Source organism: Hylobates moloch, unplaced genomic scaffold (assembly GCF_009828535.3).
Source record: "Hylobates moloch isolate HMO894 unplaced genomic scaffold, HMol_V3 SCAFFOLD_15, whole genome shotgun sequence".
NCBI lineage: Eukaryota > Metazoa > Chordata > Mammalia > Primates > Hylobatidae > Hylobates > Hylobates moloch.
The window spans coordinates 64,149,433-64,214,608 of record NW_026652290.1 but is presented as its reverse complement, the minus strand read 5'-3'; the positions used below and the strand labels follow the sequence as shown (position 1 = coordinate 64,214,608).

Genomic DNA, 65,176 nt, shown 5'->3' with positions numbered 1-65,176 from the left:
TGTAACTCCAGCACTTTGGGAGGCCAAAGTGGGTGGATCACTTGAGGTCAGGAGTTTGAGACCAGCCTGGTCAACATGGTGAAACCCTGTCTCTACTAAAAATACAAAAATTAGCTGGGTGTGGTGGTGCACACCTGTAATCCCAGCTACTCAGGAGGCTGAGGCAGGAGAATCGCTTGAACCTGGGAGGTGGAGGTTGCAGTGAGTGTCGATCACACCACTGCACTCCAGCCTGGGCAACAGAGCGAGACTTTGTCTCAAAAGAAAAAAGAAAAGTCCTACAACAGTGCTTAAGTATTTTCACAATAGGCCTTCCTGGAATCCAGAGCAACAGCAGTAATTCCTGGTAGGACTGCCTTTTCCTGCACCATAACCTACATTGGACATAGAAACTGTACACCTGATTGATTCAGGAAATCAAAGTAATAGAACTGCCAGTGACAATGCAGCCAAGTGATTAGAAGAAAGCTGGTTGAAAATTTAAACACCCTTTTTACTCATTAATCTCCAACCGCTGAAGACAAACAAAAAGCAAAATTAACATGATTGTAAACTAAGCACTTGTGTCCCGTGGCTAGTGTTTTGGCCTGCTGAGAGAGAATGAGTTGATCAAAGCAAGTGAGTCCGCTAAGAACTGTGGGACCAGTGCTGCTTCGGGGAGTGCACAGCTAGGAACCATTAACCGGCATGTTTCAGGAACAGGTGAATACTATAATTAATCTTGGCTTCAATTTGGAGTGAAGCAGAAAACCTACCTCCCTGTCCACTGAGTTTATACATTAATCCCCTGAGTTCTGGGGGAAAGTTTTAACATTGGAATAAAGACTTTTTCTGCCCTTCCTAATGTGTGGAGAACAAACGTTTGGGAAGGATGGCTGAGTTCCTTAACTTCAGCAGTTAAGATGCCTCCTAGGAAAGCTGTGGATCGCTACCTTGTTTGGTTTGACGCATCTAAGCTCACAGAGCAAAGGCTCTTCCAGTGAAGTTAGTGGGTTTTTTAATGCAAGAAGACAGGGAGCCTCACCTTACAAACATAAATCATGAAAATCCAGAGACTTGGAAGTTTTTCTGAGGGCAAACTCATCTAATCCATGGGCTCTTAAATTGCTTAAAGCATGTCCAGGACTTTACTGTTCCAGGTACAGGAAAATGAATAGATACCTGACTTTGGGCCAAACTTTAAGAAAAAAAAAAAGCTACAAGTTGTACAAATATCTGCACCAGCCACGGAAATTTCATATTAGAAACATAGGAAGCTGGGCGCGGTGGGTCACACGCCTGTAATCCCAGCACTCTGGGAGACCAAGGCAGGCGGATCACGAGGTCAGGAGATCGAGACCAACCAGGCCAACATAGTGAAACCCTGTCTCTACTAAAAATACAAAAATTAGCTGGGCATGGTGATGCACGCCTGTAGTCCCAGCTACTCAGGAGGCTGAGGTAGGAGAATTGCTTGAACCTAGGAGGAAGAGGTTGCAGTGAGCCGAGGTTGCGCCACTGCACTCCAGCCTGGGGACAGAGTGAGACTCCGACTCAAAAAAAAAAAAAAAAAAAAAAACCCACAAAAAAACCCCAGGAATTTATGCTAAATTAAATGCTGAATGAACTGGGTAGCAAAATAAAAACCAAACCATGCAAGGGAATCTTTCCTCGGAGACAACAAATTGTGAATGTAAACGAGAGATGCTACAAGGTGCCCTCTGACACCATAACATGGAGTGGTAGAGGCCTGTCAGATCCCAGGTTCTGGGTTCAGCCTATGCTGAAGTCCAAGGGGAGTGGGTGGATGAGCAGAAAGAATACTCAGGGGGCCATAGGCAGGTGAGAGATGATTTTATTCAGCGGCAGCTCTCATCAGCAGCTTTCTCACACTGTCTCTCTCACACTGTCCACCCTGTCTCAGCTGCTTGAGCTGGCAGCTCCCACACACAGGTGTGGCCAGCTCTCCTTTGCCTTCAGGGTCAGCAGCTTAACTTGTTCTTTTCCTGGGCATGAGCAAGCTGAGCTGTGTCCTGGATCCCTCCTGTCTACAAGACAGACAGCTTTGGCTCTTTCTCTCTCTCTCTTTCTCGGCCACGTCAAGCCATGTTGAGTCAAACCAGGCCCCAAAGCCCCTGTACAGCATAAGCAGGGCAATTACACCTTTTACAGACAATAGTAGCTCAGAGCCAAGTAGGAACTTACACAAAGGTCATATAACAAGTGGAGGGCGCGCCAAACACACTGGGTCATCCAAGGCCTATCCTTGACCAAAGCACATCCATATACCTTACACTCCACCCCCTAGGCCGAGAGAGACCTAGGGTTTGGGCACACAGGCCCGGTACACAGGCTTGACACACATAAGCTCTGGGCACATAGGCCCAATATACATACACAGGCTTGATACATAAGACTGTCACACAGGCCTTAGACAGAGGCTCTGGTCACACAAGCCTGTTACATACATAAGCTTCGATAAACTGCCTAGCTATCATCACAGATTACCATAGCTGTCACCCTCTTGGAGATTATTCACACTGCCCTGAGTTTAGCTCAGGCTACTGAGCTCATTAGCTACTCTGTCTACACCTGGTTTCAAACAACATTACTTGCCTAACTCCCACAACTCAGCAGGGGCACAGACACCTAGTACTAACACCATGGTGTTAGTACTGGACTGCGCCAGGAGTCTAGGCAGCAATAGCACCCCAGCTAGACCTAGCTGTGTACCATGCCTATTAGGAATGAGAGGATGCCCTTCCTAACGGTGAAGGCTCAGGATCTAGGAGTGCCTCAGGCCCCATGACCTTATCTTGCACTGGGACTACAGGTCCTAAGGCTTCTTGTAACTCTGCTGCTAAGGGACTTGTACTCAGCATATTCTGCTGTTCTAAGTAGGCATCCCACTTCATTAAAGTAGACGTCTGTGTTGTCCCAGTCCAGGGGATCATTACCTATGAACTCACCCATCCTGCCACCAGGTAAGTTGTCTGCACGACGACTGTAACCCATCCTGCCATGTTCTTATGAGCCTGAAGGGCAGCGTATGCAATCACTAACTGCTTCTTTATTAATGAACACCGGAGCTCAGCTAACAGCTAACAGCTCACTGGCACTTCCAAGTGCTTCATGCATTGCTATAGACCCCATCCAAAACTATCTGTGGTTACATGTACATCTACATGAATGTGGTTACATGAATGGGCACCCTTGGTTTACTACCCAGAAAAGCTGTATCAGCCTCATTATCCCATTCTCAGGCAAGAAGGGTGCTGCTGCTTCTAAACCAGCAAGAAAATCAGAGGTTGGCATAACATTATTGATAAAATCATGACACATGGTGGGGCTATACATATAGCCCTGTGGCAACACTGTAAAAGTCCATTGTTGCCCTCCCATGAAGGCAAACTGTTCCTGGCTCTCGGTGGACTGTCCCAGTTCCATTGTCATATAGTCCATCAAGTCCATGACAGACAGCACAGCTACTAACCTGTGCAAAACATCCACCCCAGAATGTCTTCAGGTATGGAACAGACATACACAGTGCATAAGCAGAGAGCCAAGCGGCCGATGCCAAGATGTAGAGATACAGGTTTCACTTTCACTGACCAGTCTTCATAGCCATCAATAAATGTGGCTCTGCCCAGAAACTTACCCAGGTTCAGGGACCAGTGGATTGCCAAGTCCACAAGTGGCTCCAGTTGTCCAGTAACCCCTCAGCCACTCATCTTGGCCAGTCTCTTACCAAACAGAAAAGGCTTTACACTTCTGCCTGACTGCAGCAGGTACTCTCTAAACTGGAACGCTCAGGCAGGACCGGGTTGCACATTGGGGAGAAGGAATGTCCTTCTCCTGAATGATTTGCACTAAATCTGTACATGACTGCTGACATTACTTGCCTAACTCCCACAACTCAGCAGGGGCACAGACACCATAGGAAATGTGCTTCACCACTGTAGTGGGGTGTGTCTCTCGGCCCACTCTTGGGGCCTAACAGCTGCTCATGCCATATTTCCTGGCAGACCACTGGGCTAGCCTGCCACGGAGGTTCTTCCTCCTTCCTGTGCTGCATCCCACAGGGACTGGGCATGTACTTCCTGTAGCACAGTCACAAATGCCCTTCTGACTCTGCCGGTAAAGGCATGCTTCTTCTCAGTGCTGTGTAATTCCAGGTGCTTCAGTGCCTTCTCCACACTTGCAGGGGACCCATCCATTGCCTCCCATGTTTCCACTGGGGCTCGTCCAAGCAGCACTGCTGCCACCGGGTTCCACAGCCCATGCCATGGCCACATAGCCAACTCAGGAGCCCTCAGGGGCTGAAGACCCACTCATCTCATCCCATACTTGTCAATTTTCAGATCCTGGGGTTCGGGTCCAGCCCATGCTGAAATCCGAGGGGAGTAGACGGATGAGCAGAAATACTCAGGGGGCCGAAGGCAGGTGAGAGATTATTTTATTCAGCAGTAGCTCTCATCGACAGCTTTCTCACACTGTCTCTCTCACACTGTCCACCCTGTCTCAGCTGCTTGAGTTGGCAGCTTCCACACACAGCTGTGTGGCCGGCTCTCCTTTGCCTTCAGGGCAAAGCTTGTTCTCTCTCTGGGCACAAGCAAGCAGAGCTGTGTCCTGGCTCCCTCCTGTCTGTCTGCAAGACAGACACCTTTGGCTGTCTCTCTCTTTCTCTGGGCCCCAGAGCACCTGCCATGTCAAGCCATGTTGAGCCAAGCCGAGCCCTAAGAGCTCCTGTACAGCATTAGCAGGGCAATTATATCTTTTACAGACAACAGTGGCTCAGAGCTAAGTATGAATTTACACAAACAGTTTATACAATAAGTGGAAGTGTGTGCCTGCACACCAAACTCAACTGAGTCAAGTGGGCTGGACATCTGCCTCAGCCTATCCTTGACCAAAGAACATTTGTATACCTTACACTCTACCCCCCTGTCACAGGGGGCTAAAAGAAAAGTTTGTTGACAGTCCTTTTAGGAATTGCAACACTTGGATGTCCTTTTCTCTTCTGACACCCTTAATGGTGGTTCTGAGGTCTCAACAAGGCACAAATTAGCCATCTAAGTATAAAAACTTAAAGGAGAGAGTCTCTTTCCTAGCAATCCTACTCACATTAGAAATATGGCTTCAGCTATCACTCTACCTTCCCCATTCTACTCTGTTCCTCCCTCACAATTTTATAAGAAATCTACTACATTTCTGAGATTTCACTACTGCCAGCTTTATTCTTTTTTATTTTATCTGGATCTGATGTCCTACCACTAAAATTTTGATTGGGAGGCCAGGTGCAGTGGCTCATGGCTGTAATCCCAGCACTTTGGAAGGCTGAGGTGGGTGGATCACTTGAGCCCAAGAGTTAGAGACCAGCATGGGCAACATAGGGAGACCTCATCTCTACAAAAACTAAAAAAAAAAAAAAAAATTAGCCTGGCATGGTTACACGTGTGTGGTCCCAGCTACCCTTGGAGGCTGAGGTGGGAGGATTACTTGAGCCATGGAGGCAGAGGTTGCAGTAAGCCATAATCACACCACTGCACTCCAGGAAGACCTTGTCTCAAAAAGAAAAATTGGTTGGGGATCCACATCAATTTCTGACAACATCCAACTCAGCTTCTATTTGTTCAAAATCAACCAAGTAAGACCAGACATGAATCCTCTTGGAGCCCATTCAACAATATATATTTTTCATTTTATTTGGGTTGTTCAAAGTGAGTAGGGATTCCCTTCATGGTTGCCACCCATTGTGCAACAGGGCTTGGGATGAATTTCACATGGTCGTTCAGCTTGGGCTAAGGAACAGGCTTTAATGGAGAAACATACAAGCCAAGGGTCACCAAGAGAGGACATAGTCGCAGACTCTCCCATCATCCCAGAGGGATGCTAAGGCTATGTGCTCTATGTGTTCCAATGGAAGGACGTGTGCCCCCTGAGATGACACCCCCTTAAAATGTGTCAGAATGTGGACACAGAGACTATTTAGAGCCAGGGTGGCTGAGTTTAGGTGCCAGCTGTTAAGTTGTCCGGGAAAGCCAGCGACCCAGCAGAAAGCCATCCTCGGAGAAGCTAAGTGCAGGCTCCCTCCTGTTGATAGAAGGGGAGACCTTAGCCCTACCTGGCACAACATGCAGGCAACCCTAGCACTAGCTCCCAAGATTGTTTTTGGAGGATCCTACTGACAAGTAGGATCACCACGCTTTTCTATTCATTCTTTAAAAAGTGCTCACAGCCCACCATATTGACCTGCTAATGACCAGTGCAAGCAAGCAATACCATGCTACAATAATCTGCCGAAAAAAAGAAATTCTCCATGTCAATGAAAGAGTCCAGAGATGAAAAAGTTTCAATGGAGTAATTGTATAACATTCAGACACATCAGAATATTTATTAAGTTAGTGAGGGAGAAGGCAAGGTAGACATAGTCTATCAGTTGGGGCAAAAGATGGAGAAATGATGAGATAAAGGCAGATAGAAGAGAGAAAATAATAGTTGAAATGAATTCATTCAACGAATATTTATTGAGTGAGCACCTGTGCTAAGTTCTAAGGATGACCCAGTGTACAAGACTGAGATGGTCCCTGTCCTACAGACAAGTAAACAACCCAGTAGATAGTTACAAAAGTTAAGATAATATATATATACATATATATATATTTTTTTATATTTTTTTTTTTTTTTTGAGATGCAGTTTCGCTCTTGTTGTCCAAGCTGGAGTACAATGGCGTGATCTCGGTTCACTGCAACCTCTGCGTCCCGGGTTCAAGCAATTCTTCTGCTTCAGCCTCCCAAGTAGCTGGGATTACAGGCATGTGCCACTATGGCTGGCTAATTTTGTATTTTTAGTAGAGATAAGGTTTTACCATGTTGATCAGGCTGGTCTCGAGCTCCTGTCCTCAGGTGATCCCCCTACCTCGGCCTCCCAAAGTGCTGGGATTACAGCTGTGAGCCACCACGCCCGGCCAAGATAATAATTTTTAAAGATTTTTCCCCATGAGTTACTTGTACTAACATTGTAACATTCTTCCAAGTTGCAATTCTGTTTACCTGAATGAACTTTTAAAAAATAAAAGAGCCAATGAATGGAATAGAAGCAATAATACTTTTTATACCAGAACAAAAAAAAAGAATGTATCTAATCTTTAAAAAAATACTCAGAAAAAAAGAATGTTTGGCTTGTTCTGCATACATTTTTAGGAAAAAGGCCTAATTTGGAGGAATTTTTAAACTTCAAAAATAAGAATTTCACTGGGCACACTGGCTGATGCCTGTAACCCCAGCATTTTAGGAGGCTGAGGTGGGAGAATCACTTGAGGCCAGGAATTCAAAACCAGCCTGGGCAACATGGCAAGACCGGTCCCTACTAAAAATGAAAAAAAAATTAACCAGGCATGGTGGTGTGCACCTATAGTCTTAAGCTACTCTGGAGGCTGAGTCAGGAGAATCTGAGGCAAGAAGATCACTTGAGTCCCAGTGGTTAAGTCTGCAGTGAGCCATGATCATGCCACTGCACTCCAGCCTGGCCAGCAAAGCAAGACCCTGTCTAAAAAAAAGAAGAATCTTTACAATGTCTAAGATACAACAGCTAATAATAAAACATCTATCAAGCTCTGAAGAAAATGTTATCATGTAGTAGAAGGGCATTTTCAAATAAGCCAGAAGAAAATGTATCCCTTTTCTGAATAAGCTGACATTCTAGAGCAAGAAATGATCCAAAGAAAAAATTCAAGAATAGGGAAGTTGTAGCTGGAAGAGACTGGCAGTGAGCACTGAAAACAGTTCACCTGTAGAGATGAGTGTTGATAGTTATACCAATAGGAAAATGGACAAAAGATATGAATAGGCAATCCACAGAGTAAGAAATATAAATGGCTGGTAAAATATGAAAGATATTCACCACTGGCAAAATATGAAAGATGCTCACTTTTCACCACTGATGAGGGATCTGCAAGTTAAAATCACAAAGAAATAGCACTTTCCAACCTGTCAGATTGATTTTTTAAATTTTTAAAAACTACTGGCTGGGCTCCATGGCTCATGTCTATAATCCCAACACTTTGGGAGGCTGAGGCAAGCGGATCACCTGAGGTCAGGAGCTCAAGGCCAGCCTGGCCAACATAGAGAAACCCCATTTCTACTAAAAATACACAAATTAGCTGGGCATGGTGGCGGGCGCCTGTAATCCCAGCTACTTGGGAGGCTGAGGTGGAAGAATCGCTTGAACCTGGAAGGTGGAGGTTGCAGTGAGCCAAGATCATGCCACTACACTCCAGCCTGGGTGACAGAGTGAGACTCTACTTCAAAGAAAAAAAAAATCAATAGAACAAGTCGCTTGACAGAGGCATTTATTGGCCAAAGTTGGGACAATTTTAGCATCAAAAGAACAATGCCTGTAACAAATTGAAACACACTGGCTATATAAAAATCCATGAGTCAGGCCAGGCACAATGACTCACACCTGTAATCCCCCAGCACTTTGGGAGGCGGAAGTGGGCAGATCACTTGAGGTCAGGAGTTTGAGACCAGCGTGGCCAACATGGCAAAAACCTATCTCTACTAAAAATACAAACTTAGCCGGCGTGTTGACACATGCTTGTACTCCCAGCTACTCAGGAGACTGAGGAGGGAGAATCACTTGAACCTGGGAGGCGGAGGTTGCAGTGAGCCGAGATTGCGCCATTGCACTCCAGCCTGGGCAACAGAGCTAGACTCCGTCTCAAATAAATAAATAAATAAATAAATAAATAAATAAATAAATAAATATCCCTGTGTCCATAGAATACTTAAAAATTAAAAAAAAGAGGAAGAGGAATAAAACAAGCAAGCAAATAAACAAAAACTTTTCTAAATGTGGCCATTCCACCAAGTTCTTATCTGAAAGGGGAAAGAATTAGGTTATTTGCAGTAACCTATTGCAGAGTAGCCTAATAGTCACAGTTGATGAGCAAGAGCCCTTCTTTCCTGAAAAAGTCTAGCTAACAATGTAGACAGAATTGAAAAAAAAACACAATTTGCAATCCCTAGGGAAATAATTAATTAATCCATGAATTATCAATGGATGCTGAAACAATTAGGTGAAAGGTTGGGGAGCTGTATGTTCATCTGGTGCTAAAGTTATCACCCTGCAGTTTACTAAGGAGTTCTAAGATGATTGTCACCACGCAGACCCAGTGATCAATCTTAATATCATTAATAATGGGATAAACAAAACTTCACTATATGCCTTCCGGTATGATGCAGTATTTAGCCTGAATCTAATCAAGCCTTTAGATCCAACTTCCATTAATAGAAAATACTGAGGTTATTGTTAAATGACACCACAAGGAAACAACCAGAAACATCTAGAAGTTGGAACATTCTAAGGTAATACTAGTCTACTCTCTACAAATCAATGTCACAGGAAAAATAAAAAGCTACAGAGAAAGTCTGTTCTAGATTGAAATATATTTCAGGATTTGATAATGGAGGAGGCTATGCATGTCTTGGGGGAGGCAGCACATGGGAAATATTTGTATTTTTTTTCTCAATTTTGCTATGAACCTAAAACTGCTCTTAAAAAATAAAGCCCCTCTCCATTTTTTTTTTTTTTTTTGAGACAGAGTCTCGCTCTGTCACCCAGGCTGGAGTGCAGTGGTATAGTGGTGCAATCTTAGCTCACTGCAACCTCCACCTCTCGAGTTCAAGCAATTCTCCTGCCTCAGCCTCCCAAGTAGCTGGGATTACAGGCACCCGCCACCACACCCAGCTAATTAAAAAATAAAGACTTTTAAGGAAAAAAAAAGCCATTTCAGAGACCCAACAACCAAATGCCATGATACTTCTTGATTGGATCACACTATAAACAAACTTGGTGCAAAAGATATTTGGGCAACAAGTGGAAATACTTGAGTGTGTTAATATTATTATGGTTGTACAGGAAAGTGTTCTCATTAGATACGCATATCAAAATATTTAGGAGTAAAATTTTATGTGTTTACTTAAAAAGATTTCACCGAAAAATGTGTGCAACATGACAAAATGCTAAAAAAATTCTACATGATGGGTATATGGTGTCAATTATATTATTCTCTCTACTTTTTCTGTACATTTATAGTTTTTTTTATAAGCATAAAAACTTTTTTTTTAAATTGAGTTGGGGTTTTGCTGTTGCCCAGGCTGGTCTCAACTCCTGAGCTTAAGGGATCCTCCTGCCTTAGTCTCCTAAAGTACTAGGATTGCAACCATAAGCCACCACACCCAGCCAAATTAAAAAGTTGTTTTTTGGGTTTGTTTGTTTGTTTGTTTTTGAGATGGAGTTTCACTCTTATTGCCCAGGCTGGAATGCAACGGTGAGATCTCGGCTCACCACAACCTCCACCTCCTGGGTTCAAGCCATTCTCCAGCCTCGGCCTCCAGAGTAGCCGAGATTACAGGCACCCGCCACCACACCCAGATAATTTTTTTTGTATTTTTAGTAGAGACGGGGTTTCGCCATGTTGGCCAGGCTGGTCTCGAACTCCTGACCTCAAGTGATCAACCCACCTCAGCCTCCCAAAATGCTGGGATTGCAGGTGTGAGCCACTGTACCTGGCCAAAAGTTACTTTTCTGGTTGGTGTTTTTTTTTTGTTTTTGAGACAGTCTCCCTCTGTTACCCAGGCTGGAGTGCACTGGCTCACTGCAACCTCCACTTCCGAGTTCACTCAATTCTTGTGCCTCAGCCTCCCAAGTGGCTGGGATTACAGACGTGCACCACCACGACCAGCTAATTTTTGTATTTTTAGTAGAGATGAGGTTTCACCCTGTTGGCCAGGATGGTCTGGAACTCCTGGCCTCAAGTGGTTCATGAGCCTCAGCCTCTCAAAATGCTGGGATTACAGGCTGGAGCCACCACGTCCAGCCATAAAAAAACAAAACAACAACAACAAAAAACAGATATTTGCCTGGGTGCAGTGGCTCATGCTTGTAATCCTAGCACTTTGGGAGGCCAAGGAGGGTGGATCACATGAGGTCAGGAGTTTGAGACCAGCCTGGTCAACATGGCAAAACCCCGTCTCTACTAAAAATACAAAAACTTAGCCTGGAGTGGCAGTGGGCACCTGTAATCCCAGCTAGTCAGGAGGCTAAGGCAGGAGAATGGCTTGAACCCAGGGGACGGAGGTTGCACTGAGCCAAGATCGCGCCATTGCACTCCAGCCTGGGCAACAAGAACAAAACTCTGTCTCAAAATAATAATAATAATATCCAGTATTTGTGAGTGTTTGAGAAAACAGACCATCACATACATGTTGGAGTATATACTGGTATAAACTTCTAAGAGGACAATTTCAAGTATATAAATTTTATTTTACAATATACATATCAGCGGGGCGAGGTAGCTCGCGCCTGTAATCCCAGCACTTTAGGAGGCCTAGGCGGACACATCACTTGAGGTCAGCAGTTTGAGACCAACCTGGCTAACATGGTGAAACTCCGTCTCTACTGAAAATACAAAAATTAGCCAGGCATGGTAGTGCGCGCCTGTAGTCCCAGCCACTGGGGAGGCTGAGGCAGGACAATGGCTTCAACCCGGGAGGTGGAAGTTGCAGTGAGCCAAGATCACACCACTGCACTCCAGCTTGGGCAACAGAGGGAGAGCCTGTCTCAAAAATAAAATACAGGCCGGGCACAGTGGCTCACGCCTGTAATCTCAGCACTTTGGGAGGCCAAGGCAGGTGGATCACCTGAGATCAGGAGTTCAAGACCAACCTGGCCAACATGGCAAAATGCTGTCTCTACTAAAAATACAAAAATTAGCTGGGCGTAGTGGCAGGCACCTGTAATCCCAGCTACTCGGGAGGCTGAGGCAGGGGAATCACTCGAAACCGGAAGGCGGAGGTTGCAGTGAGCTGAGATCGCACCAGTGCACTCCAGCCTGGGCAAGAGATGGAAAGGAGGGACAGACGTCCACTCTTTTTTTATGAGCATGGGTTCGTTTTATAATTTGAAAATTTTTAACTTAACAAATACAGTTACAATGTACATTGCAAATAAGAAAAATGTCCTTATTGAAATTGGGGTTGGGAAAAATACCGTATCCTTATTGAGATGAGGGTTGGCGACTGTCATTAAATCCCAGGTAGATTAACAAAGACAGGAAAATGGGAAGAAAAGCAATTGATTAAAACACTGCGGCCAGGCGTGGAGGCTCACACCTGTAATCCCAGCTCTTTGGGAGGCTGAGGCTGGCGGATCACGAGGTCAGGAGTTCAAGACTAGCCTGACCAATTTGGTGAAACCCCGTCTCTACTAAAAATACAAAAATTAGGCCGGAAGTGGTGGCTCATGCCTGTAATCCCAGCACTTTGGGAGACTGAGGTGGGCGGCCAACATGGTGAAAGTCCGTCTCTAAAATACAAAAAATTAGCCAGGCATGATGGCGCACGCCTGTAGTCCCAGCTACTGGGGAGGCTGAGACAGGAGAATCATTTGAACCCAGGAAGCAGAGGATGCAGTGAGCCAAGATCATGCCACTGTGCTCCAGCCTAGGCGACAGAGCGAGACTCCATCTCAGAAATAAATAAATACATACATACATACATACATACATACATACATACATACATACATAATAAAACACTGCTTGGCTGGGTGTGGTTGCTCACATCTGTAATCCTAGCACTTTGGGAAGCCGAGGTGGGCGGATTACCTGATGTCAGGAGTTCGAGACCAGCCTGGCCCACAATGGTGAAACCCCGTCTGTACTAAAAATACAAAAATATAGCTGGACCTGGTGGTGCATGCCTGTAATCCCACCTACTTGGGAGGCTGAGCAGAGATCACGCCACTGCACCCCAGCCTGGGCAACAGAGCGAGACTCCATCTCAAAAACCTCTGCCTCTCGGGTTCACGCAATTCTCCTGCCTCAGCCTCCTGAGTAGCTGGGATCACAGGCACACCATGCACCCAGCTAATTTTTCTATTTTTAGTAGAGATGGGGTTTCACCATGTTGGCCAGGCTGGTCTCGAACTCCTGACCTCAAGTGATCCACCCGCCTCAGCCTCCCAAAGTGTTAGGATTACAGGTGTGAGCCACTACACCAAGCCACATCAGGTTTTTGTTGTTGCTTTTTAAGTAGAGATGGGTTTTTGCCATGTTGGCCAGGCTGGTCTTGATAGAACTCATAGCCTCAAGTGATCCACCAGCCTCGGCGTCACAAAGTGCTGGGATTGCAGGCAAGAGCCACTGCGCCTTGCTCAGGTTTTCAAAAATATTTTTTGTAGTTTTTTTTTTTTTTTTTGAGACAGGGTCTCCTTCTATCACTCTGGTTGGAACGCAGTGGTGCCATCCTGGTTCCCTGCAGCCTCTACGTCCCGGACTCAAGAGATCCTCCCACCCCAGCCTCCTGAGTAGCTGGGACTACAGGCACGGGCCACCACGCCCAGCTAATTTTTTTTTTAACTTTTTGTAGAGACAGGATCTCACTATGTTGCCCAGGCTGTTCTCAAACTCCTGGCCTCAAGCAATTCTCCCACCTTGGCCTCCCAAAGTGCTGGGATTACAGGTGTGAGCCACTGTGTCCTGCCTCAATAAATATTTTTGAATGAATTAATCAGCAAGTAATCGCCTCTATTTACTGTGACTCCGAATTATGTTCAAGAGCAAGCAGTTCTTGACTTCCTTTTCTTTGTAATGATTTAGTGCTTCAAATTACTTCTACCTTTCAGCATTTTAAAATTGGTCATTATTTTCCCATTTTCATCCCCACACTCACATCGAACATGATCTCCACTATTTAAAAGTGTAAGATTTTTGTTTCAGCCTGGGATTTATCCTATTGCAAACTGCTAGCTATTATTTTTAACCTCTGTCAGCTAAATGCCAGAATGTCACTAATCAAAGGTGGTACTTAGGGGTGAAGTGAACAGTTAAGCCTCCAATTTACAAGCTTGTTTTTCCCTGGGATACTTGTGTTAAAGTCGCACGTTCCTGGGTGTGACCCTTTCGAGACAAAATCTCAACTGGTGAGTTAATTACGTATAACTATAATTAAATCAAAGATGTGGGATAATGCAGGCGTTGAAATAGTTTTTGCTAGGCAAGGGTGTGACCTTTTTAAAAAATGTATGATATATGCTGCTATTCGAGAGGCAAGGAAAACATATCTCCAAATTTCCTTCCAAGCGGTCTACTGGGATTGACAGTACCGCGGACAAAGGAGGGCACCAAATGCTCCTTCGAACCAACGGTATACTGAGAGCCCTGAGCCTGTGGGCGGGGCCCCGGAGCCTCCCGGGACCCAAAGGCAGAGGGGGCGTGGCTGAGGGTGGTCCAGACCTCCAGGGGCGGGGCTGCGGCCGGCGAGAGGCAGGCTGGGAAGCGGCGCCATATTGGCGTCGGCCGCGCTGTATTGTCATAAATAGAGCCGGTTTTGTGGTGTTTTCACTACTCGGTTGGATGCCTCAGCCATAGTAAGTGGGAAAGTGAGCGAGCAAGCGAGCTACTAGCGACCGGAGGAAAGTGAACAGGGGGAGAAGGGAACAGCAAGAACAGGACTCCAGAGCGATAAACACTCGCTGGAGAGGGAGACGCAGGAAGCGATGAAAGAGATGTCTGCGTAAGTGGTGGGGGGCGGCGGTTGGGGTGAGGCGGGTAGGGGTGAGCTGGGGTGGTCCGTCTGTGTCCTTGTTTCCGTTCCCTGTCCCTTGCGCCCTGCACGCAGCTCGCCGGGATGGTCTCCTTCCCGGCTCCCGGCTGGTCCGCAAGGGCACCTCCCCTAAACCCGGCGGCTCACCTGGCCACCCCTGCACGGACTCGGGGACTCCGGGAGTCCCCAGCTGTCCCGCCTCCGAGGACGCCCTCAGAAAAGGTTGAGGAGGGAAAGAGGTGCCTGTGTCCGTGGGGAGAAATTGTCGGTCACTCGCCTGCCCCCAGCACTGTCTGAGCCCGTCTACTCCTGTCTGCATTGGCGCAAATACCATCCCCCTGCCTCCCCCTCCTCCCTTGCCGACCGGCTGTCTCCAGGTCTTCAGGAGTGAAAGACCTATCGCAGCCCATGCGTTTCTCTTTCATGTGAGGCCAAAGTCTTTTCACCGCCGTCCCCACCCTCTCCCTCACCCCCTGCCTCCCCACCTACCCACAACATCTACCGGTCTGTACCTCTTGTTCACACTTTGATAAGTCAGAAACAGTTCCCATACTTGGCTAGATTTTGTTGTAGCTTCTTCCATTTTGGTCTATTAGGAAATAATTTAAACATGCAGAAAAATGTAGAGAATAACATAAGCATCATTTGTGGAGCCACCACCCATTTCTCCCAAAACGTAACTGTACACACACACACGTACATACACACACACACACACACACACACGGTGTGTATGTACATATCTATTTATTTTAAAAAGAAATCAAGCATTCCAGATACATCTGAAGGACTCTCCTACCTCCTTCTCTGGTCCCAATCATCTCTTGCTCCAGATGCCTCCACAGTCTTGAATTTGATGTTTATTGTTGCTGCGTGTTTTTTATTTTACTTCTTTTTTTTTTTCGCCCTCGAATCATGGGAGCTGCATGTTTTTTAATGCTATTACTACATACACATTTGTTCATAATAACTGGCATAGTTCTAGTTGTTTTTAAACTTTATATAACTCGTATCACACTTGGAATTCTGTAACTTCTTCAGCACAACATAGTATCTCTGAGCTTTGTTCATGTTAGTATTTTAGTCGTAATTAATTAATATTAATTAATGTATTGTATTCTATTGTAGGAATACACCCTAATTTAATTCTTTTCCTGTTAGTGACTATTTTAAGTTATTTCTAAGTTTTTAATGTTACAGTGTGACAGTCAACATTCTTTTACGTGTCTCTGTACGCTTGTAACTAGAATTTCTCTAGGTTGTTTGCCTGTAAGTGAAATTGATGGTTTGAAGGGAATGTGGGATTCTGTTGTTTACTTTCGTCTCCCCTCTAGATGGAGGAAGTTCAGAACCTAGATTTGGAATTTTAGGGCCAGTAGGCTAGTTGGCTAACTTTGTCAGCATGCAGGTAAGAAAATGAGGCCCGTCATCATGGTGTCAGAGCTGAAGTAGTTAGGAAGGAGAGAATGGAGTAGTGGAAAGAGGTTTTGGAGTTCAGATTCTGGCCTGTCCTCTCTCTTTGACTTTCAGATACTTATCTGTAAAATGGCACTTATTCAGTACCTCTTAGGATTATTGCGATTGAGTGATACTATATAGATATGTAGATAATTACTCTGTCCTATTCACTTACCATATGTATTTACCTATATATTACACAAACAATACCAAAACACTGCTCTAGCTTTCTCAGAGGTAAAAAGCCAAATCTTTAAAAAGAAATTACAACTTGAAATAACTAATTGAAGTTTTGTTTGTTCTACAACAAAATAAATACAGAAGATAAATTAACCTGTATTTTGTTTTTTGGGTTTTTTTTTTTTTTTGAGTCATTTTGGAAGGTATACAGGCTATTTTATCTTCCATTTGATTATTTCTCCCTCTCTACCTAATGAGATTTTTTTTTGTTTGTTTTGAGACGGAGTTTCGCTCTTGTTGCCCAGGCTGGAGTGTGGTGGCGCGATCTTGGTTCACTGCAACCTCTGTCTCCTGAGTTCAAGTGAATCTCCTGCCTCAGCCTCCCGAGTAGCCGGGATTACAGATGTCCGCCACCATGCCCAGCTAATTTTTTGTATTTTCAGTAGAGACAGGGTTTCACCACGTTGGCCAGGCTGATCTTGAACTTCTGACCTCAAGTAATCCACCCACCTCGGCCTCCCAGAGTATTGGGATTACAGGCCTGAGCCACCACGCCCGGCCTCTAATGAGATCTTTAGCTATTACAGCCTCTCTTACTCTGTGCTCTTAGTAGTGGTAAGACAGTGTTTTGATCAGTTAAAATCCAAAAACAATTAAACGATCTCTATTGTATGTTGCTTTTTTACAGGGCTAATTTATTCAACTTGAAAGATTGTTTCTAATTTTGAGATTACATTCTTACTCTTGGTGTTAATGGCCCTTCATGGAAGCATGGTGAAGATAAATGGTAGTGTTGGTCGTTCAGTGTGTATGTTTTTACTTTCATAGCAAAATTAGAAGTTTTGCCAACCCCTCTTGGTCCCAGTATTTATTTTGAAGTTGATTAGTTTGTGTAAACTCAACATCTCAGAACTTCAATTGCCTGAGCGCGGTGGCTCACGCCTGTGATCCCAGCAACGTGGGAGGTCGAGACTGTTGGATCACCTGAGGTCAGGAGTTCGAGACCAGCCTGGCAACATGGCGAAACTCCGTCTCTACTAAAAATACAAAAATTAGCTGGGTGTGGTGGCACACGCCTGTGATCCCAGCTACTTGGGAGGCTGAGGCAGGAGAATTGCTTGAACCCGGGAGGCGGAGGTTGCAGTGAGCTGAGATCTCCCTAGTGCACTGCAGCCTGGGAGACAGAGAGAGACTCCATCTCGAAAAAAAAAAAAAAAAAAAAAATCTCAGAACTTGTGTTGTACTTTATTAAAGACCATAGTTTCCTGATGGCTAAGAGGTTTGGAGGGTGGCTCATGTATCTTCCAAAAGATTGCCAGTAGTATAAAGAATTTTATTTCAATGTGAAGATGGGATGGGTACCAGTCTAAAATGAAGAAAATAATTAACTAGAATCACAAAATACTAGGACTGTAAACTCTGATTCAAGCAGAGGATGTTAACCTCGGTTTCCCAAGGACAAATCTAATTGTGATTTGTTTTTAAAAGCCAGATTATTTCACAAGGACCTTCTAATGGGATGTTTTCATTTCTTTCCTAGGGAAAAAAACCCATTGTTTTTACTAAAAGCTTTCTTTCAAGTGGTTGACTGCTTTTCAAAGATTCCAGAATCTGGATGGCACTTGACTTAAGTCTGCAGGGTAGTGGAGGTGGCCCTGGCACAGATCCCAATCAAACTCTGGGTTTGAGCTGAGTGGTGTTGGTACAATTGTCTTGATGCCAACACATGCTGCGCTTGGCTGGAAAAAACATGCTAACCATGAAAGCTGTAGGCAGTATGAATAGCGCCTTCATAAACATAAACATAAAATACCCATTTTTCCTTTAAAAGAAAGTGTCTGCCACTACTGTTAGTACTAAGTAAACTTTTAAGGTAGCTAAATTAACATGAGTAGATTGAGAGATTCAGTGTATCAGTATGGTATATACTTTAAATTTTTTCTGTTTCATTTTTATTACTTTCTTGAACAGAAACACCGTGCTGGACAGCCAGCGTCAACAAAAGCATTATGGAATTACCTCTCCAATTAGTTTGGCATCTCCTAAAGAAATTGATCATATTTACACACAGAAATTAATTGACGCCATGAAACCATTTGGAGTGTTTGAAGATGAGGAAGAATTGAACCACAGGTATGTCATTGAAAACCATAAAATATTTGACTGCATTATTTAATCATGAATTCTACGAACATATTGAATACCTACTGTGTCTCTACATACAGGTGCAGAAATGACAAAAAGAAAAATCTTGGCCCTCTTGGAGCTTACCTTTTAGGTAGGGGTTAGAGGAGGAGATTTGTCATCAATAATATCAGTATTACACTCGTGAGTAATATTACATATGATAAGTGCTACTGAGAAAAAGCTGAGGGGGTAGAGGTTTCAGGGAAAGCCTCATTTAGAAAGTTACATTTAAGGGAAAATTTAAAGATGAAGGAGGGAGCCATGTGTCTATCTGAGGGAAAAGTGTTCTAGGCAGAACTCTTGAAGTGGTGTATTTGAAGAGTACATAGCCAAGATACCCTGGGTGTCTGAGCAGTGAGGAAGCAGGAAAATACAGGCTTAATGAAAGCAAGGTGGGAAGGAGCTTGGAGGGCAAGAGCTCTTAGGACCTTGTAAGGTGTTGTCAAGGTTTGGTTTATTCTGAGTGAAATGAGAAGCTATTAGGGTTTTGAAAAGAAGATTGACATGACAACTTAAAAAAGTTTTAACGGTCACTCTGGCTGCTGTATTGAGAGTAATCTTAAGAGAAGTGCAAGGGCAGAGCAGAGAAACCAGTTAGCAAGCCATTATAATAGCCCTAGGAGGAAATGATGGTGGCTAGAACCTGGAGGATGGTCGTAGAGGTAATAAAAAGTAGAAATCTGGATATATTTTAAAGGTAGAGTTCTTAGGGTTTAATGACTGGAATGTGTGTGTGAGGGGTCAAGGATGATGGCCAAGATTTTTGGTCTTAGCACCTTGAAGGATGGAGTTTCATTATTTGTGGAAGACTGAGGAAGAAGTAAGTTTGGACAGAAGTTCAGTTTTGCATGTTATCTTTGGGATGTCTAAACCCTACTTTTCTCTTCTAAATGTGGATTCATTTACACCATTGGTTATAAGTTTGTTTTAATAATACCAAACTGCTTCAATACTATTAGACAGAAATTAGCCAGTAGTTAGTTCCCCCATTTTAATTAGTCAAAGACCTATTACTAGCAATGAGAGAATTCTAGCTTCTATTACCACATTGAATTGAATTAATTCCATAGTAAAGCCAAGAAAGTTGACAATTCACTAAGCCTTTACAGCCTCATTGAAGGCAATTTTATGATTTTTATTAGGGTTTTTGAATTTTGAAAATAGCCCAAAAACTAAAATACTGTAATCAGATTTATCACCTCTTTGGCACTATTAAGGATCTAAGAATGCCAAAGAGATGGCCCTGTGTCAATAGATGTGATAGCATTATCACATGTGTGTTATGGTTTTACCCTAGCATCAACACAAAGGGTACTGCCTATATGGGTTTTTAAAACTACTGTTTGTTCATTTGTTTGTTTGTTTTAATCTGAAGCATTTTTTTTTTATAGGCTGGTGGTTCTTGGTAAATTGAACAATTTAGTAAAAGAATGGATTTCTGATGTCAGTGAGAGTAAGGTAAGACTCTAAACTATGTGGAATTCTTGTTTTTATTATATCTGGTCATTCATCCTGGCAATAAGATGCTGGTGTTGAGAAGTATCTGAAATATATCAAAGCTTGGCTGTCTGGTATATGTAGGAGTGAACTGGTCTAGACGGTTGAATTTCTAAGTAGATGGGGATTTACCCAGAAGTAGCCAATATATAGCTGTGAGTCCACATAATTGTCTTATTTGACTCATATGTAGTAGGCCAAAATTTAAATATCAGATTTTACTTAAAAATCACATTTCAGCTGTTTAATAAGATCTGGCAATGCTGGGCCTGCCTTTGTGCACGGCAGGAAGAGGCTTGAAGGGGATTGGGCTCCTGTCTTCCATTGCCTCATGGCCCCCACCACTCCCTGTTTTCTTTGCAAGGTGATTAATTGAGCAGTTACTATGTTTCTCATGTGGTATACCCTTATTTGCCTACCTGCTTGGTTCCTAAGACATAGGAATTTGCAAACTAATTTATAACTACACAACCTTTTTCCCCTCCTGTAGCTTAACTATTTTTTTCCTGAAATTGATTACATTTTCCTGCTTTGTGTAGTGCAGTCCTCCCTTGGTATCCTCCGGGGGATTGGTTCTGGGACCTCCAAAGATACTAAAATCTGTAGATGCTCAGGTTCCTTATATAAAATAATACAGTACATATATGCATGTTACCTTTTCATATCCTTTTGCATACTTTCAGTCATTTCTAGATTACTTAAAATATCTAATACAATGTTAATGCTGTGTAAATAGTTGTCACTGTAATTTTTTTTTTATTAGCATGTTTAAATTTTTTTTTCTTCTTTTGAGATGGAATCTCCCTCTTTGGCCAAGGCTGGAGTGCAGTGGCGCAATCTTGGCTCAGTGCAACCTCCTCCTCCCAGGTTCAAGTGATTCTCTTGCCTCAGCCTCCCGAGTAGCTGGGACCACAGGCGTGTACCACCACGCTGGGCTAATTTTTGTAATTTTAGTAGAGACATGGTTTCATCATGTTGACCAGGCTGGTCTCAAACTCCTGATCTCAGGTGATCCGCCTGCCTCAGCCTCCCACAGTGCTGGGATTACAGGCTCGAGCCACCATGCCCAGCCTAAATTTTATTTATTATTATTATTTTTTTTGGAGACAGAGTCTTGCTCTGTCACCCAGGCTGTAGTGCAGTGGCATGATCTCACCTCAGCCTCCCCAAGTGCTGGGATTACAGGCTTCAGCCACCACGCCTGGTCATAAGTTTTTTTTTTATTTTTATAGACAGGATCTCCCTCTGTCACCCAGGCTGCAGTACAGTGGCACAGTTATATAGCTCACTGCAGTCTCAAACTCCTGGGCTCAAGTGATCCTCCCACCTCAGCCTCCTGAATAGCTGGAACTGTAGGAATGCACAATTGTACTTGGCTTATTTTATTTATTATTTTTTGTAGAGACAAGAGTCTCACTGTATTATCCAGGCTGGTCTCAAACTCCTGGTCTCCAGCAGTCTTCTGACCTCAGCCTCCCAAAGTGCTGGGATTACAGGCATGAGCCACTGCGCCTTGCCTAAAATTTGCTTTATTTTTTATGGCTTTTTCCCCCCAATATATTTTTTTTTTGAGTCCTTTTTTCATTTTTTTTATTTTTTAATCATTTTTTTATTATTAATTTTTTTTTGCACACAAAACAATAAACATTTGCTAAAAATACATACAAACAAAAAGATGCATATCAAACATATTAGGAAGGTTGCACCTTCCCACTCTGCCTCCCAGAGTGGGAAGACGGGGAATAGAAATGGGGAGTGGGAATTAAAGAAAATAAATGAGAGAGGAACTTTGTATGTATCAACTCAATCCTCTATTTGACAAAGAAGAAGGAAGAGGAAGAAAAAGAAAGTGGGATAAAGGATCAGAAAGGGAGGAAAATAGAAAAAATTAGAGTATGACTCCAGGGTAGACCTGTTTTGTTGTCGCTGGGTTGGTTGGTTGGTTTGTCTGTTGTATTCTTCATATGTTTCGCCATGTTGGCCAGGCTGGTCTCGAACTCCTAGCCTCAAGTGATCAACCCGCCTCGGCCTCCCAGAGTGCTGGGACTACAGGCGTGAGCCACCACGTCCAGCCCCCACATTGCTTCTGGCCTCCGTGGTAGACCTTCCAGACGGAGCGGCTGGGCAGAGGCGCTCCCCACATCCCAGACGGGGCGGCCGGGCAGAGGCGCTCCTCACTTCCCAGATGGGGCGGCCAGGCAGAGGCGCTCCTCACTTCCCAGACGGGGCGGCCGGGCAGAGACGCTCCTCACTTCCTAGACGGGGTGGCGGCTGGGCAGAGGGGCTCCTCACATCCCAGACAGTGGGCGGCTGGGCAGAGGCGCTCCTCACTTCCCAGACGGGGCAGCCGGGCAGAGGGGCTCCTCACTTCCCGGACGGGGCGGCCGGGCGGAGGCGCTCCTCACTTCCCAGACGGGGCGTCCGGGCAGAGGCGCTCCTCACTTCTTCCCAGATGGGGCGGCCGGGCAGAGGCGCTCCTCACTTCTTCCCAGATGGGGCGCCCGGGCAGAGGCGCTCCTCACTTCCCAGACGGGCAGCCGGGCAGAGGCGCTCCTCACTTCCCAGACGGGGCGGCCGGGCAGAGGCGCTCCTCATTTCCCATATGGGGCGGCCAGGCAGAGGCGCTCCTCACTTCTTCCCAGACGGGGTGGCCGGGCAGAGGAGCTCCTCACTTCTTCCCAGACGGGGTGGCCGGGTAGAGGCGTCCCCCCAATATTTTTTATCCATGCATGATTGGTTGAATCTGCAGATGTGGAACCTGCAGGTACGGAAGGCTAACTATCTTTTGAATATAATTGTTTTTGTTTTTGTTTTTGTTTTTGAGATAGAATCTTGGTCTGTCGCCCAGGCTGGAGTGCAGGGGTGAGAGCTCAGCTCACAGCAGCCTCTACCTCCCAGGTTCAAGCGATTCTCCTGTCTTAGCCTCCCAAGTAGCTGGGGTTACAGGCGCACACCACCATGCCCAGTAAAAATTATATTTTTAGTAGAGATGGGGTTTCACCATAGTGGTCAGGCTGGTCTCAAACTCCTGACCTCAGGTGATCTACCCGCCTCAGCCTCCCAAAGTTCTGGGATTACAGGTGTGAGCTACCACACCTGGCCTTGGTTTTGTTTTTGTTTGAGACATGGTCCCTCTCTCGCCCAGGCTGCAGTGCAGTGGCATAATCTTGACTCACTGCAACCTCCACCCCTGAGTTCAAGCAGTTCTCTTGCCTCAGCTTCCAGAGTAGCTGGGATTACAGGTGCACGCCACCATGCCCAGCTAATTTTTGTATTTTTGGTAGAGATGGGGTTTCACCATGTTGGTCAGGCTGGTCTCGAACTCCTGACCTCAAGTAATCCATTCTCTTCGGCCTCCCAGAGTGCTGGGATTACAGGCATGAGCCACCGTGCCCAGCCTCACAATTGAATTTTTATTATTGTCTGAGAATCACCACTGCGAAGATTATTTTACTGGCTGTACCAGAATGAGGGAGAGAATGTTAACTGGGTGATACCATTTGCCTCATCACTAGGTAGCCCATACTGTTATATTTTAAGGTTTTTGTTTTTCATAGTTTTCCCATCTTTGCCTTAACAGCAGTCAGTTGAAAGGTAACGTCTCACAGTTGTCAGTGTGTCTAGCTGTAAAGTCCCTTTCTGCCCCTTTATCTGCATGGATTTAGAAATTAGGTAAACAACTGAATTTTTTTTTTTTTTTTTTTGGAGATGGGGTCTTACTCCATCACCCAGGCTGGAATGCAGAGTGGCACGATCTCAGCTCACTGCAACCTCCGCCTCCCAGGCTCCAGCAGTTCTCCCACCTCAGCCTCCCTAGTAGCTGGGACCACAGGCATGTGCCACCACGCCTGTCTAATTTTTGTATTTTTGATAGAGACGGGTTTTTGCCATGTTGGCCAGGCTGGTGTCGAACTCCTGAGTTCAAGCAATCCACCTGCCTTGGCCTCTCAAAGTGCTAGGATTATAGGCATGAGCCACCACACCCAGTCTAGAATTCTTTCTTTTAAGAGCTTTTATTATTTTTTTCTGTAGCTATGATAAATATGTAGAATTGGTTCTTTTAAACAGTAGGCTCAGAATAAAGTTGAGTCTCCTAAAGACTATAGTCATTGAGTTTAACATGGTCTTTATGCTATTTACTTTTGTTGCCAAAAGGCTGTCTGCCTCATTTCTGAACTCAGCAGGGTTATCAATAGTTGAAGTTATTGGATGAGTCAAATTCTGAGCAGATGGAAATGCTAGTCACAGGTAATCAAAAAAAATAAGTTAGTTAACATCTTCCATTGAGCAGATGAGGTCATTTTTCTATGTGAATTGTAATTGTCTCTTTCGTGTGAGGGAATGGGGGAAGGATCTCTCACTGTTTGCCAAGCTGGAGTGCAGTGGCATGCATAATCATGGCTCACTACAGCCTCAAACTCCTAGGCTCAAGCAATCCTCTCACCCCAGCCCCCCAAGTAGCAGAGACTACGGGTACACATCCTGATGCCTAGCTACCTTTTTTTTTTTTTTTTTTGTAGAGATAGGGTCTTGCCATGTTGCCCAGGCTGGCCTCAAACTCTTGTACTCAAGCGATCCTCCTGCCTTGGCTTCCCAAAGTGTTGAGATTACAGGCATGAGTCACAACCACGCCCAGCCTATAATTCTCTTTTTTCTTTATTGTTTTTTTAAATTAAAAAAAAAAAAGTGACAAGGTCTCACTGTGTTGCCAGGCTGATCTTGAACTCTTGAGCTCAAGTGAACCTCCCACCTCAGCCTCCCGAAGTGTTAGGATTATAGGCATGAGCCACCACTCACAGCCTATAATTCTCTTTATGTATATTTTACTTTGGAAAGTAACTGAAGGATTTGGGTTTAATCAAAGATGATTTGAATCAGTACACAATTGGGATATTTAAATAGTGTAGAATCCCAGATCAAATCATTTTCGTTAGATACTTTGGGTGTGGCAAACTGATTTAGTAGATCACTTTCTCATAAATCATGCAAGAATCAGACTTCTCAAAGTAGAAATGTGAACTAAAAGATTTTTTTAAGGTCCTGTCTTCTCTGTCCATTTCATTCATGTTAATCATCAATAAATTTACGGATTCCTGGGCATGGTGGTGCATGCCTGTAGTCCCAGCTACTCAGGAGGCTGAAGCAGGAAGATCTTGAGCCTAAGAGTTCAAGGCCAGCCTGGGCAACATAATGAAACTCTGTCTCTTTAAAAAATCTGATTAATTTACTGGCTTCTTTCTAGCTGTAAAATTATTTGTGATACTCTTAACATTAATATTCATTACACAGAGGCATTAACAAGCATAATATCCTGTTCTATAGATACATATATTCAAGTTGAAGTTAATCAGCAGATTATTCTTTAGAACTTGTACTGGGCATTGTGAGAAAATACAGAGAAGTAGTAGACACAGTTCTTAACTCTGAGAAATTTAAATATGATTGAAGATTAAATATGAAATATGATTTTACATACCAAAGAAGTCAGTAAATATAGCAAAAAAGAATTTAAGAATTGTAATGGCAGAGAGCACAGAGGGAAAAAAAGCTTGTTAGGGAGTAGGGATAAGCAGGGAAGGCTTCATGGAAGAGGTGGAACTTGAAGTGAACTTTTTAAAGTGAATGATACTGATACCCAGAAGCTGGACATGGTGGCTCATGCCTGTGATCCCAGCACTTTGGGAGGCTGAGACAGGAGGATCGCTTAAAAACAGGAACTTGAGACCAGCCTGGGCAACAAAGAACCCATCTTTGCAAAAATTATTTAAAAATTACCCAGACACAATCCTAGATAATAGATCGGGACGTTAATAAAAATTACCCAGACACAGTGGTACCTGCCTGTAGTCTCAGATACTCTGCAAGCCAAGACCGGAGGAATATTTTGTGCTCAGTAGTTTGAGGCTGTGGTGAGCTAAGATCACACTGCTGTGCTCACTTCAGCCTGGGCAACACAGTGAGACCCTGTCTCCATCTGTTAAAAAAAAAACAAAAAACCCAAAAAAACAAAAGATGCCCGGAGAGGATGGGCAAGCACTTGAGGCAGGAACAATGGCAAATGCAGTGAAAAGGAGGTTGGATTCTGTAACCATGTTGGTTGGTTGGTAGTTGGAGCTTCAGAAAGGAAGATAAGAAGACAAGGCAAGAAAGATCCCTAGGAACATGTCGTGGAGATTTTCAACAACAGGCCCAAGGATCCTTACCTCAGTAGTTAGGGAAGAAGACATTGGCAACTTTTGCGTAGAACAACTATGTTTAATAGAGTAATTTAACAACATCAGCCAGTGAATTTTATACAAGATAGTGAAAGAGAAAAGGAAGATTAATTAGGGGTAGTTTAGGATGCCATTAAATAGCCTAGAATTAGGGGAGTGGTCGTTGAATAGAAAGGAGGCCACAAATGTGAGGGATATAAGCTAAGAATTGGTAAGCCAAGAAGAAGGAAAAAGTTTGGGCAGTAAGGATAATGAGGAACAAAAATAGAGAACTCAGAAGCAATATCTGACTGTTAATATTGGAAGAATTTTTTTGCTTGCTTGAGGCTGGATATTGAAGTGGATCAGGATACTTGAGTGAATATCTGATGGGCTTTTGGAACTGTCTCTGAAGAGGTGAAAATTAGCTTTTTTTCTTTTTCTTTTTTTTTTTTTTGAGGCAGGGTCTCACTGTTGCTGAGGCCAAACCTCCTGGGCTCAAGCAGTCCTACCATCGCAGCCTCCTGAGTAGCTGAGACTGGAGGCACACGCCACCACGCCTAGCTAATTTTTTATTTTTTGTAGAGATGGTGTCTCATTGTGTTGCCCAGGCTGGTCTTGAACTGGACACAAGTGGACCTCTTGCCTCAGTCTCCCAAAGTGCTGGGATTACAGGCATGACCACGCCCAGCCAAAAAGTAGCATTTTAATTACGTTATAATCTAAGAAATGTTAATTAAGCTTGTTAGAATAGCTCTCATAAGGAGATCATGTCAGGAATGACTCCGTTCTTACAGAAAGGTTGTAGAGCTAGAATCAAGAAATTAAACATACCTGTCACAAAAACTAAAGGGGATATGGGATTGGCCAAGAGTGTTTTAGAGAGCTGAAAGCACATTAGTTTGGTAACTGAGAGTTCCTTGGTGACTACCAAAAGAGTGATGAAGCAAAGGACAGGCAATTGGAGGGGACAAGTATGGTCAAGTGATTAAAAAGAAAAGCTTTTCTTCAGATAGAGATGTATGCATGTGTAGTGGGGGTGAATTTGTTTTGTCTTTCCTCTGGGAATACCCTTATTCAGATCACAGCCAGAGGATCCGTGAAGTACTTTCACTAATCTAATCTTGACAAGGTTGACAAATCTAATCATGCATCATTTGCTCAATAAAGGCCAGTAGACATTATAGTGATTTTTTTGTTTGTTTTTTTTTGAGATGGAGTTTCGCTCTTATTCCCCAGGCTGGAATGCAATGGCACAATCTTGGCTCACTGCAACCTCCACCTCCCAGGTTCAAGTGATTCTCCTGCCTCAGCCTACCAAGTAGCTGGGATTACAGGCACCCACCACCACGCCCAGCTAACTTTTGTATTCCTAGTAGAGAAGGAGTTTTGCCATGTTGGCCAGGCTGGTCTCGAACTCCTGACATCAGGTGATCCACCGGCCTCGGCCTCCCAAAGTGCTGGGATTACAAGTGTGAGCCACCATGCCCAGCCAACATTGAGGTAACTTTTATGCTAAATAATTTGAATAATTGAATGTCTTCTGCTTAATTTTATTTTAGAACCTCCCACCTTCTGTTGTGGCTACTGTTGGTGGTAAAATTTTCACGTTTGGATCCTATAGGCTTGGAGTACACACCAAAGGTAACTGCTTTTCTGTGTTCTAGTGCTAAGAACATTCAATAACAAACTCTTGTTCATAATTAGAAAATATAGGAGAACAAAGTTCCCATTATTTCACTACTTAGAGCTAATCATTGTTAACATTTTCTTGTACTCAGCTTCCATACTTTCTTCTGTACATGTTTGTGTGTACTTAACAAAGAATATAACACATAATATATTCTTAATTAAAAATTACTTTAATTTACAGGAGCTGACATTGATGCACTTTGTGTAGCTCCAAGACACGTGGAAAGATCTGATTTTTTTCAGTCTTTTTTTGAAAAATTGAAACATCAAGATGGCATTAGAAACTTAAGAGTAAGTATCCTCTGGCATTTAATATTTTGAATTTAGATTAGTAACAAATATCTATAAAAGCTAGGGCTTAAGACTACTGAAATACCTTCTAAGTTACTATTAGGAGGTATTTAATAAGAGTAACTTTAATAAGTGATGATTAAATGATGATTAAGAACATGGGCCTTAGAGTTATACAGACTTGGGTTGGCATCTAGAATCTATTGCATAATAGCTCCTAGATCTTGGTCAAGTAACCTAATCCTCTGAGCCTGTTTCCTGATCTGTAAAACGGAGATGTGGTAATAACTTTTTTATGAGGTTTTTGTGTATTGATGAGATATTTACGTAAACCATTTACTATAATAGCCAATAATGATTGATATATATCAAATGATGAGTGCTATTATGTGTAAGGTTCAGTTAGTAACTCTTTATATGTGTATATCTAGCCATTCATTCAGCAAATAAAATTTCAGCACCAGTAATTTGTTAGATGCTGGCATTAGTCTTACAGATACAATAGTAAACAAGACATTGTTTATTGAGGAGGGGGTTATGTGAACTAAATAAACAAAACAGTGTTAATGCATTCTGAAGTGCTAGAATAAGGTGAAGGTCAAAGAATCTGTGATATTTGGGGAATCTGGGAATGTTTTTAGACAAGGAAGTTAAGAATTTGTTAGGTTGGGGAGTTAAGAAAGACTCAGAAAACCATTATTTCTACTAATCTCAACTGTATTAATTAAATTTTTGATAGATTAATCATGAGCTTTCATTATTTTAAAATTTCTAACTCTAGTAGCTTTTCTAAATAATCAGTTTTCAGTTTAGACTCGAAATTATAAGTACCCGGAAGATAGCAGGTTTTTGTTTTTTTGCTTGTTTTTTTTTGAGACGGAGTCTCGCTCTGTCACCCAGGCTGGAGTGCAGTGACGCAATCTCGGATCACTGCAAGCTCCGCCTCCTGGGTTCACGCCATTCTCCTGCCTCAGCCTCTCCGAGTAGCTGGGACTACAGGCGCCCGCCACCACGCCCGGCTAATTTTTTTTGTATTTTTAGTAGAGACGGGGTTTCACCGTGGTCTCGATCTCCTGACCTCGTGATCCACCCGCCTCGGCCTCCCAAAGTGCTGGGATTACAAGCGTGAGCCACCGCGCCCGGCGCTTTTTGTTTTTTATTTTACTTTAAGTTCTGGAATACCATGTGCAGAATGTGCGGGTTTGTTACGTGGGTATACATGTGCCATGGTGGTTTGCTGCACCTATCAACCCGTCATCTAGGTTTTAAGCCCGGCATGCATTAGGTATTTGTCGTAATGTTCTGCCTCCCTTGTCTGCCACCCCCCGACAGGCCCCATTGTGTGATGTTCCTCTCCCTGTGTCCATGTGTTCTCATTGTTCAACTCTCACTTATGAGTGAGAACATGTGGTGTTTGGTTTTCTGTTCCTATGTTTGCTGAGAATGATGGCTTCCAGTTTCATCCATGTCCCTGCAAAGGACATGAAGTCACTCTTTTTTATGTCTGCAGACGATAGCAGTTTTGCTTTCCAGTTCTGAGGAATATTTTTAGAGGGATAATAAATTAGATACTGCTACAGGCATTTTGTGTATCTTACATAATACAGGTCACAAAGTAGAAATACTTACCTGGAATGTAAGACCAAAAACATTTTCACTTTGTCTATTGTGTTAAAATACAAATCGGGAGTAAAGATATTCACATTATTGGTAGTTAGGAAGGATAAAGAAGGGATTACACGTATGTGGTTAAAATACAAATTGGGAGTAAAGATATTCACATTATTGGTAGTTAGGAAGGATAAAGAAGGGATTACACCTGTGTGTTAATAATTGTTTTCATTTTTTGTAGGCTGTAGAAGATGCCTTTGTACCTGTTATAAAATTTGAATTTGATGGTATTGAAGTAAGTGTTTAATATTTTTCTGACTTTACAATTGAACTGTTTAACTTGTAAGTTTGTTTTCTGAAATCAGGCTTAACATAAGTGCATATTTTAAAAAATCAAATAATCTCTTTTTTTTTTTTTTTTTTTTTTTTTAAATAGATGGGGTCTAACTCTATGGCCAAGGTCTAACTCTATGACACAATCATAGCCCACTGCACCTTTGAGCACCTGGATTCAAGTGATCCTTCCACCTGAGCCTCCTGAGTGGCTAGGATTCCAGGCACATACCACTACACCTGGCTAATTTTTTGTATTTTTAGTAGAGACGGGGTTTCACCGTGTTAGCCAGGATGGTCTCAATCTCCTGATCCATCCACCTTGGCCTCCCAAAGTGCTGGGATTACAGGCGTGAGCCACCGCGCCTGGCCCATATTTTTAATTTCTAAGAATACTACTCTATTCTTTAAATGTTCCTTTTTATTTATGTCTGCATTTATTTACAGCCTCCTGACCATATTTCCTAGATAGAACATTTTTATCTGCTTTCTTAGGTCTACTGGGTCTGTTACCACTTATCCATCTGCTTTCCGGCTTTCATAGCTTTTGCTGTTGTCATTTTCTGTTCTTTGTCCTAGTGAATTTTGCCTTTAACATCAAAATAATACTAAACACAAAAATAAAATTAAATTTTCCTGGTATTTTAGTGAGGTTTCAAGAGGGAGTGAATGTAAATGTGTGTTGGATCTTCTATCTTTATCTAGAAATTTGCTCATAAGCCTTTGATTTTTTTTTCTGCTTGGCATATATGTTAACATGTAAATGCTTTCATTAATTTGAAAGTTTAATTACCTTAATACAACTTTATAGTGATTTTCCCATGTGAGACTGCCTACATAGGCCTATTGAAGCTTTGGTAGAACTTCCCAAACTAGTAATCAGAGCTTTTCACATTTTTATGGTGGGATGGGAGAGGATGGATTAAAAGGAGAAAATGTAATTTTTTTCTCTTTTTTCACATCTTTCCAAAGATTGATCTAGTCTTTGCAAGACTGGCAATACAAACCATATCAGATAATTTAGATCTAAGAGACGACTCTCGCCTGAGAAGCCTTGATATAAGGTGTATTCGCAGCTTAAATGGTAAGCTTCTAAAAAGAAATCTCAGATACCTGCTTCAAAACAATTAGAGAAATATAGATATTTTTGCTGAATTGACTATTAATTCAATTTTGGAGATTGGACTCAGTTTAAAATGTAATTTTCTTTATACAGATAATGTGACCACATTTAAGAATCCTAAAAGCCACAAATTTATTTGAAAGGCTGTGTATATTTATAGTAGTGGTTCTCAAACTTACTAATCTCAAGACTTCTTTACACTCTTAAGATTTATGGAGGACCCCAAAAAGCTTTTGTTTATGTGGGTTATATCTGTCAGTATTTACCATGTTAGAAATAAAAACTGAGAAATTTTAAAAATACTTATTCATTTATAAATAACCCATTTTAAATTAATATAAACTTTTGTGTGTGAAGAATGGCTTCTTTTTTCTTTAACATTTTGCAAGTCTCTTTATTATTAGGCCTGATAGAAGACAGCTAGATTCTCATTTATGTCTACAATTGATTGTAATATTTTGTTTTGGTTAACATATAAGAATAAAATCTGGCTGGGCGTGGTGGCTCACGCCTATAATCCCAGCACTTTGGGAGGCCAAGGTGAATGGATTACTTGAGCCCAGGAGCTCCAGACCAGCTAGGATAACATGGTGAAACCCCATCTCTACCAAAAATAAATATTTAGTTGGATGTAGTGGCACTCGCCTGTAGTTCCAGCTACTCAGGAGGCTGAGGTGAGAGGATCACCTGAGCCCAGGAGGTGGAGGCTGCAGTGAGCCATGATTACGCCACTGCACTCTAGCCTAGGTGACAGAGTGAGACCCTGTCTCAAAAAAAAAAAAAAAAAAAAAGAGGCCGGGTACAGTGGCTTATGCCTCTAATCCCAGCACTTTGGCAGGCCGAGGCAGGCAGATCACCTGAGGTCAGGAGTTTGAGCCCAGCATGGACAACGTGGTAAAACCCCATCTCTATTAAAAATAAAAAACTAGCCAAGTGTGGTGGTGCTTGCCTGTAATCCCAGCTACTCGGGAGGCTGAGGCAGGAAAATCGTTTGAACCCAGAAGGCGGAGGTTGTGGTGAGCTGAGATCATGCCACCGCAATCCAGCCAGGGTGACAGAGTGAGTCTGCTTCTCAAAAAAGAAAGAAAAAATCTCTCCTTTTAGTTGGAAAAGGGAGGAGTGTTTTAATAGCCGTTTCAGATAATTATGGATATTCTTCTTAAACTTGGCCTGTAACATTTCTTTTCTTTTTAACAGTTTTATTGAGATATAATTACATACCATTATACACCTCACGGGTCTTTTTCTTTTCTTTTCTTTTCTTTGAGACGGAGTCTCACACTGTTACCCAGGCTGGAGTGCGATGGCGCGATCTCAGCTCACTGCAACCTCCGCCTCCTGGGTTCAAGTGATTCTCCTGCCTCAGCTTCCTGAGTAGCTGAAATTACAGGCATGTGCCACCACGCCTGGCTGATTTTTTTGTATTTTTAGTAGAGACAGGATTTCTCCATGTTGGTCAGGCTGGCCTCAAACTTGATATCAGGTAATGCCAACCTCAGCCTCCCAAAGTGCTGGGATTACAGGCGTGAGCCACCATGCCCGGACTTCACTGGTCTTTAGTACACTACAATCCAATGTTAGGATATTTTATCACCCTCAAAAGATCCTTTATACCCATTCGCAGTCATTTCCCTTCCAATCCCTAGTCCCAGGCAACCACTAATCTGCTTTATTTCTTTGTAGATTTGCCTCTTAAAGACGTTTCATATAAAAAGTATCCTATGTGGTCTTTTGCGTAAGGGTTCTTTCATTTGGCATGTTTGTGAGGTTCATCTGTATTTGTTCTGTTTTGTTGCTGAATAAAAATGATAGTTTCTTAGAGTATGGAATCTAAAACCATATCAGACTTTTTGTATTCTGTTACATGACAGTCCACTGATCTATCTTGTTCTTTGAGTGGTCCCTTTATTCATGCATGATTTTGTACTATCATGCCTTGGTCATTTGGAAAATATTGGTTCACAAAGTTATTTGGATCTTCCAAATGTTAATACACATTTCACTATAAAATGTGAAAAAAAAAAAAACAGCATTCATTAGTGACCAGTCTCAACAAAGTATGGAAAGGTGTCAAGCTCATAGTAACAGATAAAAGTTGTCTAAAATTCAGATTTAACTTGAAAGGTTAAATTTTATTATTGGCAACAAATTTTGTCATTTGTTTTACTTGAACTGAGGGGTTCCTTTTGTCCATTTTTAAGGAAATACCTAACTGAATAACTATAGTTTATCTGCCAGTTATTTTTTCAGGTAAAACTGGTGTTCCTTGAAAAAAGCAGGTAGTTCAGCTTACAACTCACACAGTCTCACATGTCCTTTCCCCACCTTTATTTTTAACTGCAAGTGTGTGGTGGTGAAGATATTTTCTTCTGCTAGTATAGTTTGTTGCCCCATCTGTTTTTTTTTGTTTGTTTGTTTGTTTTTTGAGACAGGAGTCTCGCTCTGTCGCCCAGGCTGGAGTGCAGTGGCGCGATCTTGGCTCACTGCAGACTCCGCATCCCGGGTTCACGCTGTTGCCCCATCTTGATTGACTGCCAAGGTACCTGCAGTTTTATCCACCGTTTCTTTTGCACCATCGGTGCAAATGTTAACACAGTGAAAAAAGCAAAGAAAGCCTTAGTATTATTATAAAAAAGTTTGACCTCACAGATTCCCAGGGGTACCCAGACCATACTTTGAGAACTAATGTCTTTTTTTTTTTTTTGAGACAGAGTCTCACTCTGTTGCCCAGGCTGGAGTGCAGTGGCGTGATCTCAGCTCACTACAACCTCTGCCTCCCGGGTTCAAGCGATTCTCTTGCCTCAGCCCCTTGAGTAGCTGGGATTATAGATGCCCACCACCACACCTGGCTAATTTTTGTATGTTTAGTAGAGACAGGGTTTCACCATTTTGGCCAGACTGGTCTCAAGATCCTGACCTCAGGTGATCCACCCACCTCAGCCTCCCAAAGGGCTGGGATTGAGAACCAATGTTTTATAGTGTCTTTTGTTTGACCGAATCACTATTGTACTTTGGTGTATTTCCAGATTGTAACAGTAAATTACAGTATTTGTGGAAAAGGTTTACATTGAAATAATTACAGTGTTGCAATTGGGAGGTATTTGATTAATAGTCAAATAAGGAAGAAAACTAAAAAATACTCAGACACATCTCATTTTGGATTGCATTACCCATGTCTTTTTTAATTATCCTAAAGCAAACTGATTTCTCATAAGTGGTAAATTTCATATACATAAAATAAACCCCAGTGTTTTATTATCTTTCATATTTTTAGCATTCGAGAGTCTGGAAGTTAGGAGGGCATTTGAATTAACTGAGAATTTGCTGCATAGTGAAAAATGAATACTTTGTCTTTTTCAGGTTGTAGAGTTACTGATGAAATTTTGCATTTAGTGCCAAATAAAGAAACTTTTAGACTCACCCTAAGAGCTGTCAAATTATGGGCAAAACGTAAGTATCCCTAGTCTTTTATGTTTGCATTATAAAATTCTAATTTTCTCTTGCCAGTGAAAGAAGCATATATAGAAACTCTGAACCTAATGATATTGTTGGAGGTTAAGGGCCAATAAACTCTGGAATAGCTATTTGCTTTTCAGGTACAGTGGTTATGGTGTTTTGATAAGTAGTATACCTCTTCCTCCCTTGGGTAAAAACTTAAAAGCCCCTGACTTTTCATCTTAGGTTCAGTCAGGCGGTCAGAATAATTCAGAACTTGAAGACTGATACCCTCCCTGTGGGTAACACCATCTTATGTATCTTTGTATTCCCACCAGCAAAGAGTCTGGTTTACACTGTAGTAGGTGTTCATTAAATGAAGAACCTACAGTGATGACTTTCACTTGTTTTTACCTTATAACACTTTTCTAATAAAGCCTGGAACTGTTACTAGTTTATATATATAGTTTATATATTTAGGTTCATAAAAATCCCTTTGCTTACCACTGACCTGGCACAGCACATTCTGTATTATTATTTAAGCACACCTCTGAGATATTGCAGGTTTGGTTCCAGACAACTGCAGTAAAGCAAATTAGTTTTTTTTTTGTTTCCCAGTGCATATAAAAGTTACATTTACTGTATACTGTAGTCTTTTTTTTTTTTGAGACGGAGTCTTGCTCTGTCGCCCAGGTTGGAGTGCAGTGGTGCGATCTCGTCTCACAGCAACCTCTGCCTCCTGGGTTCAAGTGATTCTCCTGCCTCAGCCTACCAAGTAGCTGGGATTACAGGCACGCACCACCATGCCCAGGTAATTTTTTGTATTTTTAGTAGAGACGGGCTTTCACCATGTTTGTCAGGCTGGTCTCCAACTCCTGACCTTGTGATCCGCTCGCCTCGGCCTCCCAAAGTGCTGGGATTACAGGTGTGAGCCATCAAGCCTGGCTCCAAAATGTGTTTCTTAAATGGTAAAACAAGAAGATAACTCCTTGATCCATGGGCTACAGAATAGATGCTGTATTAGCAGACATGAAAATAACTTTAATCTCCAAGTATATGTCCACTGGAGCTCGTGGGTGACTAGGTGCATTGTCAAAGAGCAGTCCTACTTAGAAAGGAATCTTTTTTTTTTTTCTGAGCAGTAGATCTCACCATGGGCTTTAAAATACTCAGTAAACCATGCTGTAAACAGCTGTGCTGTCATCTAGGCTTTGTTATTCTGTTTGTACAGCACGGATTGTAGAGTGAGCATCATTCTTAAGTGCCCTGGGATTTTGGGAATGTTAAATGAGCATTGGCTTCATTTTTTTTTTTTTTTTTTTGAGATGGAGTCTCACTCTCTCACCCAGGCTGGAGTGCAATGGCATGATCTCAGCTCACGGCAACCACCACCTCCTGGGTTCAAGTGATTCCTGCCTCAGCCTCCCAAGTAGCTGGAATTACAGGCATGTGCCACCACACCTGGCTAATTTTTGTATTTTTAGTAGAGATAGGGTTTTACCATGTTGGCCAGGCTGATCTTGAAGTCCTGACCTCAGGTGATCTGCCCGCCTTGGCCTCCCAAAGTGCTGGGATTACAAGCATGAGCCACCATGCCCGGCCAGCTTCAGTTTAAAGTTACCAGCTGCATTAGCCTGTAACAAGAGAATCACCTACCCTTTGAAGCTTTGAAACCAAGCTTCTCCTCTCTAGCTGTGAAAGTCCTAGATGGCGTCTTCTTCCAGTATAAGGCTGTTTCATCTACATTGATAATTTGTTGTTTAGTGTAGCCACCTTCATCAATGATTTTAGCTAGATCTTCTGGATAACTTCCTGCAACTTCTGCATCAGCACTTATTGCTAAATAAGTCAGGACTTATTTAGTTGTGGAGATGGCTTCTTAACTTAAACCTTATGAAGCAATCTTTACTAGCTTCAGACTTTTCTTCTGCACCTTCCTCACTTCTCTCAACCTTCATACGATTGAAGAGAAGTTAGGGCTTTGCTCTGGATTAGACTTTGGCCTAAGGAAACATTGTGTCTTGTTTGATCTTCCATCCAGACCATTAAAATTTTCTATCAGCAGCCAGGCGCGATGGCTCACACCTGTAATCCCAGTACTTTGGGAGGCCAAGGCGAGCGGATCATGAGGTCAGGAGTTCGAGATCAGCCTGACCAACATAGTGAAACCCCATCTCTACTAAAAATACAAAAATTAGCTGAGTGTGGTGGCACGTGCCTGTAATCCCAGCTACTTGGGAAGCTGAGGCAGGAGAATCACTTGAACCCGGGAGGCAGAGGTTGTGGTGAGCTGAGATCGCACCACTGCACTCCAGCCTGGGCGACAGAGTGAGACTCCGTCTCAAAAAACAATTTTTTTTTCTATCAGCAATAAGGCAGTTTTACTTTTTTTGTCATTCCTGTATTCACTGGAGAGTAGCACTTGTAATTTCTGTCAATAACTTTTCCTTGGCACTCACAACTTGGTTAACTGATTGGCACAAGGGGCATAGCTTTCGGCCTATCATAGCTTTCAACATGCCTTTTTCACTGAACTTAATCTTTTCTAGCTTTTGATTTAAAGTGAGAGACATGTGACTCTTACTTGAACACTTAGAGGCCATTAAGGGTTCTTAAATGGCCTAATTTAAGTATTGTTGTGTCTCAAGGTATAGGGAGACCTGAGGAGAGGGAGAGAGATGGGTAATGACCAGTTGATGGAGCATTCAGAACATACACATTTACCAAGTTCACCGTCTTATATGGGCTCAGTTTGTGGTGCCCCAAAACAATTACAATGGTAACATCAAAGATCACTAATCACAAATCCCATAACAGATATAATAATAATCAAAAAGTTTGAAATATTGTGAGAATTACTAAAATGTGACACAGACATGAAGTGAGAGCTTATGCTGTTGGAAAAATGGTGCTGATAGATTTTCTCAACTCAGGGTTGCCGCAAACCTTCAATTTGTAAAAAACTCAGTATCTGTGAAGTGTAATAAAGCAAAACAATAAAACGAGGTATGCCTTTATATTTATTTTATTTCGTTTTATTTTTTTAGATGGGCTTGCTCTGTCTCCCAGACCGGAATGCAGTGGCGCAGTTATAGCTCACTGCAGCCTCAACCTTCTGGGCCCAAGCGATCCTTCCACTGTAGCCTGCCAAGTAGCTAGAACTACAGGCATATGCCACTATGCCCGGCTAATTTTTTTTTTTTTTTTTTTTTAGCAGAGACAAGGTGTTGCTATGTTACCTAGGCTGGTCTCAAACTCCTGAGCTCAACCAATCCTCCTGCCTTGGCCTCCAAAAGTGGTAGGATTACAGGTGTGAGCCACAGTGCCTGGCTGAGTGTGACAGTTAAAGGTTTCTTTTTGGGGTGCTGAAAACATTCTAGAATTGATCATGTTGATGATTGCACAACTCTCGGTATACTAAAAAACCATTGAATTGTGTACTTTAAATGGACGAATCTTATGGTATGTGAATTACATCTCAGTAAAGCTGTTCCAAGTTAAAAAATAGCAACACATGGCTTGTGGCAACCATATTGGACAGTGCAGGTCTAAAAAGATACTAAGGAAGTAGAATTTGTCCTTGGGCTCAAGTGTCTTGTATACTTAAGATAAAGTAAAATTTGCACTGAAGGGATGACATGAACAATGTGCCCTTCCTTAAAGATGAATGCCATGTTTTGTCAGATGCATATTTTTCATATTTACCATGTCTGAAATTGGTATTTTGTAGGTTTTTTCTTTTGCTCTCTTGGCGGCACATAATATAGATAGCTATGTAAGAAATGGTCATGACAACCATGGTGGTGCAACCCTGTAATCATAGCTACGCAAGAGGCTGAGGTGGAGGATCAGTTGAGCCCAGGAGTTTGAGGCTACAGTGAATTATGATTGTGCCAGTTCACTCCAGTCTGGGTGACAGAGTGAGAACCCATCTCTTAAAAAAAGAAAAAAAAATAGAAATGAGTGATATCAGTGGTGTATTCTACTTTATGGAGAGGTATCCAAATTCTGTGAAATACTGAAGTAAGTCTCCAGCTTTATACTTGATTTAAAAATACCCATGAATATGATTATTAAGTATTCATTCTTCCCCATTGTCTCTCCAACTGTCTCCTTCCTTTCATTTTTCTCTCAATCCTAAATACTGAAAAATGGGGAATTTCCATGTAGTATCAGTGGAGCCCAGTTGAGCAGTTGGACTGAGGCAAAGAACTGAGGTGTCTCTATTAGAAGGGAAAGTAAGAAGGATAAGATTAGCAATTTATGGTTAACTAATTAGACTGTAGGCCTAATGTGGAGGTCTGCTTATCAGTTTGAATGTTTTGTTTATAGGGGAAAATTTCCAACCAACCATCTTATGAATAAAGTTACCTTGTTGAATGTCACGGATATTCATTCACCTTGTAAAGAGCAGAAAAAAAAAGAATGTCACAGATAGTAGGTCCTAATAATAATTAACAAATATATTGATTTTCTAGGACGTGGTATTTATTCCAACATGCTAGGATTCCTTGGTGGTGTCTCCTGGGCAATGCTAGTTGCAAGAACTTGCCAGTTGTATCCAAATGCAGCAGCATCTACTTTAGTTCATAAGTTCTTTTTAGTTTTTTCCAAGTGGTAAGTATTTATATGTGTACTTTGACTGTTTACTAACCTCTACCTATGCGTAAGTTTGTTTGGAAATTTAAGAGCTATACATAGACTTTTTCTGTTGTTTTACATTCCTTTGTAAAGTTAAAAGTATAAAACATCAACTTTGAGGCAATGGTGGGACATCTAATTGGCACCTTCTTCCAGGGATTTGTAAATGTGGGCCTTTAGCTTGGGAGAGCAGTTAAAATAAGTGTGGCTTTGCAAATTACTAGTTATATAGAGGTCGTTTAAGCTTTCCTCATTTGTAAAATGGAGATGATAATCACGTTGATGTATTAGTATTTTCAGTAAATGTTGGCTGTTGGTGTTACTAAATTATCAGAATTAAATCCATGAAAGCAAATGAGAAGGAAGTGAAAGATTCAGGTGTAAATTAGTTACAGTTAATGAAAAGTAATATTTGCCCTTTCAGAGAACACTGCATTAAAATGAGCAGCCTTTCCTTTGTGTACTTTCTTACCTAGCCCCCCCCATGTTTATAGTCCCAGTTTTTTTTTTTACTTGAGACAGGGTCTCACTCTGTTGCCCAGGCTAGAGTGCATGCATCTCAGCTCACTGCAGCCTCCACCTCCTGGGCTCAAGTGATCCTCTCACCTCAGCCTCCTGAGTACCTGGGACTATAAGCATGCGCCACTAGGCATGGCTAATTTTTGTGTTTTTAGTAGAGAACAGGGTTTCTCCATGTTGCCCAGGATGGTCTCGAACTCCTGAGCTCAGGTGATCTGCCTGCCTCAGCTTCCCAGAGTGCTGGGATTACAGGCATGAGCCACCATGCTCGGCCTTTTTTTCCTTTAATACCAAATACCCAGAACATTCACTCTGTAGAAGGTTAGAACAATCTAATAAGGTTTCATGTAGTACCTGAAGTGAGATCATGTGTAAGTTAATTTGCCTTATTCATGTCAGGGAATGGCCAAATCCTGTGCTGCTGAAGCAACCAGAAGAAAGCAATTTGAATTTGCCTGTCTGGGATCCTCGGGTATGTGATTTATTATGGAGTTTCTTTAAACCTTTTAAGGAAAAGGACATTTCACTAAATTACAGTCTAGTTAAAGATAGTTCCTCTTGTCTTTGTTCCTCCTTCTGTATAACTATAGTCCTCTTCCTCCTCCTGCTGCGGTTTTTGTTTTGTTTTGTGTTTTGTTTTTTGTTTTTTGTGCAGATGATTAGGATCACTAATGCTGATCCAAATGTTGTCATTAAAAATCGCCCATGTAAGATGAGTGGGTGTCTCAAGGACAGTGTCATAATCCATTGTGGAAAAACTGTCTCAAAAGTAATTGGGTACTTGGCTGGGCATGATGGTTCACGCCTGTAATCCCAGCACTTTGGGAGGCCGAGGCGGGTGGATCAACTGAGGTCAGGAGTTCGAGACCAGCCTGGCCAACGTAGTAAAACCCCCTCTCTACTGAAAATATAAAAAATTAGCCGGGCATGGTGGTGCACACCTGTAGTTCCAGCACTCTGGAGGCTGAGGCACGAGAATCGCCTGAACCCCAGAGGCACAGGTTGCAGTGAGCCGAGATTGTGCCACTGCACTCCAGCCTGGGTGACGAGTTGAGACTTCGTCTCAAAAAAAAAAGTAATTGGTTACTAATAATAAAGTACTAAAGTATAATAAAAAATTTACTTTGCAATACAATTTAAAGCAGATTCATTGTTCCAGGATAGCATAATTCTCCCATATCTTGCATTTTAATTTGCTTTTAGAGTGAGTGCTCATTCCTCTAGGTAACCAAGGGGAAGTCATCCATTGAGTGGGTGGTGAAAAAGGATTGAGAACCATTAAACCAGATAATGCTTTTTGTAGTTATAATACTGTATTTCCTTGATTATAAGAGATCATTGTTTATAAGATTCACATCAATTTAACAGCTTTTCTGAGGAAAAATATACTTCTGCAGTATTTCCTTTGACTTTGACTATCAGACATATCCAACATCAGAAATAAATGTAGTTGGGGAGGGAAAATGTACTTCTTAAACTTGAGGAAATGTAGTATTAAATTTATATTTCATATTCTTCAGACTTTTGGGGAAATGAAGTGAGGACAACTGAAATAGGAGAATAGATCAGTTATTCTGCTTCTAATTTCACAGGTAAATCCATCAGATAGGTATCATCTCATGCCCATAATCACCCCTGCCTACCCACAACAGAATTCTACGTATAATGTGTCCACATCAACTCGAACAGTAATGGTAGAAGAATTTAAACAAGGTAAACATGTGGCCCCGTTGCCCTTTACATATTCCCACAAGTTTTTGGTTGACAGTTTTATTCTCTGTTGCAGCTATGGATTGGTAGTTAGAGTTATACCTAATTCTTTCTAAAAATTCTTTCAAGTATGGTTATTTTGTTTTTTAGTAATGCGTTTTCAAAAGTATATGATAATATTAAGGCCAAAAATGGAGTCAGCCCAGTCTGGTTGAAACTAATTTTTTGTGTTCTAAGAAACAACATAATATATATTTATATTTTGTTACTCAGAGTTTGGTGGGCCGGGCGCAGTGGCCCACGCCTATAATCCTAGCACTTTGGGAGGCCGAGGCGAGCAGATGACCTGAGGTCAGGAGTTCAAGACCAGCCTAGCCAACCTGGTGAAACCCTGTCTCTACTAAAATTACAAAAATTAGCCAGAAGTAGTGGTGGGCACCTGTAATCCCAGCTACTCAGGAGGCTGGGGCAGGAGAATCACTTGAACCCAGGAGGTAGAGGTTGCAGTGAGCCGAGATAGAGCCACCACACTCCAGCCTGGGTGACAGAGTGAGACTCTGTCTCAAAAAAAGAAAAAAAAAAAAAAATTTGGTCTGGTGGAGTTTGAGATTTTGTAGTAGTAGAGTGATTTAAGAGCTGGTCTCTTTTCAAAATCATTCTTCTTTTTTTTTTTTTTTAATTTAGGTCTTGCAGTCACAGATGAAATTCTTCAAGGAAAATCAGATTGGTCCAAACTACTTGAGCCACCGAATTTCTTTCAAAAGTATAGGTATGTGAAATTTTGTATTTTGTATGTATGTGATTTTTTTTTTTTTTTTAAAGAAGAATGTTAAACATAGTTAATATATGACGGGTGACAGCTCTTTTATTTCTTAAGCAAGAGAGAATAGATTAACAAAAATCCTAAGAGATAAGAGTGTTTCTTTATTCTGGTAGTATCTAATCCAGTATTAGTGATTTTTTAAAGTGAATTGTTTTTTACTTGTAGGACCTAGAATTAATTTTGTGAAAATCAGAGCATATTTAATTTTCATAAACTGTGTGCCTTTATTAGCTCATTTGTTCAGTGAGAGGGAGGGAAAAAAGGGGATAATTAAAAAGCAGGCCATAACAATTTTTCTGGCTGTTTTTTTGATTGTTGCTGAAAATTCTTCAGACATTATATAGTATTGACTGCCAGCGCATCAACAGAAGAAAACCATCTAGAGTGGTAAGACTTCTATTTCAAGTTTTCTACCTACTGTGTGGTGATAGTAACTTATTTATATGGTGCTTTACCATTTATAAAGTACTTTCTTGCTTGATTTTCAAAATGATTATATCTCTTTTTTTTTTTTTTTCTTTTTGAGACAGAGTTTCTGTTGTCTAGGCTGGAGTGCAGTGTTGCGATCTCAGTTTCGCCATGTTGGTCAGGCTGGTCTCAAGCTCCTGACCTCAGGTGATCCACCCACCTCAACCTCCCAAAGTGCTGGGATTACAGGCCTGAGCCCCTTCGCCCGGACTTTTTTTTTTTTTTTTTTGGGAAGGAGTCTCCCTCTGTCACCCATACTGGAGTATAGTGGCATAATCTCGGCTCACTGCAGCCTCCGCCTCCTGGGTTCAGGTGATTCTCCTACCTTAGCCTCCTGAGTAGCTGGGACTACAGGTGTGCACTTCCATGCCCTGTGGCTAATTTTTGTATTTTTAGTAGAGAGGTTTCACCATGTTGGCCAGGCTGGTCTTGAACTCCTGACCTCAAGTGGGCTGGTCTCAAACTCCTGACCTCAAGTGATCCGTAAAATTATTATATCTTACTGGTGATTGTTGTGCATGACCGTGGAGCTTCAGTGTTTAAAATATGCCATCAAATTAATGTTTCAGAATCAGGAGGGACATGAGCAAAAGATATATGTATAGATTTTGCTTCTTATTGCTTCTCAGCCAGATTTAAGCAAAATTTTGAGCTAGTTTGGATGATTCTGATAGCCACCGTCTGAGTTTTTCTTTTGTTTTTATTTTTTATTTTGAGACGGAGTCTTGCTGTGTCGCTCAGGCTGGAGTGCAGTGGTGCGATCTCGGCTCACTGCAACCTCCGCCTCCCAGGTTCAAGCAATTCTCTGCCTCAGCCTCCAGAGTAGCTAGGATTACAAGCTCCCACCACCACGCCCAGCTAATTTTTGTGTTTTCAGTAGAGACGGGGTTTCACCATCTTGGCCAGGCTGGTCTTGAACTCCTCACCTCGTGATACACCCGCCTTGGCCTCCCAAAGTGCTGGAATTACAGGCATGAGCCACCACACCCGGCCTGAGTTTTTCATTTTTGCCATTGTGTTTACCTCAATAGAAAAGACAAAACTCAATAGAAAAGGCATTTTGTATATCCGTTTAATTTAGGAGATAATGGCTTAAATCTTTCAGATTAAGCTTCCGTCAACAGGTGGGAGATATTTGTGGTCAAGAAGTAGTGTGTTCTTTCTAGTGCATCTAAATTTATCCCTTCTGCCTCCACTATATTCACATCCTTGGCTCTGTCAGACGGAAGCTGTTAGACCACCAGAGATGGTTGTACTTTCCTTGGGTCTGACTTCTGGAAAAGCAAAACAGCAATACTGTTTTATTTTTGCTTCAAGAGTTTCGGATCACGAGGTCAGGAGATCGAGACCACGGTGAAACCCCGTCTCTACTAAAAATACAAAAAAATTAGCCGGGCGTGGTGGCGGGCGCCTGTAGTCCCAGCTACTCGGAGAGGCTGAGGCAGGAGAATGGCGTGAACCCAGGAGGTGGAGCTTGCAGTGAGCCGAGACTGCGCCACTGCACTCCAGCCTGGGCGACAGAGCGAGACTCCGTCTCAAAAAAAAAAAAAAAAAAAAAAAAAGAGTTTAATCCTTATTTCATTGGTAATTAAAGGGACTCTGAAAATAATCCTGTCACTGAAACAGTATTTTGTTTGTCTAGATCTGGAGTCAGAAAATAGGCTCTAGGCCAAATTCAGTCTGCCGTCTATTTTTATAAAGTTTTACTGGAACACAGCCATGTTTCTTCGTTTATGTATTATCTGTGGCTGCTTCTGTGCTTCATAGCAAAGTTGACTAGGTGTAACAAAGACTGTATGGCCCAGAAACACTAAAATTTACTATTTAGCCCTTTACAGAAAAAGTTTGCCAACCTGTCATTTAGGTGACACTGGAATAACACAGATTTTTGTAGATTTACTGTTAAAGCACACATAATTATAATGTATAAGCTTTTGCTGATGTTTTTTAAAAATGTTAAAATGTTCTTGTAACGTTTCTAATTCATAAAGTCATTAATAAGCAAGCTGCCATTGGTCACATTTCTTAAGTGAGATAGAAATGAAATTGTAGAAATCCGATGAAACTTGCTGTATTTTAATAGGATGTGATCCAAATTTAGCGAATTCTTTTTTTTTTTTTTTTTTTTTTTTTTGAGATGGAGTCTTGCTCTGTCGCCCAGGCTGGAGTGCAGTGGTGTGATCTCAGCTCACTGCAAGCTCCGCCTCCCAGGTTCATGCCATTCTCCTGCCTCAGCCTCGCAAGCAGCTGGGACTACAGGCACCCGCACCTCGCCTGGCTAATTTTTTGTATTTTTAGTAGAGATGGGGTTTCACTGTGTTAGCCAGGATGGTCTCGATCTCCTGACCTCGTGATCCACCCACCCTCCTTGGCCTCCCAAAGTGCTGGGATTACAGGTGTTAGCCACTGCGCCCAGCCCAGGAATTTTTTTAAATGCGAAGTCTAGCATGATTGTTTCATATATTATGTGCCAATATTAGTTTCATTGTTTAAACTTATCTTAGCCTTAGGATTTATTTATTTTTTTAGAGACAGAGTCTCACTGTCACCCAGGCTGGAGTATAGTGGGGTGATCATACTGCAGCCTCAAACTCCTGGGATCAAGCGATGCCTCCTGCCTCGGCTCCCCAAGTAGCTGGGGCCTGCAGGCCCTTGCTACCATGCCTGGCTGATTTTTTTTTTATTTTTATCTTATAGGGATGGAATCTCACTATGTTGCCCCAGGTGATCTCGAACTCCTGGCTTCACGTGATCCTCCCGCCTCAGCTTCCCAAAGTGCTGGGATTAACAAGCATGAGCCACCGCACCTGGCCTAGCCTAGCCTTAGGTTTGAGACATAAGATTTGAAGGTAGAAAAAGATTCAGGACTAGATTAACCAGCAGTTTTTGTTCATGCCCTAAGCCATGACTGTTTTATAGTCTTAACTAAGGGTATTTTAGATTCAGGAATTCATTACATAGATTAGTTCTTATATTAAAAAAAAAGAACACACAGAAATCTACTAACTTGTCATTTACTACAATAGCATTTTAAACGGGGTTCCTAATATATTGGGCTGAAATTTTTAAATGAACAGCTAATATGCTGTTTGTTTTACTTGAGTGTAGCTTTCATATTTAAAGTTGATATAAATTGTGTTTACAATGGCATTTAAAATGGGGTTCCTAATATATTGGGCTGAAATTTTTATTTTATTTATTTATTTATTTATTTAGAGATGGAACCTCACTCTGTCACCCAAGCTGGAGTGCAGTGGGGTCATCTTAGCTCACTGCAGCCTCCACCTCCCAGCTTCAAGCAATTCTCCTGCCTCAGCCTCCCGAGTAGCTGGGAATATAGGTGTACGCCATACTTGGCTAATTTTCTTTTGTATTTTTAGTAAAGACAGGGTTTTACCATGTTGGCCAGGCTGATCTCGACCTCCTGACCTCAGGTGATCTGCCCTCTTCAGCCTTCCAAAGTGCTGGGATTACAGGCATGAGCCACCGCACCTGGCCTGAAATTTTTTTTTTTTTTTTGAGACGGAGTCTTGCTCTGTTGCCCAGGCTGGAGTGCAATGGCACGATCTCAGCTCACTGCAACCTCCACCTCCCAGTTTCAAGTGATTCTCCTGCCTCAGCCTCCCAAGTAGCTGGGATTACAGGCACCCACCACCACGCCCAGCTAATTTTTTGTATTTTTAGTAGAGACAGGGTTTTGCCATGTTGGCCAAACTGGTCTTGAACTCCTGACCTCAGGCAATCCGCCCACTCTTGCCTCCCAAAGTGCTGGGAGTACAGATGTGAGCCACGACGCCCAGCCCGAAATTTTTTAATGAACATGTAAAGCTTCATAGTTAATATGCTGTTTGGTTTACTTGAGTGTAGCTTTCAAATTTAAAGTGGACATAAGATAAATTGTATTTGTTGTTTATTTTAGGGTTGGATTAGTAGAATCTAAAATCCGTGTACTTGTTGGAAACTTGGAACGGAATGAATTTATTACTCTTGCCCATGTGAATCCCCAGTCATTCCCAGGGAATAAAGAACATCATAAAGAGTAAGTTAATTGTTTTTTAATACTTTATTTCTTAAATAATGTTATTTGGCATATGCATCATTTCAGAGTAATTGTGAGATTTTTGTTTAACAGGCATTGATGGGAGTATGACACATTATGTATTTGAGTTTGAGTGTCTAGGCATTAAAAATAAGTACATAACTACTTTGGTAGCCCACAAACCCCAGCAAAACACCATCACAATATTTGGAGCATCTTTAAGAATATATTTAGTAAGTCATTTTCTTAGCCACTTAATCCTTCTTAGAACAACAGGGGATAACTTACCAGTTCTGGATGTCACTTTTAAGAATCTGGCCAGACCACTGAAATCTGTATTTGTGAGATAGAGACCAAGTTTTAATTATGAAATAGCATCTGTAAAGTTGTAAAAAATAATAATAATTAATGGAAATTCTTAAATTTTGCTTTATAGCAACAATTACGTATCAATGTGGTTCCTTGGGATAATTTTTCGGAGAGTAGAAAATGCAGAAAGTGTCAACATAGACTTGACATATGATATACAGTCATTTACTGATACAGGTAAGACTCCATCATCATAGAGCTATGATTCTCAAACCTGGCTATTACTCAGTGTCATCTGCCTACGATCTGGCTGGCTGTACTTATTAAAGGTCCACAGTTGGTTAAGTGAACATGGCATATCCGTATTGCTATTAAAACAGGAAAGGAGCCGGGTGCGGTGGCTCACGCCTGTAATCCCAGCACTTTGGGAGGCGGAGGCGGGTAGATTACCTGAGGTCAGGAATTCGAGACCAGCCTGGCTAATATGGTGAAACCCCGTCTCTACTAAAAATACAAAGTTAGTAGGGTGTGGTGGCAGATGCCAGCTGCTTGGGAGGCTGAGGCAGGAAAATAGCTTGAACCTGGGAGGAGGAGGTTGCAGTGAGCAGAGATTGCCCCACTGCACTCCAGCCTGGCCCACAGAGTGAGACTGTCTCAAAAAAAAAAATAAAAAAAAAAGCATTATGAGGCAATTTCCAAGATACATTAAGTGGGGGGTAAAATTCAGAACACTGTGTATACTGTGCTATTTATATAAAAATAAAAGAAAAAATAAATACATATTTGCTTACAAATGCATAGAATATCTCTGGAAGGATACTTAGTTTAAAAAAAATGGCAAGACTGGTTGCTTCTAGGTCAGGGTATAGGATAAGGAGACATCACTGAATACTCTTCAACGCTTTGAGTTTTGTAGCATGTGAATGTTATCTGTTTTATTTTGTTTTAAGAGACAGAGTCTCACTCTGTCACCCAGGCCGGACTGCAGTGGTGCGATCTCAGCTCACTGCAACCTCCGCCTCTGGGGTTCAGGTGATTCTCATGCCTCAGCCTCCTGAGTAGCTGGAATTACAGGTGCATGCCACCAGGCCTGGCTAATTTTTGTATTTTTAGTAGAGATGGAGTTTCACCATGCTGGCCAGGCTGGTCTCGAACACTTGACCTCAAGTGATCCTGCCTCGGCCTCCCCAAAAGTGCTGGGATTACAGGCGTGAGCCACCTCGCCTGGCTGAATGTTATCTGTTTTAAAACAAAGAAAGGAAAGCTCTTTGTATGTACAACCAGAGTTTGTGATCACAGTCTTAAAGATGACTTGATTTTTGCCAGGCACAGTGGCTCACAAGTGCCTGTAATTGTAATACTTTGGGAGACTGGGATGGGTGAATCTCTTGAGCCCGGGAGTTTGAGACCAGCCTGGGCAACATGGTGAAACCCCATCTCTATAAAAAAAACAAAAAAAAGTTTGCCAGGTATCATGCTTTGTGGTCCCAGCTATCTGGGAGGCTGAGGTGGGAGAATTGCTTGAACCCAGAAGGTCAAGGCTGCAGTGAGCCGAGATTGCGCCATTGCTCTCCAGCCTGGGTGACAAAGTGAGACCCTGTCTCAAAAAAATAAAAGACTTGATTTTTATGGGTTCTTTGTTTGTTTGTTTTAAATAGAGACAGGATTTCGCCATGTTGCCCAGGCTGATCTCAAACTCCTGGGCTCAAGCAATTTGCCCACCTTGGCCTCTTAAAGTGCTGGGATTACAGGTGTCAACCACCGCACCTGGCCAGACTTTTATGTTTTTGATATGAAATAATATCAGTAAGTACAGAATTGCTGAATATATTTCAGGATCAGTGAAAAGTATGTCTTTCACATCTAGCCCTCTAGTCACAACTCTGGAATATCTTAATGTATCTGTTATAAATTTGGGGTTATTTATCTTAAGAATCTGGAGTAGTTATACATTCATACTATTAAAAGTATTGGTTTGGCTCATCTGGGTTTTCTGAATTCTTTTGAAAGAGCCCTCATATTTATCATGAAAACGCAGATTCCTGGCCAGGCGCGGTGGCTCACGCCTGTAATCCCAGCACTTTGGGAGGCCAAGGTGGGCAAATTACCTGAGGTCTGGAGTTCGAGACCAGCCTGGCCAACATGGTGAAACCCCACCCATCTCTACTAAATATACAAAAATTAGCCAGGTGTGGTGGCGGGCGCCTGTAATCCCAGCTATTCCAGAGGCTAAGGCAGGAGAATCATTTGAACCTGGGAGACGGAGGTTGCAGTGAGCTGACATCTCGCTGTTGCACTCCAGCCTGGGCAACAAGAGTGAAACTCCATCTCAGAAAAAGAAAAGAAAATGCAGATTCTTATGTTTCACCTTAGAACCACTAAATCACACTCTGGAGAGGGAGCCAGAGAATCTGCAACTTAAACAAGCACTCCTGGTAACTCTTTTATAAGCAATCTGGAATAAAAACATTCACCATAAATTTTTCCATTCTGATTAGGGCTTAAATTTTTTAAAAAGAAGATTGGGACATAGTTTATTATAAATTTATAAGATATTATTTTTCAGATGAAGAAACTTGAGGCCCCAAGAGATTAGATAATTTACCACATCTCGCAGTACTTGCTGTGTAAAACAAGCCTCCCATCCCTGTCTTCAGTGGGCTTATAATCTCATTGAGTATATTTACAATTAAAACATTAAGAAATGTATGTGGTAGTTAATAAAACCTGTTTTTTCATTGGGCATATTTACAGTTAAAACATATTAAGAAATTTGTGTGTGAGTTAATAAAACCCGTTTTCTTATAAGGTGTGAAAAGCACTAGACTGGGAATCTAGGGCTGTGTGGATTCTGATCCTGGCAAGGCATTCAGAGCTGTTCAGCCTCCTTTTCTCAACTGTACAATAAGGATGTATTTGTAAGATGGTTCCTGAAGTCTGTCATTCTATGATTGGTGTGGTAGCTGCAGTAGTAAATTCTCATGGAGGAGGAGGACAGCTTGAATTGCATCTTGGATATTTGGCCTAAGAATTAGCTTAGAAGGCCAGGTGCAGTGGCTCACACCTGTAATCCCAGCACTTTGGGAGGCCAAGGTGGGTGGATCACTTGAGGTCAGGAGTTCGAGACCAGCCTGGCCAACATAGTGAAACCCTGTCTCTACAAAAAATCCAAAAAGTAGCTGGGTGTGGTGCCATGCGCCTCTAGTCCCAGCTACTGGGGAGGCTGAGGCAGGAGAATAGCTTGAACCCCGGAGGCAAAGGTTGCAATGAGTTAAGATTGTGCCACTGCACTCAAGCCTGGATGACAGAGTGAGACTCTGTGTCGAAAAAAAAAAAGAATTAGCTTAGATCTGGGCAAGTAATTATGAGGAGAGATTGCCTTTTGGGAAAATATCAGAAAATAAGATCTGGAAAATACTATTTTTTAAATATATTTATTCTATTAACAAGGTTTGATTATGAGAAAGTCTTAGAAGGTGGACATGGAAAAACTATTGGATTCATGGCTGGGCACAGTGGCTCACGCCTATAATCCCAGCACTTTGGGAGGCCGAGGTGGGCGGATCACCTGAAGTCGGCAGTTCTAGACCAGCCTGACCAACACGGAGAAACCCAGTCTCTACGAAAAATCAAAAAAGTTAGCTGGACGTGGTGGTGCATGCCTGTAATCCCAGCTACTCAGGAGGCTGAGGCAGGAGAATGGCTTGAACCCAAGAGGCGGAGGTTGTGGTGAGCCGAGATTGCACCATTGCACTCCAGCCTGGGCAGCAAGAGCAAAACTCCATCTCAAAAAAAGAAAAACTAGTGGATTCATGAATAGGATTGTGATGTGATGGAAATGTATTAAAAATATTTGTTTTGTGAGAGGGTTGTGGGTGGGTGGGTGGCTGGTGGTGATAGTGGGGAGATAGTAAAGGTATATGCATTTCAGAAAAATTAGGCAGAACCCTTGGTTCAGAAAGAAGTTTCCCATTTAACATATTAACATTGTTACAGTGTACAGACAGGCAAACAATATAAATATGCTAAAGGAGGGAATGAAAATTGAAGCAACTCATGTAAAGAAAAAACAACTTCACCACTACCTTCCTGCAGAAATTCTTCAAAAGAAGAAAAAGGTGAGTTTGTAATCTTAACCCTTCAGTATGGTTTTACTCAGACAAATGATCTGGGACCAAATTTGCATTCTTACAGCTCCCAAACCTATTGAGAAAAATAAGGAAGATGTAGGCAGTTCAATCTAGGACTAAAATCTCATTTTCATTAATCACAAGAGATAATTTGCTTAAATGACCTTCAGAATTGAAACCAGTCTTTATAGTCTCATTTGCATTTTGAAATCTTAAAATCGTTCCCTTCTTTCAGCAAAGTCTTTCTGATGTCAATCGAAGCTCGGGCGGACTTCAATCCAAAAGATCGTCTCTGGATAGCAGTTGTCTGGATAGCTCCAGAGACACTGATAATGGAACACCTTTTAATTCTCCAGTGTCCAAGTCTGATAGCCCTTCTGTAGGAGAAACAGAAAGGTCTGTCTTTATTTCAAATGTGTCCTTTTGGTTTTCTGTTCAGTTTATTTGAAGATAATGTGAACTTTTCTATACCTCTGCTACTGCCTTTTAAAATTGTTAAAAGATTTCATTTTACCGGCTGATGGTCAATTTCTTGTTTAGAAATAACTCGTGGTAATCCTGTGGGAAACGGTATAGGCTTATGAGCATATGGGACTAGATAGGTACACAGAAATGTACACATTTTTTGCTTAAATTTTTCTTTTCTTACTGGCTCCTCTGCATTTTTCCCCCTTTTAGTTCAATGAAATGTTAAAGTACAGGCCTGAGTCAACAGTTGTGGCCAGGCACGGTGGCTCAAGCCTGTAATCCTAGCACTTTGAGAGGTCAAGGCAGGCGAACTGCTGGAGCCCAGGATTCCAAGACCAGCCTGGGCAACATGGCAAAACCCTGTCTATACAAAAAAATATAAAAATTAATTGGCCGGGCACAGTTGCTCACACCTGTAATCCCAACACTTTGGGAGGCCAAGGCGGGCAGATCACCTGAGGTCAGGAGTTCGAGACCAGCCTGGCCAACATGGCAAAACCACATCTCTACTAAAAACACAAAATTAGCAGGGTGTGATGGCATGTGCCTGTAATCCCAGCTACTTGGGAGGCTGAGGCAGGAGAATCGCTTGAACCCAGGAGGTGGAGGTTGCAGTGACCCAAGATCGTGCCATTGCACTCCAGCCTAGGCAACAAGAGCGAGACTCTGTCTCAAAAAAACAAAAAACAAAAATTAGGCCGGGCGCGGTGGCTCACGCCTGTAATCCCAGCACTTTGGGAGGCCGAAGCGGGCGGATCGCGAGGTCAGGAGATCGAGACCATCCTGGCTAACATGGTGAAACCCCGTCTCTACTAAAAAAATACAAAAAATTAGCCCGGCGCGGTGGTGGGTGCCTGTAGTCCCAGCTACTCGGGAGGCTGAGGCAGGAAAATGGCGTGAACCCAGGAGGCGGAGCTTGCAGTGAGCCAAGATAGTGCCACTGCACTCCAGCCTGGGCAAAAGAGCGAGATTCTGTCTCAAAAAAAAAAAAACCAAAAAAAAAAACCAAAAATTAGCTCAGCATGGTAGTGCACACCTGTAGTCCCAGCTACCCGGGAGGCCAAGGTGGGAGAACATCTTGAGCCCGGAAGGTTGAGGCTGCGGTGAGCTGTGTGTTCATGCCACTGCACTCCAGCCTAGGCGACAGAACAATACCATGTCTAAAAAAAAAAAAAAAAAAGGCGGCGGCAGTGGTAAATGTTACAACAAGAGTGTTTTAAATAACTAATGGGGCCAGGTGTGGTGGGTCACATCTATAATTTCAGCACTTTGGGAGGCTGCGGCAGGAGGATTGCTTGAGCCTCAGGAGTTCAAGACCAGCCTGGGCAACATAGTGAGATCCTGTCTCTACAAAAATAAAAATTAAAAAAATTAGCCCGACATGATGGCACACACCTACGTTCTTAGCTACCTGGGAGGCTGAGGTGGCAGAGTTAATTGAGTCCAGGAGGTTGAGGCTGCAGTGAGCTGTGATTGTGCCACTGCACTCCAACTTGGGCAGTAGAGTGAGGCCTTTTCTCAAAAAAGGAGAAGAAAAGTAATATTTAAATCATTTATTGATGATAATTTAACACTTTCATTAGGAATAGTGCTGAGCCTGCTGCTGTAATTGTGGAGAAGCCACTGAGTGTACCACCAGCCCAAGGACTTTCCATTCCAGTCATTGGCGCAAGTAGGTATCTAAACTTGTATATATTAATAATTCTATTTACAAAAAATTAGCTAGGCATGGTGGCACACGCCTGTAGTCCTAGCTACTTGGGAGGCTAAGGTGGGAGGGTCACCTGAGCCTGGGAAGTCAAGGCTGCAGTGAGCTGTGATCAAGCCACTGCACTGCAGCCTGGGTGATGGGAATGAGAAACCCTGTCTCAAGGAAAAAAAAAATTACATAAATGTTTAATTATTAAAATCCTTTTTTTCCTTTTCAGAAGTTGACTCTACAGTAAAAGCTGTGTCACCCCCTGCTGTGTGTACCATTCCTACCGTAGTAGGACGAAATGTCATTCCTAGAATCCCAACACCTCACAACCCTGCCCAGGGACAACCGCATCTGAATGGAATGTCAAATATAACTAAGACTGTTACACCCAAGAGATCCCATTCCCCATCCATAGATGGGACTCCTAAGAGATTGAAAGACGTAGAAAAGGTAAAGTTACAACTTTAGTGGTGATTCAGTAGTTGATATTTTTTATAGTTAATACTAAAGAAACAATTTTCCATAGCTGTTGCGTGTTCTGTTAGGAGTTGGCTGAAAAGAATATTTACAATATTAATTGCTCATCCTAAGTTGAAATTACTAATGTGTCTGAAAATTTGAATGATCAGTCTCAGTTTCTCCTTGACTTACAGAAGTCATTACTGATAACAAAATCTCATTTCTTGTGTGTTGATATGCCCTGCCTCCAGTAGGTGGTGGTAAAACTATATTTGTTAGAATCTGAATTTATTTAACCAAAAAGATCACCCAAACTGTAGAAATTAATGGTGGCAGTTGAATTTAATCTAATTTAAATTATCTTCTCTTACCAATCCATGTTTATAGTAATTTTTATAATAGCGTAACCAATAACTAGTCTTCCAGTTTATATAGATTTATATGGTTTTTTGCAGGTACATAATAGCAATCTATTTCAATGTTTATATTTTAGTTTATTCGACTTGAATCAACATTTAAGGACCCCCGCACTGCTGAAGAAAGAAAAAGAAAATCAGTGGTAAATATATTAATAGTGTGCTTCAGAATATTTATTGTAAAGCGCCATGTATCAGGAAAAGTGCCATATTAGAAAGTAGGTCAGATTAGATCTATTTTCAGGTTTTAGTTAGGTTTTATTTTAAGTAGAAATAAGTGTTTGCATATAGGAAAGTTAGTTTTCACTTGTGTTGATTCTTCTGTTTTTAGGATGCCATTGGAGGAGAATCTATGCCTATTCCAACTATTGATACATCACGCAAAAAGGTAACAAGATAGTCTTGTTCATAGGTACAGTACATAGGTAAAAACTCATAGGTAATCTACAAGTACAAAAGGCTTATTAAGAGCCTAGCACTGGGAAAAAGTAAGATTTTGTCCCTGTCCCCAAGGACTAGCAGTGTAGTTGGGGTTGGAGATAGCAAGTATATAGTTCTGAATGTATGTACCTCAAAAGTCTAAAAAAGAGGCAGTAGTTTAAGACAACTTTATTATCTATTTAGATTATGTTCACCCTTTGTTTTTTATCTTTAAAGAAGCAGTTGGATGGTCAGCACATTAATTTCTTACCAAGCACCTGGAGGTTTATCTCTGTTGTGTACTATTGCTTACTGCCAAAACATAGGTTTGGTAATTAGGAACCATATGTATTAATATTTTAGAGGAACCAAATGTAGTGGTATATATAGTAAGTACCTTTAAAACATGAGCTAAACGCCCCTAAATTGTAATTTAAATGTTTATTGTTTGAAGAATTACTTTTATAACTAATAATATGTAGTATTAAGTGTGGTATGCTAAAAAGCAAGTACTCAAAAACCAGCCTTGTATAAATAGAGAAAGCCCTTATCTGAGAGTTTATAATGAACAGAATGGCTTATTTATAATAATGATAAATATAAATATATATGATGATAAACAATTATAAATTATAAATAATAATTTATTATAAAATAGAATGGCCATTAAATAGTAAAGTGCTTTTCATCATCATCTGTTACCTTGCCAGGTTCTCCAGGAGGTAGTAGCTATTCTAAAGCAAAACAGTATACTCATAGGCTATTAGTTCTAGATTTTGAGCCTTTAACATAAGATTAAGTTACAAAAAAAGAATATATAATTATGGGTGATGGTGGAAGAAAAAATATTGAGATGGACATTGAAGTACAAAAGAGTGAAATGACATATCTGGATTTTTTAATATATCAAGTCTAAAGGGAAAGTGGGTACACCAAACAATTGCAGCAAAATTATAATAATGTCTGAAACTTCATTTTGGCATTTAAGTCCTTATTGTCCTGTTCTCTACTTCTTTGTATATCTGAAATTGTTCATAATTGTTTTAATGCATATGGATATGATACAGATATTGGCTTAGCCAAGGTAAAACGAGGAGAATTAAGCAGTCATCTCTTGACAAGAAACTATCACCATTACACAAGTCTAGATTTTGCCTTCCTTTTTCTTTTTTTTTTTTTTTTTTTTTTTGACATGGAGGCTCGCTCTGTTGCCCAGGTTGGAGTGCAGTGGCGCGATCTTTTTGTATTTGTAGTGGCTAATTTTTGTATTTGTAGTGGAAAAGGGTTTCACCATATTGGCCAGGCTGCTCTTGAACTCCTGACCTCAAGTGATTCGCCTGCCTTGGCCTCCCACAGTTCTGGGATTACAGGCGTGAACCACCATGCCCGGCCCTAGATTTTGCCTTCTTTATGTAATAATCTTTAATGTCCTCAGAATCCCTGAAACTGATGTCCCTGAATTTCATAACCATCAAAGTTATCTAGCCTAAGTACAAAGTTGTTTTCCTGAGAACTTAAGTATCTCACAGATTGAGTCAGTGTTCTCCTTCATGAATGTATTACAGAAACAAATTGAGGGACATAACTGTCAGATATTCAATTTTTCTCTACTACACACATTCATTTTTCACTTCACACCCCAGGAGCTTCCTGTTTAGTCACCATGCACTTCCTTTTTTTTTCTTTGCTTGACCTTAAGGACTGTGTTCTTTATGCATTTCTCGATCCAGGCATGGCAGTTCCTCTTTTCCTGTACATATTCACACTCCTGCCACTTCTACCCTTTCTCTTATCCCTCTGCTTTTCACCTCTGACTGTAAAAAGAAGGAGTAGTTCCGAAAGCAAGAGTTCCCTATGAACACTGGAAGAAAATATTCATTGCATACTTGAGTGTTTAGGAGCTGGAGGGTTTGGGAGAAAAACTCCCCAAGTTTTGTGACTGACTTTCTAGCTGGGCCTTTATAATATATATGATGTGCTTTTCCTTTTTTGTTTCTTCTTTCTTTCTAATAGAGACTACCCAGTAAAGAACTACCAGATTCATCATCTCCAGTTCCAGCAAATAACATCCGTGTCATCAAAAATTCCATTCGACTGACCCTTAATCGGTAAAAGCAGTGCCTCCTCACTTAAGTGAACAAGCAATCATTTAGTGGCATAGATGCAGCCACTTGTTTTTAAATAGAAGTGGCTGTCATACGTGAAATAAGGTGAAGGTTACAGCCTTCAGCCTAATAACCTTGAAGTGGTTTTTGAACTGTCAAACTTTGACCTGCAGATGCTGTAGCATTCTCACTGATTGCTACATACACTTCTCTGAGGATCACCTGCTGTCAAATTGCCATCTACAGTATTACAGCTTTGCATTTGGGGGTTTTACTGCCTTAACTTTCAATGCTTGTTATGGGAACCAGTTCTTAGCCACTTGGACACTGATAACAAGTCCTGAACTCCTTTTTTTGTTTTTTGTTTTTTTTTGTCTTATGTTGTAATCATTGTATAGAGCTAAAAAAAAATTGAAAACAAAAAAATTGCCTTGTATTTTCCAAATGTTAATACATTTACTTTAGCATTGAAGCCACTTTGTGAAACCTGAGATAAATGAATGTGAGGTGTCTTTTCTGCTTTCCTCATTTGTGTAGATGTACTGTCTGTTCTGTTGATTTAAATTATTTTTTTCCAGATTGGCACATGAAATATTTAAACTTTTTTGTGTGCCTTTCTGTCCAATGTTGCATAGTTACCAGGGAAGATTAGTCCAGTGATTACATAAGAGTTGGGCACCATAAATTCTCTATATTTTGCCTCCCATGGAGGCCTTTGAAATGCATCTTTATTAAAAATCAAAATATAACCAGGATACTGAAAGTCAGTATATGAATGGTAAAATTGTTACATATCCTATTTCATGCCATTCTTGTTAGTTGACTGGTATTTTTTACTGAGGAGCAACTCATTCCAGCTTCAACAATAAGATAACCTTTAAGTATGACAAACTTGTATTTTTGAGGTGTAAAATTAACTTGGCATGATAATTCCTGACCATTATTTGCCCCACAACTTCAAATAGTTTCTTCACGGACTAGGCATGCAGAAATAAGCAGTGGATTTTATTGAAACCTAAAGGCATTTTGAATGACATTGTTACCAACCATTAATTGGCTCAGGACCTTTGTAATTTTTATTTAACTATATGAGTTGTCTTTTTTTACGCTGCTTTTTTCAATGCATTTCTTAATATTTTTTAAGTTTCATGAATGCATGCTCAGTTTATTAAAATCCATAACCATGTAATTCTTGTAATATGTTGATTCAGTGTTTTGTAAATGAAGTCGTATGTATTTTCAGAGTATTTTTGTATGTACTGTAAGATACCATCTTTTCAAAGAGAAACGTTTAAAACCTTTATTGTCTCTCCTTAGTCTAATTTTTTAAATATGGATTATGCTTGAATTACTATATTTAAAATGAAAATGTATAGATTACACAGCCAGGAATGCTAGTATCTACCACCTTCTTTAGGTTTCACTTAGCATTTAGTAGGTCCAGTAGGAAAAACCCAAAATGGTACATTGAGTAGTGTGGGGAAGATACCTCGTGTATTACAGGACTCACGGGATGCCATCTAGCAAGTGGAGAAATAGCAGTCCATTTTCTCTTACAAGCCCTTTACCATTGAGTTGAAATTCTTGAATTGCCAGAGAGCCGTATCCTCCAGGTCCCACTCCTGTTCATTGCCCCTTAGGTCTCCAAAATGTAAATTCTAATGTTTACTTTGTACCATGGAAAACATGAAAAGAGTCTTAGAAGTAAAGAACAACAAGGAAAAAATGTTTGTTCAATTATTCCCTTTTTATATAGCAGCAAAAGATAAGAATAAAATCATATAACCAAGTTGTAGCTTCCTTGGCAAAGCTGTTGTCTTAGCTGAGTCTTTCCCTTTATTCAGATGTTTTGGGATTGTTCTACAAATACTCTATTTGAGCAAAAATGAATGATTATGAAAGAACTGAATAATTACCACTTGACTTCAACCTTTGAAAGCTTTAGTAAGGAATTTGATTAAATTTTATATACTTGATGTTTATGCATTTCTGCATTTAATATCTTTTGCTTTTAAATCAGCCTTCAAAGTATCTTTAGGAATTCCTTCTATATCCATGTTTACCCCATTATATAAATAGATTCTTTGGAGTGACTAGTGGAGTTTTTCTTTAATAAGGAAGCAACAAGTCTAACCTTGTACTATAGGATAGGCATTTATTTTACATTAAGGAGCCCATTCAACATGTCAGTGAGTCAACATTAGAGTCCTCAAAGATAGCATTCTTCAACCTGTTTGGTAACTGAGGAGTTGATAAAATACTTTTGAGATGGTGGGGTTTGTCAGAAATAAAATGTTTTCTATCCTGACCAGTAGGTAGAACTTTGAGTACATTTCGTTAACTTGGTGGGAATCTTCCATTGTACTGGTTCCAAGTGAAAAAGGAGAAAGTATGATCTGGGATTTTGTGTTATGATCAGAGGCACTAAGTACATGTGTTTGTTTGGTTTTGTTTTTTTTTTGAGACAGAGTTTCGCTCTTGTTGCCCAGGCTGGAGTGCAGTGGCACAATCTCGGCTCACTACAACCTTCACCTCCCGAGTTAAAGCGATTCTCTTGCCTCAGCCTCCCGAGTAGCTGGGATTACAGGCATCCACCACTTTGCCTGGCTAATTTTTGTATTTTTAGTAGAGACAGGGTTTCACCATGTTGGCCAGGCTGGTCTCAAACTTGTGACCTCAGGTGATCCACCTGCCTTGGCGTCCCAAAGTGCTGGGATTACAGGCGTGAACCACCGCACCCGGCCATGTTTGTTTTCAAGTGTGAAAAAAATACCTAGAAGTACATTTTATAAAGTCAAATAATCTGTTCTTCAGTATATAGACACAGGTTCATTTTCACAAGGGCATTACATTTTAATTTGCTCATTTTTCAGTAGCTCTGGAGAATATGTATGAAAGGAAAACAATTATCTGCTAGCTTAAACCTTAGGGACTTAACCAATTCAAGATAGAGTTACATGGCTTAAAACTGTAAAACTGGGACAGGAGAATGATTTTTGTTTTGTTTTGTTTTGTGTGTGTGGAGACAAGAGTCTCACTCTGTCACCCAGGCTGGAGCACAGTGGCATGATCTCACCTCACTGCAACCTCTGCCTCCCGGGTTCAAGTGATCCTCTTGTCTCAGCCTCCCAAGTAGCTGGAATTACAGGCCTGTACCTTGCCCGGCTAATTTTTGTATTTTCAGTAGAAATGGGATTTCACCATGTTGGCCAGGGTGGTCTTGAACTCCTGACCTCAAGTGATCTGGCTGCCTCAGCCTCCCAAAGTGCTGGGATTACAGGTATAAGCTACCACGCCCAGCCAGGAGAATGAATTTTAAAAGTCTATGTTAGTATTTAAAATGAGTGCTTTGTTTTAAAGCAGCAATTTAGTAGCATTATTAAAATGCTTACTTCACTATAGTAGCAATTAGGTAAAGATGGGCAATATCAAAGTGGGCTAAACTTATTTTCCACTATGTTCCACACCTTTGAAATAGGAATTCCTAACTTGAGAATCATGAACCCTTAGAGAATCTTTTGTAATTGTGTATAAGAAGTTCTAGTTTACATGCATTTTTCTTGGGGGAAGTGCATAGTTTAGATCAGCTTCTCAAAGTGGCAAAAGTATGAGAGTTAGGGTTAGGAACCACCAGGATTGAATAATCCTAGAATATTATATAATTTCCTCCTTTTGATTTTTCTGTGGTATATTTCTGAAAATGTGCTGTGGCTCCTAACTAGTAAAATGGGCTGGTGAGGGACTCTGGAATTTTGAATTTCTAAGTTTATAACCTAAAATGAAACTGTAAAGTCCTTGGTATTTAGAAAAATGCTTAATCTCAAATTTACAGATGGCCTCATGATAACTTAGATTCGTTAACAGGGTCAAACTTTAGTTAAACAAATTTCAACCCAATATTATCAGAGTACAATAACTTAGAATGATCATTAGAAATGGTAGAAAATAGAATAAATCATTAAAGATCCCAAAATGTTGAGTTCTGTAGCATGAAAACTCTCTTGCTCCTCCATGTTTGTAGTTCAGGCCAGAACAAACTAAACAGACCAATAAATATAAGAGTGATAGTTTAGGGAAAAAAAAAACAAAAAAACTTTGTATAAATAAAATTGTACGTGTGTTCAAATAACTACTTATTAAATCATCCAAAGCTTAGAATTTAAATTGGTCATAGTAGCAAATAGTGCAGATGATGGAAGAAAACCAGTCTCAATAATGGTTTTTTTTTTTTTTTCAATTGCATACGGTCACGTCATCCCCCAAATTCTCTATTTTTTTCTTTTCCTTTTTTTTTTTTTTTTTTTTGAGACGGAGTCTCGCTCCGTCACCCAGGCTGGAATGCAGTGGTGCAATCTTGGCTCATTGCAACCTCCACCTCCCAGGTGCAAGCGATTCTCCTACCTCAGCCTCCGAAGTAGCTGGGACTACAGGCGCCCGCCACCACGCCTGGCTAATTTTTGTATTTTTAGTAGAGATGGGGTTTCAACATGTTGGCCAGGCTGGTCTCAAACTCCTGACCTCAGGTGATGCACCTGCCTCGGCCTCCCAAAGTGCTGGGGTTACAGGCGTGAGCCACTGTGCCCGGCCCTTATTTTTCCTGAAATAATTTTTCGGATATACTTTTATATTTGAAATTAGTTGAACATAAGATGATCATCAAGCTTGCTATAAGTTTTAAGCTATTGCTACATTTGAACAAAGACCCACGTACTTATCTTAGAAAATACTTAGGATGTCTTTGAGATTAATGGTGCTACATCACTACAGTACTATGTAAAATGAATGCAGCTGCGGTTCCTTTCTAGCTAGCTGTTTGTGTAGTTCATATTAATTTACCCTGCCTTTTATTTGGATTGTCTGATTTCTTAGTTGTACACATGAACCTCATTATTTGCCTGGAATAAGTAATCAAATAAAATTGCTTTGATAAATAGGTGATGATTGAGTGATGTTATTTGGGACTAACTCAAAAGTACCAGAAGTCTTAACTTTTCAGTGACAACCAATTTTGTCATTTACCACTCAGACTCTTTTTGGTAGATAATGTTATCTACTACCCACTTAGTATGAATGCAAAGCTCAGACCTAATTTGCATCACACAGAATCATTTATTAAACGTTTATCAGCAAGCAGTGGCACAACAGTTTATACAATCTGCTCTATAAGCTTAATGGAGTGTCCCAGCTTTCGGTCCCTTTTGGTGGTCTGACCACCCTTTCGTGAAATGGCCACTTGAGGTGTCTATGTCAAGCACTGGGGGCAAAATTCTGTCACCCTTCTGATCGGGATCAGGCAATCAGTCCTCTGTACTAATAATGGCTGGACACAGGTTGAAGCTATGGGTACTATGCATACAAGTACAGGTTACAGGGCTCGTTACATTCTTAAACCTCTTGGAAGAATGGACAGTGACTGGTTTTTAGCCAATCCATGTACTAGTGCTGAATTCACAAATAAGAGCTTGTGTCTGCATCGTTAATATTACTAGCAAGCTGTTCATGTCACCAACGGTAACACATTTGACATTTATTAAGCTAATTGGCAAAGTGCATTGATTGAGCTATGGATAACAAGGGCTTCTAGTAGTCACTTTTGAAGTGTGGGCTTCTAGATTGGATTGCTAGGTGGCCATCTCTGGAGTGTCAATTTCTGATTGGGGCAACTCACTGCTCCTAGGACATAACATACTAACACAATTACCATGCTGTGATAAAATGTTTTCTAAAGTCAATTAACATCATAACAGGTTCTTTGTGGATCCAAATGTGTTACAGTACTAAGGGCAAAAATAAAATGTATTGGGGCCGGACGCAGTGGCTCACACCTGTAATCCTAGCACGATGGGAGGCCGAGGCAGGTGGATCATTTGAGGTCAGGAGTTCAAAACCAGCCTGGCCAAAATGGTGAAGCCCCGTCTCTACTAAAAGTACAAAAATTAGCCAGGTGGTAGTGGCATGCACCTGTAATCCCAGCTACTCAGAAGGCTGAGGCAGAATCACTTGAGCCTGTGAGGCAGAGTTGCTGTGAGCCGAGATCGTGCCACTACACTCCGGCCTGGGCAACAGAGTGAGACCCTGTCTCAAAAATAAAAAATAATAAAATATATTGGGCCAGGCATGGTGGCTCACCCGTGTAATCCCAGCACTTTGGGAGGCTGAGGCGAGTGGATGGCCTGAGGTCAGGAGTTCAAGATCAGCCTGGCCAACATGGTGAAACTCCGTCTCTACTAAAAATACAAAAATTAGCCAGGTAGTAGTGACATGCACCTGTAATCCCAGCTACTTGAGAGGCTGAGACAGGAGAATCACTTGAACCCGGGAGGCAGAGGCTGCAGTGAGCCAAGATTGCACAACACACTCCAGCCTGGGGGAGACAGAGCGAGACTCCATCTCAAAAAATAAATTAAAATAAAATAAAATATATTGCTTTTTAATCCCCTATCCTAAAAACCATCTTTCAAACCATATGATCCAGCCAAACTGTTCTAATGGATAGTGTTTAAAAATATGTACTTCAGGGCCTTCCTTGCCAATCTTTGATTATTGACATTTTTGGCTTACTGCTGCATACAGACTTCCATGATACCCTAACCAGACTCTACCTTTCAGTATGTTACTTGTACGTTTGAACGTTTAAACTATTCTGACTTGTGTAATGCTCAGTTTACCTGTTTGTTTCCCCTGACAAGATTGTAGGTTTGAGAATAGTGACCTCCGGCCAAGCACAGTGGCTCATGCCCATAACCCCAGCACTTTGGGAGACCAAGGAAGGAAGACCGCTCGAAGCCAAGAGCTGAAGACCAGCCTGGCCAACTTAGTGTCTCTATAAATAAAATTAGCCCAGTGTGGTGGTGCTCACCTGTAGTCCCAGCTACTCAAGAGGCTGAGGTGGGCAGACTGCTGGAGCCCAGCAGGTCAAGGCTGCAGTGAGCTATGATCATGCCACTCCACTCCACCCTGGGTGATAGAGTGAGACTCCATGTCTTAAAAAAAAAAAAAAGAAAGTGACCTTTATCCAAAAATCTTTATGTAGTGAATACCCAGAAAATATTTAAGAGGAAAACACATGAGTCCTTGTTTGGTTTGAGGGGTGGGGTTGTTTTGTTTTTAAATTTAAATAGGATTATCTTAAAGAGAAGCCCAATGAAGGAACTCAGATGCAACAAGGCAAACAAAACTTCCTGAGGCCATTAAGTCATGTTGTCTATGCCGGGCACAGTGGCTCCCACCTGTAATCCCAGTACTGTGGGAGGCCGAGGCAGGCAGAGCACTTGAGGTCAGGAGTTCAAGACCAGCCTGGCCAACATGGCGAAGCAAAACCTCGTCTCTACTGAAAATACAAAAATTAGCCTGGCATGGTGGGGCATGCCTGTAATCCCAGCTACTTGGGAGGCTGCGGCAAGAGAATTGCTTGAACCCAGGAGGCAGAGGTTGCAGTGAGCTGAGATAGCACCACTACACTCCAGCCTGGGCAACAGAGCAAGACTCTGTCTCAAAAAAAAAAAAAAAAAAAAAAGATATGTTTTCCAAATTTAGACTGTAACCCTTAATAAGAAATACATTTTACATTGCAAGCCAGGACATGTATCCATATATACATGAATATGTGTGTAAATAAATGTATATACACACATAAAACCACAAAACAATTTTTTCCTTACTGTATGTGATAAGAATTATTTTATTTCCTTTTTTTAAGTGCTGTGATTTCATTAAGGTGATTTTACAACCTGTCTTGAGTCATGACCTACAGTTTGAAATACACTGCATTAGAAATTCCCAAAAGTTCATCTCAAACTTAGTCATCTTTCTTTTTTCTGTCTGTTCTATAATTCAGACTGTTAAAGCAAACACTTCTGTAAAGGATGGTATTATGGAGGAAGTGGGAAAAGTAGATGAAGAATAGATAATCCTTTGTCCCAAGGAAAAATTGTTTTTGTTTTTGTTTTTGTTTTTTTGAGATGGACCGTCACTCTGTCACCCAGGCTGGAGTGCCGTGGCACGATCTCAGCTCACTGCAACCTTTGCCTCCTGGGTTCAAGCAATTTTCCTGCCTCAGCCTCCCAAGTAGATGGGACTATGGGTGCCCGCCACCACACCCGGCTAATTTTTGTATTTTTAGTAGATGGGGTTTCACCGTTTTGGTCAGGCTGGTCTCGAACTCCTGACCTCAGGCCATCCACCCACCTCAGCCTGCCAAAATGCTGGGATTACAGACGTGAGCCACCATGCTCGGCCCCCAAGGAAGAATTCTTACCTAAAGAACATCTTTGCATCAATCAACAATAAAGAAAAAAATGTAAAAGCCAAAAGCAGCCAGGCGTGGTGGCTCACGCCTGTAATCCCAGCACTTTGGGAAGATGAGGCAGGCGGATCACCT

The 65,176-nt window shown here is 41.6% G+C and overlaps 1 protein-coding gene across 3 annotated transcripts; it reads left to right on the top strand.

Annotated features, from left to right (window-relative positions):
* Positions 1-14,321: 14,321 nt before the first annotated feature.
* On the top strand, positions 14,322-61,729 carry PAPOLG (poly(A) polymerase gamma). 3 transcript variants are annotated; one of them, XM_032177156.2, is made up of 22 exons: positions 14,322-14,559; positions 18,199-18,360; positions 19,806-19,872; positions 27,668-27,749; positions 27,979-28,088; positions 29,941-29,994; positions 31,005-31,116; positions 34,516-34,605; positions 39,069-39,207; positions 40,150-40,222; positions 41,343-41,463; positions 42,145-42,229; positions 42,617-42,670; positions 46,671-46,790; positions 47,227-47,336; positions 51,096-51,217; positions 51,465-51,625; positions 53,281-53,369; positions 53,626-53,846; positions 54,349-54,414; positions 54,603-54,659; positions 56,705-61,729. In XM_032177156.2, the coding sequence occupies exons 1-22, from the start codon at positions 14,543-14,545 to the stop codon at positions 56,801-56,803; spliced, it is 2,211 nt and encodes a 736-aa protein (XP_032033047.1). In that variant the 5' UTR covers positions 14,322-14,542; the 3' UTR covers positions 56,804-61,729. The 3 variants fall into 3 exon arrangements, with proteins under 3 accessions (XP_032033047.1, XP_032033048.1, XP_032033049.1); XM_032177157.2 differs by having other exon boundaries at positions 14,324-14,413; XM_032177158.2 differs by lacking the exons at positions 14,322-14,559; positions 18,199-18,360 and adding an exon at positions 18,483-18,505.
* Positions 61,730-65,176: the final 3,447 nt, after the last annotated feature.

Excerpts from the sequence above, each read along its gene's own strand:
- PAPOLG (XM_032177156.2), top strand. Across the intron at positions 18,361-19,805 it reads GAGGAAGAATTGAACCACAG|GCTGGTGGTTCTTGGTAAAT; the intron begins GTATGTCATTGA and ends TTTTTTTTATAG. Across the intron at positions 53,847-54,348 it reads GATTGAAAGACGTAGAAAAG|TTTATTCGACTTGAATCAAC; the intron begins GTAAAGTTACAA and ends TTTATATTTTAG.